The sequence below is a fragment of the Merops nubicus genome, unplaced genomic scaffold, assembly GCF_000691845.1.
Source record: "Merops nubicus isolate BGI_N331 unplaced genomic scaffold, ASM69184v1 scaffold7069, whole genome shotgun sequence".
In the NCBI taxonomy this organism is placed as follows: domain Eukaryota; kingdom Metazoa; phylum Chordata; class Aves; order Coraciiformes; family Meropidae; genus Merops; species Merops nubicus.
Window position 1 is genome coordinate 1 of NW_008630080.1, and position 65,906 is coordinate 65,906.

Genomic DNA, 65,906 nt, shown 5'->3' on the forward strand with positions numbered 1-65,906 from the left:
GCTGTTGACAGGTAGTCTTATTCTTTAGAATAAGAACCCCTTCTTACACGGAACCAGGACAACTCCCAATCCTGTCTCTAGGTGTAGCATCAGCGTAATTATATCCAGAATACTTTGCCTTCATAGAAAGGTAATGTAAATAAAGTGTTCCCCTTTTTACACCCACTGATGTCCTAAATCTGCACGACCTAGAGCATTCTGGAATACTTGTAGTTCCCTAAGGTTCAGATTTCTGAATCTTAACTATGACCTTTAATCAAGGAATTAATCTCTACAGCCAAAGAACAGAAGATGTATTGATGCTCTCACTCTTATCTGCAGGAGCTCTATAGTCTCTTCATTCCCTTTTAGATAGACATAGGGGATATAGCACTACAACTCTGCTTTGAAGAGCCAGTTAGATAGCATTCTTCTCTTTGTGTGTTTGTGAATTACCTTCCTGCTTGGAGTTTTTATCAGTTCCTGGTTATTGGCAGGGGGGTCTAGTGGTGCTCGAATCTTTTCCTCCCTTTGCTGCGGTCTTTGACTCTATACCTGTCAATAAAGAAATAAGAAGGTGGCCAGATAGGATCCTGCAGCTTCTGCCCTTTGAGCAAGGTTTGGGGAGAATGCAGCATTGAGGGAAACGTTGTAGCCTCTCCAGCTGCTGCTGTGTTGGGGAACTTGAGCAGCTGCAGAAGAGTCTACTTGTGGACCCTTCTGTGAGCCTTCCTCCAAGCCCCATCTCCTTTTCTCTCCTCTCTGGTATCTTTTCAGATATCAGGGCAGCAGCTACCCTGCCGTTAGCAGGACGAGGGGAGCAGGCTGCCTGTGCCCTGTCTGTACTCTGCTTGGGGGAGTGTGACACTGGCAGCAGCTGAAGGTAGAACAGAAGAGGCTGCTGGCTGTCTCCATCTCCAGGTGGGACAGAGGGGAGAGAACAGCAGCCTAGCTGGCTTTGGAAAACGCTCTCCCTGTGGACAGGTGAGTCCAGGCAGGGCCCTGTGCAAACACAGTTAATCACCTCACAGTGCCTCATTTGTACATATCTGCGCTGTGCAGTGTTTGAGCTTACTATAAAAGACACAGTGCTCCATGTGCTCTGCAGAGTGCTCTCGGTACCTACCTTTGCTTTCAGCTCCTTGCAACATAACTATAAGTCTTCCTTCAGCCCAGCTATTTATTACCCTGGGCACTACCAGCACCTCTCCAAGATCTCCCTAAGACCAGTGCTTTGCCCAACACTACACTTGCAACCCCTCCTTCCCTCCTGTATCCTAAATTTGACTGTAATTTACAAAGTATTGAAAACTTACAGCAATGAGTCTTGCAAAGGCAGAGGTATAAAGAAGAGATTTCAGCTGTTCCACAGCACTTAGGAAAGTTACTACCTTACAAACCATTAACTTCATGTAATGTTTTACGAATCACAGCTAAGACACATCTGCTTTACGGGAGGCAAACATCTCACCCCGGCAGCTCCAAGGACCAGCTGTAAGGGGGTGCAGAGCTGCACCCATCACGCCAGAAGATGGGGCTATCTGAATGGCAGATGGGAATCACAGGTGGATGGCTGCAGTAGGAAACTGCTGCTGCACAGGCAGTGCTCCAGCAAAGGTCTTCTCCTGTAGCTGGAGGGGAACAAGGTTCCTGCCTAACATCTGGGTGCAGACAGGTTCCAGTAGTATGTCACCTGCTTCCAGGGGTGCAGACTTGCGTTCCACTCAAGATGAAATGACCTAGAGGGGAAGTTACTCTGCTCAAAACCAGCCTCCTGGATCATCTTTCAAATGATTCTTACTACTCTCTAGTAGCGCCTCATATTACACAAGTTACTGCACTCTTACGGAATAATTTGAAGCAAAGGGAAGGATCTGGTGTAATCCAATCAGACCCATTTTTTCTCTGTGTACTGGAGTATAGGCTTCCATTAAAGATAAATATGCTTTTTCTTCTGTTTCAGCAGTCAGTTTTGCAGAGGAAGATCTGTTTTTTCATATCCTTGAATGGCAAATCTGGAACAGAGACAATCAGATCTCAGAGGTACTGCTCAGCCCCCAGCGGAGCAGTAATGGCCACAGTAAGCCTGGGGACAGGGTCCTTTTACCTCCATGCTCAGTTTGCCCCCAAGGATGCTGGTCATCAGTTAATCAGCCAAGACAACCTTTTGCAGACTAGGAAGGATATTATCATTAACAGGCAAAACATGAGCCAGATCCCTCCCTCTGGTCTTAGATCATAAGCAAGAGATCCAAGGTGGCCCACCACTGGAGGAATTAATAGACCAATGTATTCACTCACAACATAACATAGCAAAGAAGGGAGCGAGTCAGTTGCAGAACCATGCCACGGGGGAAGGAAGGACCTAGGCAATCTGTCCAATTCCAAACATACAGTAATGGCCAGGAGAAAGGCTCATAATTCCCCATCCTTTCTCAATCTTATCTTGCCATTACTGGGAACTCTACTTGCTGTGAAGAGTCAGGGAGCCCTTTCAATAGCCAGAATCCCCACACAACACATGCACTGTGTAGACAAGCCCATTGCAAGCAGGGTCAGTTCTTACAGAGATGGCTTTTTCCCCCACCTCAAAGTTAATGTGGAAGGTGGGGGCACCTGGTGGTGATCTCCTCATTCAGGGGTGGGGGTTTAAACCCCAGAACTTCAAACAAACACGAACATTAATTAAATATTTGTGTTTTAAGATGCAGAATCATACTCTTCTCTCTGTCCAGCAGATTAGAAATTTCTGCTCTCCAAAGACATTAAACATGGGTATTTCTAAACACATTGCCCATCAAATCCTTAGGATAGGACATGTGTTGAAGACTTCAGACTGTGAGATGTGTCAAAGCTACCAGTATGCTCATGGTAAAGGGAAAGGAAGAAGGAGAATGGCTTGCTTGTTTTCCTACAAAAGTAAAAAAAAAGGGTACTAAAATACTGTTCCTGCCTTAAAAAAGAAAGCACTCACTACTGAACTGACCAGAAGGAAAAAAAGAAAATAATTATTTGTCAAATGTCTGTATTCAAGAGAGTGGAAAAGTGTTCTGATGGCATTGATTCTTGGATATTGACTGGATTCATTCTGTGATTTGTTCCTTGCTCGAGGTTTTACACAGAGGTAGTTCAGGGTGGTCGCAGAAAATAGAGGTGTACATAGGCTTGGCTGTTGTGGTTTGGGCACCTAAGTGCCAACCTGAAACTGCTGACATTCAGTAAAAGTGTTCTAAGTTTTCCAAATAGGAAAGTTTCCAGCAGTGTCAGGCTGGTAATTAGCAACGGATTTTCATTTGGCAGCTTGCCATGTGGTCAGAGTGACAGACACCAGAACTCTTCAACACATTTAATGGGATTTTTCCTTCCATTTACACTATCATAAATTACAAAGCATATTTCACTTCACAAAATAAAACCATTTCCAGATCATTTTTATGACAGTATTAAGTAGTACATAACCTACAACAAATAGTCCTGTACAAGGCAGGAGGATCTATGGAAGTATTGGGAACTCAGACTATTTAGCATTTGCTCTGCAATCTGGGTTAATCTATCTAGCCCTTAGTTATTTCTCTAGAAGACAACAAATTTACAGTTATACTCTCCAACTCCTTTCATTATTGTAGTTACACATATTTTTCAATTTGAATAGAAACATGTGCTCCCTGAAATAATTCAGGAAATTGCATCACTGAGTTACTAAGCATATGACACAATCAAGATGAGGGATTATTAGATTTTTTTGTTTTGTTTTGAAAATTGAGTTTGGTAGTAAAGTATGTTGATTTTCTATGCTTGCAGAAACACCTCATGCTGAGAAACAGTTCTAACATTAGGAATAAGTTGCAGTTAGACTATGAATTCTGTAGGTCAATGGTTGTGAGGGGAGAAAAATATTAAAATTTGGTAATAATTAAAATTACCAACTCCCACATTTCCTACACATTCGTTCTTTCTTTCTTTTTTTTTTTTTAAACAAACCATCAGGAAACACATTCAAGATAAATAGCCACATTTTTAGCAGATTTACTGTACGTTTATAAATACAGAAACATGACAAAACATAACTCATTTTTACAGAAAAACCAAATCCTTCATAATTAACCCAAAAAAGTGCTAACTTTTCAACAAGGCCAGAAAATATCCAGTGTCCCAGCATCACTTAATTTACATATTACTGTAATCCCAGAAAAATCTGGCATGTGAAACTAATACTATCACCAGGACTTTTGAAAAAATCTCAATACCATATTTTACATGAGTGTAAAAAAACCCAACAAAACAAAAAATCAAACAAAAAAGAAGAGAAAATACTATATATTTTGGGAAATAGCAAATGGCTAAAAGTGTACAATCTTAGGATGCTAGTGCCTAAATGCAAAGAAACCTATGGAAAGCTGGAATACACACAAGAAAAGAATTCTTCTTTGAAACAGTTGTGATGTAAGAGGTATGTCAGGATAATACTGCATTAGTGGTAATTGTTTTCAATATATCATAGCAAAAATGCAGGAAAGAATTACGTGGAAAATAATCAATGCACCGCATTGATTTATAGTTTGCTAAAATAAAATGCCATTCTTTCAGCTAGGTAAAGTAAAAATATCTTTATAATATAGGTTCTGTTTCACAATTGACATATATAATTATGTCTCATGGAGAGGGGAAAGTATAGGCGTATACAAGTAACACTGATTAAGTACCTTTTTGCTTCTCTAGCCATATTAAAATACGTTTTGTGTTTCTCAATAAGTTAACAATAAAATTGTTTGAAACTTCTCAAAACAAATATACATCTGAGGCAAGGCAAAACATACAAGGTAAGAGGATTTTTTCTGACCTTTTTTTTCCCTTCTACAAAGAGTCGTATGTCTATGAGACATAGGCTTTCCCTAAACATTTTGGCATCCATCTGCAACTTTGCAGAAATTGAAGTGCAGTCAAGGAATGTCTCCTTTATGTTTAAAAAAATTTAAAGAAGTGTTGTTTTTCCTTGAAACTAATTATTTTAAAACAAATGGCTTTGAAGACATGCCTCTCGTTGTCTAAAAGAGAACATCTTCATTTTCTATTAAAATCTGCACAATTAACTTCTGGTACCGCATGTCATTCAGCGTAGCAAGGGTACTGTCCTCTGGAGGTCTCATTAAAGTAGGCCCAAACACTATTCCCAGGTTTTCAGCATTCATAAAATTCTCCTTTTCATGCAAGGTAACCCTAAAATAGAAAAAAGAAAAAAAATTTAAAAAGGGCAAAAAAAAAAAAAGAAAGTAGTTGTTTACTTCCCAGAACAAAAGAATATCTGCACTGCAATCTGTAGTTCCGTTTCACATCAAACATTGGTAGTAAAAATTAAAATTTTTCAGTAAGTTTTCACTTTCGTTCAATACAGTAACTGTTTCCACAGCAAGTACAATGCAACTATGGTGGGCCTGTGATTTCCAGTGTTTTTAAACACCCCTCATGCGACTACTCAGTGTTTTATCCATGTGGCTCTCTGTTAGGGCCTAAGAATCAGTGGCAAGTGCTTTTCTGAAAAGCATAATCATGAATTAAATGATGATGTAAGGAGCAGTCCCCTGCGCTACAGTAACTCCAGTTCCCTGGCGCGCTGTGCTCGGTGTGCATCACACTGGAGGTGTGGGATTGCTTCCCAAATACAAACCCAGATTTTCTTTTGATTACCAATGACCCCCCATGCTCCCAGACATGCTTCCAGCCTGCAGGAACCCAGCCCTTCACACGTTTTTGCCTTGCTGTCTGCCTCAGGCCAAGCAACAGCTGAGTGAGTCTGATTACTTGTTATACTTTTGGAGTAGGCTGAATCCTGGAGCAGCCTGGAGAGACAGCTTGCTAAAGTCTCGCTGCTACAAGTGCCATCTGTCCTTGACAGACAACAGAGGCACCTCTAGAAAGGAGCCCAAGCTGTTGTTCCCTGACATGGGTCATATAATGTAAATAAACGAATAGGTAGACTATGTGTGGCTAGAGCAAATAAAGACCACTGAGGACTGGCCAAACTGCAGAGAAGTCTGGAAAGTCAGTCAGGCCTGTTGGAAAATGCAAGGTGTGCTCAAGGTTTTCCTCCACATCATAGAGCTGGACCACATCAGTGTTGTCCCAGTGTAAGGGTCTGCGTTCCGTATTACCGAGACATTGGTCTTGGTAATAATTTTTGAGCATGGCAAAGGGTCATCTTTGATTTACCCCTGAGAGGTGAACACCACATGTATGTCTTGGCCTCATTTATAACCCTCTCTCATCCCTCTGGGTGGGGAGGAGGTCACGGATATCCTGACCCGGTAACCTCTGATACCGCACCACAGCACCCAGCAAGACTTTGGCACTTGTTTGGTCCTGAGAGTGCTCTTGCACTGCAGTGTAGATACAGCCATGGTCCTGTGATTGGTCACAGTCCCTCATGGACCAGGTGCTTGCTGCCTTACAGTACAGCACGGGTGAGGCTTCATATCTCCTCCACGCACAACTCCTCTGTGAGGGTGGAGTACATCTGGCTTTGGAGCCAGCTCTCCTGGCAACAGTTAAGACTGCCCCTGGCCATGGGAATTCCCAGCTTGCAATGGATTCACTCATGCCTTCAGGGGAGCACAGAGATGCTGAAATCAGAAGTAATCTGGTTTTTGCAAGATCCTTACGTGACTAGGTTTTGCTTCTACTATTGGTTCTCTGCAAAGAGTGGCTGTCACAGGAAAACAGTGTTCCTCTTTGCTTTCAGGACAGAAGTCCATTAGTGCCCCATACTCATGTCCTCATCTTCTACAGGTATATTATGCTTTGTAAAGAGAAAAGACTAACCAAGCCTGCCTAGCACAAGCCGCCTCTGCGCAAGTGCATTCTGCCTTCCATCTGTGGATGTATGCAGCACAGATGTTGAACAGACGTGCAGTGCCACATACATCTTACTAGCACTCCTGTGCGGAGTGTGGAGCTTGCTGCATGGCCTGGGGTGAACGCAGAGAAGATTCTCAGCTTCACTGCAGTCAACATGGATTGAGTTGTATATATTTCACCACAGGGGGGACTGCTCATGCTGTTGTATTTCCACCAAGTTTGAGCAAAAAGTTATCAGAAAGATAACTGAAAAAAGCAGTTAATTGACTGACAAACTCATTTTTGTTTGCTGACATTGTCTTTTGCTGGATTTTCCTGCGCTTTTAACAACTCTGCAGCTTTTTTCTTGTTGAGAAACAGTGCTGGTGTCAAGGCTGTGATCCTGCAGTCTTCACATAGACTCCTTTACACCAGAACGTTTTCTCCATGCAGGAAGAGCCCTATGGGGCTGGAGTTGGGACTCTACGTTTAATCCACAAAACAGCACAGCCTGAAACTATCCTTCCCTCTTTCACATTTGCATCTTTCCAACAGGTTCTCCATAGGAACTGACATGCACTTGATTTCCATGCAGATGCTGAAAGCTACGATTTGGGAAGGGAGAGGAATTTAATTGTGTGACTTGCAGGTACATGAGAGAGAAAGCTTAATCAGCTGTTTGGACTATTTTTTTCTCATCAGTAGTTCAGCTCAACAGCTGAACCACAGCCTGTACTGCAGTTCATGAAAAAGAAGGAAAGCAAGTCAATACTTGTCTCTTAAAAATTTGCTGCCAGGGCATGGAAGTACTGATTCTGTATGCAAGTCACTTGTCTACAGCCTCCATGGGCCTTCTTAAAACCCAGAAAAAGGTGGGTATTTGCACATATCATTTCTGCAGAGTCTGAAGAAGCTCCTGCACACCCAGGTAATGTCTCACTGAAAAGAAAAATCACTCATTTGTAATGACCTCAGCCAATTCAAAATGAGGAAAAGTCTCTGCATAATGAGAGCCTGACTGAGCATGTCACGCTCTTCGCAGAAGCTCTCTGATGCAATTTTGCATGAGTTGAGGTCTTTTTCTTTTTTAGATTCTGCATTAATAGTGCTGAATACTGCAGACCCAACCCAGAAAATACTCAGAATTTTCAATTGTGTTTCAAGTGGTGGGACAATTAAGAAGACATCAAAGAATTGTTGTATAAAAGGTGAGTGATTTTGTTCCTCCCTTAGCCTCTTTTCTGTTGTTTCCAAGTAGGACCATAATCTTTAACCAGAGACGAAGGACATCTTGGGCAATACATCCTTAAATGAAGGCCTGCTTTGAGATGCCAGTGACAGTCTTTACTCAGCCTCAGTTTTTAAAAACTTCAAAGACTTCCTGAGGCATGTAAATACCCAGGGTAGCAAAGTGGAGTTAGCATAGCTTTGGAAAACAATTTTGCTTGAAATTAGTGAAAGTGAGGCCCTCTCTTTGGATCACTCATAATTTTCCTAGGTACCTAGCCGAAAACGTGGAAAACTAAGCAGTATACACCCAAGTCACTTTCAAAAATGAAATGTAGGCGCTTCTGAAAATTTTGTATGCCTTATGAAGCCTTACATATGTACTCCTAAAGAAGCTTTGGAAAGCAAATGAGGCAGAGTATGTTTAACACCAAAAGAGATAACTGGTAAGGGCCTGTATTGCTTTTGCTAGTTATATAAAAATAGGCCTCGCATGATTCTTGGCTTAACTTGGATGTGAGGAAATAACTCGTGAGAGACATCTCTTTCCTTTTAGGGTTATTGTTCAAGAGAACAAGCTGGGAGGTAAGGGAAGGCAGAAGCAAAGCATGATCAAGTGACTTACTGCAGCACATCTAGTACATCTCTGAAGTACCTACCACTCCGGAATTTTTCAGATATTATCTGCCTCAGAGAAGCATGACAGAACTCAATTAACGCTTCAAAGGTTTGCAATGACCTGCCAGCAAAACAATCTATGCTCTCTATGTGCATAGCTAATATACATTTAGAGAAACATAGCTTGTCTGCTTATTTGTAACATTATCGTTTTCGTGGCAGTGCCCTAATGGAAACTGTATTGGTACTTTCGTTAATATCTCTCTTCCAAAGCAGAAAATTGTTAAGCTCTTCAAGAATTATCCTGCATGCCAATTAACTCACTTTTTGAGATGAATCATTAGGTATCTGAGTGTCTCATAGTGAGCAGCAGGGAGTAACATCAACACTTCATGTATTGCTTCTAGTCGCTCATCAGGATTGGAGATTTCTGTAAAAACAGCAAATAGGATTAATGTCAATAGAGCTTTCCATTTGTAAACAGCAATAATTCGGGAAGCTAACTTGTTATTATAGAGTCATTTACAAGCCATTGACTGTGCTTGGAGGGGTAAACATTAAACTCCCAAACACAGAGCTTATCAGCAACTGCTGTATCCTCAAAAACAAGTGGCTTTACAAAGAAATCAGCAACAAAGACCACTAAATAGTTGCCTCTATGGTCTGTAGCTCTATCTACAGGCCTGTACAGGTACACTATCCAGGCTTTGTTAAGTGCTTCATAATACTCTGCACAGAACTGACTGACTCTTAAAATCTTACATAAGATTACATCCATTAGCCTTCAAAACCAGATGCGAGTGTGGATAGATGCTTCTAGAGATTATGCCTGAATATGTAAGTTGAGCTAGAGACTGAAATGGCACCGAATTACCTAAACAAACATTTCTGAACAGACTTAAGTATGTAGGTATCAGTGATCAGAGAGCATCAGTGATCACTTAAAACTGTTTGTCAATCTCTCTGAAGATGTGAGCAGGATTTACATCTATTTTGCATGAGAAGTATAGATTCCTAAACTGTGAACTGAGTCAGGGTTATATTTGCCGTGTGACTTTTCATATAAGTGGCACCAGGAGCCCTAACTTTGAGAAGATTAAGAATGTCTCTGTCCTGCTTTTAAGAGATTGATGTATCAACATGATAGGAACTGCTTCCTCTGGGCATGTTCTTTATAGAACAAGTGACAAGCAAGAATAATTTCTCTGCCAAGGAGGAAGGGGAGAGTGCAGGAGAGAGGTATCTGTGGTTGGAAGGGGAATGCAAGGTGGGGTAAGACGGAGTGGAAGGGAAGGCAGCACAGTCACACAGGTAGACCACTCTTCCTGCTGCTAGTTGATATACTGGGTGCCATTACAAAATTACCAAGGATACTTTTTAAAGAAGAAAGTATGTCACTTCTTAGATACCTCAAGTCTCTGACATTTTTGCTAATAATCTGATTTTGATGCAATCCTTATGGTGAGTTTTCACTGGGGATTATCATTACGTGGAAGGCTGTGCCCTGGAGAGCAGAATTTCAGGCAAATCTCATCTCTCACTGCCAACATTGTGGCAACAAATGCTGCTGTCCTCCTCTCCCCTGTGGCCTGTCAGCTCTTGATGGGGGTAACTGTATGTGCCTCCCATCAGAACACAGGTTAGATGCTGTAGGACTTAATGAGCATTGGATGGACCTGAACTGTGGAGTGGATGTGCTTTGTGGGGTGTCTCATAGCTCTGATCCCTCACTGGCTGAAGGAGGGGATGTGCTTGTCTGCAGTGCAGATTTGTTGCCAGAGGAGGCCAGGATATGGAGATGGGGAAAATGGGATGCACTCTCAAGACTTACACTGTTCATTCAACCTTCATCCCTCACCTGTCACCCAGTTTTGCATGGGTCTGGCAGCCAGCGCTGTGGCTATGACACCAGTGCTGGGATCCTCCCAGATGCAGTCCTTGCAATGGCACTGGACACTGTGCCTCTTGGCACAGAGTTTGGGCATTTACAAGAAAAGAGCAAGTGATTCTAATTCAAAACCCCATCTCATGGCATGTCGTAGCTTCACTGACTGATGCTGAAACCACACTTTCTGAAACTAGTCAGTTATTCTGATCTCCTATGTTTACTTCTGTTTTTTTTTTTTTTTTTTTTTTAACCTGCATGCATCTGATTAACAGCCAAGCAAAAGTTTCATGTAAAAGAAGGATACAGCAGAGAACGAATAAACAGAACAACACTCTTGCTTCAAATTTATTCTGTCTTTTCTTTTCCTTTAATGTGGACAGCTTTAAAGATGGGAAACATAATTAAAGAGTGGTATAAATTACTATGCAATACTTACTTGCTGCCTCTATGAACTTGGAATAGGTATCATAGGTGATCACAGGAATTGGTAAGTCTCTGAAGTATAACTTCAGTGCTCCAGCAATGATGTTTATATCTGGATAAATATTGGCAGAAATATCAGCCTTGTCACCATCTAGAAGAGGAGGAAGAAATAGTTTTGAAACCAGGCTAATTTTGACTGAAGTAAAGCTAGGTTTCTCATTCAGATTCATTGTGTTCAATCTGACAGGAAAAAAACAACCTGAAAGCATTTGGAAGGCTTAAATGAGAATATATTGCTAGCAGCTTTACAGTGTATGAACAAAAAATGGTAGTTTCTTTATCTTTTAGTAAACAATTTATTTGCTTACATCTTTTGGAGACGCTGGTGATTACCTCAACAATATACGCAGTCTGCCATCTCACATATAATGTTTTAAAGTTGGATGAAAAATCATGTTAATAATATATTTATCAAATTTGGCCCATTTATTTGCTGCAAATAAGCTATTAATAACTTGTTCTGATGTTGCACTTTGTATCCACAGATCAATGCACAGGAGTATGAACTATTCCTTTAATTTTCATTTGGGGAAACAGAAGCACAGAGAAATAACATGAATTTCAAATGTCCCCCAGGAGACTAGTAGGAAAACATCCAAATCTTGTCAGTCCTGCACCAATCTACCTATACTGATCAGCTAGTAAGAAAGCTGCCTTATTTTCTGGATGTCCTCTACTGTCTTAATATTTGACTTATTTATTTATAGCAAAGATTTGAATATAAATAGCCATGCTACAGCATTTAGATATACAATTTATTCCGAAATGTAGATCACAATTTGTTAAATGAATATGGATACTTGTAATGGATGAACAGCTAAACAGATGAATCATGCAACTGAAGTGACATACATTTTATTTGCCACATAATATAACCCAGTCAGAACACCACTACAGAGCACTTCTAATAACATGAGCTTGGCATTTACAAGTGTTGCTGGTAAGTCCCTGACCAACGTGTGGCTCACAAGGAGTTAAATTACAAGCACTAGCAGTGAGGGTGGATCACTATTATTTTTCAAGTTCAAACGTCTACATCTGTTCTGTACTATCTAGTACCCTTTTCCCCACATTTTTCTCCAGACCTAGAAATCCTGCTGTCCTACCCTCCTGGGGCCTGTCCTTGTCAGTCTCCTGGTAGAAAGAGAGGGGGTAGGACACTGGTCAAGCAGGGGCTAAGGCTGTCTGGATTTAAACTCGTCAGGCTACTCTGAGATCAGTTATAGTCAGTAGTGCTTGTTCCTCATCTTTCAAGTGATGATAATAGCACTCCCCTTGCAGCAGGTGGTGAAGAAGGAACCTTGATAAGCTTGAGAAGTGGGCCGGTGTGGTGCTCACGAGGTTCAGCATGGCCAGGTGCAATGTCCTGCACCTGGGTCAAGGCAACTCCTAGTACCAAAACAGGTCAGGGGATGATGAGAGGATGACTGAGAGCAGCCCTGCAGAGAAGGACTTGGGAGTCGGGAGTCGTTCTGGACTTTCATCTGGTGGATGAAAAGCTGGACATGAGCCAGCAATGTGTGCTCACAGCCCAGAAAGCCAACAAGTCCCAGGCAGTATCAAAAGCAGTGTGGCCAGCAGGTCAAGGGAAGTGATTCTTTCCCTCTACTCTGTTCTCGTGAGACCCCACCTGGCGTACTGTGTCCAGCTCTGGAGTCCTCGGGACAAGAAAGACACGGACCTGCTCAAGTGGGTCCAGAGAAGGGCTAAAAAAATGATCAGGGGGCTGGAACACCTCTGCTATGAAGAAAGGGTGAAAGAGCTGGGGTTGTTTAGCCTGGACAAGACTCCAGGGAGACCGTATTGTGGTTTTTCAGTACTTAAAGGGGGCTTATAAGAAAGATGGGGACAATCTTTTTAGCAGGGCCTGTGGCAACAGGACAAAGGGTAAGGGTTTTAAACTAAAAGAGAGGAGATACGGGCTAGATATAAGGAAGACATTTTTCTACAATAAGGGTAGTTAAACACTGGCACAGGTCACACAGAGAGGTGGTAGATGCCTCCCTGGGAACATTCCAGGTCAGGTCGAATGGGGCTCTGAGTAACCTGCTCTAGTTGAAGATGTCCCTGCAGGGGGGGTTGTACTAGATGACCTTTAAAGGTCCTTTCCAACCCACAGCAGTCTATAATTCTATAAGATTAGGAACATATGGGAAGTGAGGTGATGTGAGGTTATGCTTGCTTTAACAGTGGAGAGGAGTTGGCTTCTATCTGCCAGAAGGTGCAAACACAAGCTTGGGGTGTTACCACCGAGGTGCTGTAAAGCCACTGGTGGCCTTGCTTGTCTCGCAATAACTAGTGCTTGTAGACATGCCTTGATGCAGACAGATGAGTGGCTGTGCTTGATACATGGCGTCTAAGGTGGTGATAAAGGCTTTCACAGCAGAGTAAAAGATTTTATATTGATTGTAGACATTTTATACAAACCTATGGCATTAATCTAGAAGGGATACCTCCTGTCAAATGCATGCACGTAAGTCTCATTAAGACTAATAGCACTACATGTTCTCATCAAGAGGAGATTATATGCTTAAGTGTTTAAAACAAGCAGCCTTTCTTGATGCAGCTGAGCAGTCTGAATACATCCATCAGCATTTAATTTAATACAGCATCAATAAGCCCTAGGAGGATGTTTACACTGCCCCAATCTTTTGTTTAATCCACACATTCCAGGCATGGTAGCATTAGTCTTGTAAAGCTTTGTGGAGAGAGCTCTATTTAATTGATAGACACTGAGCACTCAAAATGCTCCACTGAAAACAGATACCTCCAAGGTGCCAGCAGCTGCATCAGAACAGATATAACAAAGTAGAAGGTTGCATCTATTATCCAGGTCACCAGTACACTAAATGGAAGTGTTATTTACTTAACACTTCTACAAAGCAGCCCCATAAGCTTCCTTAAAGGTGCATTTCAGCTAGAGGTACTCCCGTCTTCAATGTATTTCAAATATACCTATCATTTACATACTCACTTACTGTAGGAAAAATGCATTCATTCCTGAGTCAAGGTTTTCTCTTCACTTCAGAGACAAATGTACATCCACTAGAAATGCACTGAAGATTATTTTAAAGTGAGTGTAACAATCCCCTCACTACAAGAAGGACCCTAAGGTGCCGGAGCACGTCCAAAGAAGGGCAACGAAGCTGTTGAGAGGTCTAGAGAACAAGTCTTTTGACTTGTTGGTGAGGAAACTGGAGTTGTTTGGCCTGGAGAAAAGGAGGCTAAGAAAAGACCTTCTCAGTCTCTACAACTACCTGAAAGGAGGTTGTAGCAAGGCAGGGGTCAGTCTGTTCTCCCAAGTAACAAGTGATAGAAGAGGAAATGGCCTCAAGTTGCACCAGGGGATGTTTAAATTGGGTATTAGGAAAAATTTCTTCTCTGAAATGGTTCTTAAGCACTGGAACAGGCTGCCCAGGGAAGTGGGGGAGTCACCATCCCTGGAGGGACTTAAAAGATGTAGACGTGGTGCTGAGGGACACGGTTTAGTGGTGATGCGACAGTGTTAGGTTAATGGTTGGACTTGATGATCTTGAAGGTCTCTTCCAACCAAAATGACTCTATGAATATATCTGTTATACCTACACATCTCTGCAGTGGATATAGAGGGCAAGGTGGATTTTTCTTTTCCTTTGGTAGATTTTAAATTGTCTTTTTTTTTTTTTCCCCCAGCAATTGAAGACCCTTGGCAGGCTGCATTTATTTCTTATCCTCACCAAATTCCTAGATTTGTATTTTTATTTAAGCACACTTAAAATTCAAAGCACTAAGAAAGAAAAGTGAATTCATTGCTGGTGAAGTCATGACACATATCTCACTGAGGCTCTTCTGCAGTAGCACACCACATGAACCATACCTATTTTATATGGCACCTTCTGCATTATCACAGTAATTTTTTTAACTCTTCAATAGAGGAACTTTCCTCAGATGGTAATTAGTACTTTCAGCACCCTTGCTATGGCCATATGCTAATTCAATATATATATTTTTTTAATTTGGATTACAAACATGTAGTTCATGTCAGCTTTAAAAAATTAATCCTACCCAAACTCCATAATTTCAGTTTCCTTGTTACTTTGACTCTCAACATATTTTGTTGCATTATGTTGAAGTTTGAATATCTGAGAAGAAAGAAAATATTTGTTCTGTTCCTTAAAGGTTTCAGCTGACTTTGGATGCCACAGAAGTATATCAATAGTTTGTTAGAGAATGAAATGGAAAAAGTATTGCATTTTTAAAGCCTCAGCTATGCCTGCTGAATACTGAATTACATTTCTACTCAAATTCTTTTTCCTTAACTGTTTGTTTTTAGTGCACAACCTTTGCCATGCTAACATGCTTCTTTGTGTTTTTTCTCAGATTTGGCCTGTGTCAGGTTTTCAGCTACACTGGCGAAAGACTGAGTATGAGTTAGGATGCCTCTAAGTACTCATGTAATATTTAACAGCATAATATTTTTAGCAAGTGTATTGTACCAGCCAGTCATACAAATGAGTAGGGGGACAGAATGCACTGGTGACAATGGCAGCTCTGTGTATAAAGTGCACAATGAGAGTTTTCTGGATGCCACAACACCACAGCTCAACAAAGCTGACAGAGAGCAACTGTCATTCTACAGCACCAACATTCACCAGATTAAATAAATCCACATTATTCCCCTCCTTCTCATTATGAAAATCACTAAAATGGAACATTGTCAATGCCTCAGAGCCTACTGCTAATTTACACTAGGGGTATTTACATTGCTTTGGCTTTGGAAGGAGTCTCAGTTTAAATCAGATGAGGACCAACTCCTCTCTGTGTTAAAACCAGCTATCACAGGGCCCAAACAATATTATGTGGGATGCCATTTTCTTCCTGAAATGTTCACTTTCAAACTTTGCTTTTCTATTCTCTCTATAATTCTTTGGAAGAAACAAGTGAGCATCCCTCTAGCAAGGCAGAGCTGGTCAGAGGAAGGGCTGGCTTCTCTTCATTGCACCCCTTCAGCTGCACATGAAATCAGCAGGAGAGGTACCCTACAGCCAAGTCAGCCCCTGCACCTCATCCCTGTATCACCCTGTCTTCTGGCTCCTGTGGCTCGATGAAGAGCTTGGGAAACCAGAAATCTTGATGGCATTATTTGAAGGATGCATCTTGTGCATTAAAGCAGGAGAAGTCCTTGCTTACTTTCAAAGCCACTTACTAAAAACTATATTTCTAGAGATGCAAAAGCATATTGGCATTCTAGCCAGTGCCTTGGGACTGACTGGGACATGACAGGCAGGGGGGACCTCTGTAATGCTAGAGTGCAGTGCTCTGCTACTGCAGGCATCACACCATATAATCCTTCTTGTCAACCCCTCAACTTCCATTTTAAAACTAGGTAAGGTTTTTATCTCTGCTCTTATTAGGAGGTTGTTTCAGAGCCTTGCTTTCAGATGTTTAAAAAACGGTCTTAAAATTATCAAACTAAATTTATTCCTGGCCAGTGTACTCCCCTAGTATTGTGCCGAGACTAGCCATTAGATTAAAGAGTTCTCTTCTCTGGCTCATACCCCTGCTCTCAGCTTCTCCAATGACAGCTAACTATTGCAAGCTCTTTTAAAACACATTTACCTTCTGCTGTGCATTGTGCTCCAGAGATGTCTGAGATAGTAACATGGCCACAGATACAGCTCTTTCTGCTGCAACACCTATCTATTAACCAGAACTGATGAGGAATTTTCCATTTTATATTTCAGAGTAATTTACCTTTTTTTTCCCCTTACTTTTGAAAAAATACGTTAATTTCCTGTAGTGAATGTGGAAACAACATACAAACTTCACTTTCTGAGCAGAAAATAAAATTTGAACAAAAACTTTCCAGGCATTGCTGGAGATGAGACCTGTCACCTAGTTCTCAGCTCTCTTCTCTCCCAGCTCTGTCACCTGGGACAGAGATCTGGGATATTCTACACCCTTGGGACACTCCACTCCCTGCTGCTCTGGGTTCTGGGGCTAAGCAGGGGCAAGTGGTCAGCAGAAAAGTGATGTTCCTACCTGTGTGGCTGGGATGCAAAAGAGAGGGTGGGGTGCCTGTCTCTGTAAACCTGGATCTGACAGGGAAGCAAGCCCTGAGCTGTCAGGTTAGAAGCATCTTGCCAATTCAACCTTCTTCCAGCTGACAACCACCTTCTAGCTGCACAGCCCACAAGTCAGAACAAAAAGTCTATTTTTGGTTTTCTTTAAATCTCTTCCTGCAACCCTCCCCCCTCCAACTCCTTCTGCTTTTCAATCTCAGCTCAAGGAGAAGACATTTTCAAAACAGGAATTTTGAAAGTTATCAGCTTCTGGTCTCAGCAATACTCCAGTTGTAGAATTCTCGTAACAAGGTTCAGTTCACTGTTTTGCTGCTTTTAGCGTTCTTCATGGCAACACTCTGCTTTCTTAGCCCTTTTTCCCTTATGAGATTGCTGAAAGAAAATGAAGACACGGCTTTTTATCAATTTATACCCAATGGTTTTCCCCACAGCCTTTGTAGGCAAACTTGGTTCTTGCTTTCTCTGCTTCCATGTTTATCCATTCTTTTTTCCTTTGGAAATCCGATATTGCTAGTGACCTTACTATTCCTGTTTCTACGTTCTGCTTTCTTTGCCAGTAAATCACACTTTCTTCCTTGCTGTGGGTCTAATTCAAGTGTGCATTGCCACCAAATTATGCCATGAGTATGGGCAATAATGAAAGATGTGCTGTCTGTAAAACTGAACTGGCTCCAGTGGTGTGAAGCATTGGCAAAGGAACTACAGCTGCAGCAGAATTCATCATGCTCAGACACAAATTTCCACCTGCTTTCTTCAAACTCTCCCTCTTCAACCTGTGCTTCTTCTGAATTCTGAATGTGTTTCATTCAGATAGGTGCACTTAGAGGAGAATTAACACACAGGTTAAACACATTTAACACAAAAGGTTTGCCAGGCTAGATATACCTGCAGGGAGCAGAGTGGGACCCATGGGGACTGTGACCCTCTCAGTAGCACTGCTTCATGTTGCACGTCTGCAACTGGTATCTTCTTATAATAGCAATCTTAGCACTATGCATCTCTTGCCCAAGTCGTGGCTGACTTATGTGTGTATACGCATATGTTCACAACTGAGGCATCCAACCCATTTTAAAATATGTATTATTTTTTACAGGATAGATTGGTATTGCATGAAAATAGTCACCTTGGAAATTCCTAGTTGGACTTTCTTTGTCAGTGATGTCTGCATGACAAAATGCCTCCAAAAAAAAAGAAGCATTCAGGCATGGTAAGTGTAAGATGTGCCACACACAGACCTTGCTGGCCCTGTCCAGCCTACCCTGGAGCCTCTACACCTCCTGCTCGTGGGCCCCTGTGGCCCTCAGTCCCTGCCTGAGTGACACCGTATCTGTCTACGGGTGTGCCATGGCCATGCTTGTGTCTGGCCATGCACCCTTCTGGTTGGTATCCTGACCTGCAGGCTGACTTTCTGGTTTGACCTGGACCTGCCTCAACCCCACAGGCTTGTGATCACCCGTCTGTGTCTGACCCTATTGCCTAACACGGCAGAGGTAATACCTGACAAAAATACGTAAGACAGAAAACACTGTTCATGGGAAAGTAGAAGAATATTTATGTAACTTCTTAAATGTACTTTAAAATGTGTTTTCTATTGATGAAGACCCTAATCTGCATTCACTCATATATGAAGACTTAAAATTAGTCCTGTGTGCAAAGACTGTGTACACAACCAGAAGCAATGTAATCAGTTAAATCAATTCAGAAGGGCTACTAGGATGGTAATCAGACAGTGTTTTAATCATTAGTTTTTCCATAGCCTGTACAACCAATCTCTCCAATGCTTCTCTCATCTCTTGTGCAGCTGCAATCACATGCACAGTGGTGCAGTGCTTCTACAAGGCTACATGCGGAATGACTTCCCAGTTGGAGGTCCTGGTTCTTAAACTCATAAATAGATTCTCATATTATGAAGCACTGAGTTTACTAAAGATAGGACTAAGAACTTTCCCGTGGCACTATCTAGGGTCATACTTGAATCAGGAGACTAGGCTGTTCTGCTAAGTTGAGGAATCATCCACTCCCTGGAGCACTTAGCCTTCTGCCTACCTCTACTTACTGTTTAAGTATTTCTTCCAACTATTAAATATGATTTCTTTTTATGAAAAGCACTACAGATTAAGAACTCAGAAAAGACAGGCTGCTTTCTGTACTTCTGCTTATATGCCAGTTTCATTACTATCATACCTGTATAAATCCAAAAAGGACTGAAGAGTCCTAGACCTGAAAGCTTAGATTAAAATTGTATAAAACTAAAAAAAGGTATACCTCGATCGAAGGCCATTTTCACATCTTCAATGTGCTCAGTGAAGCCTGAGACTCTATAAAGGCCCTCGGACTTTAAACCTGAAACAAAAGCTTCTTGGTTAACTTTGCTTCAGTAACCAACAAATATTCAGGCTTAAAAACAATAAAGCAAGAACAACAGATCTCGTAAGTGCAGCAACATATAAATTGTAGTGTGAAACTGTGGAGTGTTTAAGGAAGGATCAAGCTAATTTTAAATAGTTTTTTAAAGGATTAAAGAATTTTAGAACTTATACTTTCTGATTTTGTTAGGTACACGGTTGATTATGTTAGAGGAAAAAACTGCAATTTGCTAATGGTGGGGCATGTGATGTTATCGTGATTTATTAATTTTCTGTGGGAGATTTTCCTGGATTTGGCTATAATTAATAAAGCTTTAGAGGTCTCCTTTCCTTTTACCAGTTGCTTAATAATAAACAGCAATGCAAATGAGAGACAGCCCTTCCCTAGGAACACATTTGTGCCCAATTTTGCTGTCAGCTTTTACTTATACACAGCTGATAGATGCTATGGATACTGTTCTTCTCCATGTGAGTACATCCCTTCTACAGTTCTTTCATGACAAGAGACATCATTTACACAACTCTCCCTCCCATTGCTCCACACCAGCATGAAATGCAGGGCAGCCCAGCAGAGCAGGCAGAGCTAGCCAAGCAGAGTCACACACACATTATTTATTTTAACTCCAGAATTCCCAGTTGTGACTCTGCACAGTGCACTACTTACAAGAACCAATACACTTTGTTTTCTTAAGAACAAAATCAGCGTCTTACATAGTTCTATGGCAATTAGAAGAAGAAATTTTAAAACACTGAAAAAACAGAGTGGGCAGCACATTTTATCTTAATCAATAAATGTACAAGTGAGTGATTAGACCTCAAATGCAATGTAGCTTCCTGATACATCATCAGCATAAAGCTCTTCTGTCTTAGTCCAAACTATTTTTTTCTATTTGTCCCTGAAATGATGATATCCTGGTAGAGCTTTATGAAGCACTGCAGGGGATTTACTTGTAAATCTTTGATTCATTTCAGTAGATGATGTGTGGCTTTGAAATCCATGTGGCTTGTATCAGTGTGTTGCCATGCAGATTACTGGGATGCCATGGATTCAACATTATGAGATTCCTGGGCTGAAGCTATGACTAACAGAAATTTGGCTTATTGGGCAGCACGACATTTGCTATCCAAAGCAAAAATACATGATCATTACTATGTTGTATTGGAGAGGATATAGAATTTCTTCAATCTGGCACGTGTCTGCATACCAAAACCCCGTCACAAGCTGGAGTTTTGGCTGTGCCATGCCACCTGAGGCACAGTATCCATCAGTCAGTAGCTGAGCATCCTGTGAAACTCTGAGCAGTTTGTGACCCACTACAAAACACCACGGTCTGTGACCTCTCTTGTCTGAGTCACTTCCAGTCACTCGTGTCATCTTGCCCATAATGTCTGGAAAGGTTATTAATAAAGGATTTGATTTCAGCTGATTACTCTGAAATCGGAAGTGTCCCTAGGTATGTTGAAAGAAAATAATGAAAAAAGACACATAAACATGAACTTAAAGTTCACTTTAAAGTTCACCCCTTTCAGAAGTGTAATGTAATATATGTTTTGACATGTTTTGAGAAAGCATGTCAGGAAATTGCATTATGAAATGCCATGATTTAATTTTGCTAGCTAAGGCAAAACAATGTATCACCTACACCAAAAAACACCTTCTCTCATCATGTGTTCAGTGTGCATGAACATACAACCCTAGCTTGGAACGAAATTCAGGTCATCTTCATTTAGTTGTCTGCTGCTTCCCTAAGCACACAAACCTCTTGCTTCAATCTCTCGGATGCAGGAATCCACAACCATCGGCCTCTGGGTGTTGTGGGCTTTCACTAATGTGGTGAGATCGCAGCAGTAGACTCGCTTTATCCTCTTGAGGTCTGGTTGGCAGTCGTTGGGCACGTATTTGGAGCACTGCTTATGTACATTCAACCCGCAGTCTGTAAACAGAGTTAGATGGGTTAATTAATCAATGCTAACGCCAATAGGTCTTGGCTAACAATTTATTTCCTTGGGCCGCATCAGGCAAGGGGCATAACTTCCACATCAGTCAGCAAAGCTAGACTAAGTAAGACAGCAGTGAGAAAGATGGGCATGGAGATCTATAAAAAACTTATGGTGGGCAAAATGAACTCCAGCTTAAGAAAAAAAAAAAGGCTTAAAAAAAAAGAGTTCTTATAAAGCTACAAAAGCTCTGGATGTTCTTCACACCTCTCTGAGCTGGTGGTGACTGCTGGTGTGATTTGGGTCAGTTCGCTGCTGGACACATAGCTCTAGGTGTTGCATTTGAACACATGGGACTTAACTTCAAACGACCTAAGATTCAGCTGTGCACTTAAAACTGGGACAGTGCTTTAAGGCAGTGTGCCTCCCTTCCCCTTCCACATTCCTGCACTGTCACATTTTGGCTCCTTCTGCTACATCAACAGCCTCCTCATCCCTGTCTCATCACTTCACTGGTGACTAAAATGTCCACTGTGTTTAGTCTGTAGGTTTGTTTAGGCATATAAAATGCTGTGAAAGGCATGACGTAAAAAAAGTCATTAATTTTACAGATGGTTCTTGGTGTCTTACTCGCGTCATATCCTACTCTTTGTTGCACGGGTGGGTTTCTATTAACTTAAATATCACTGCTTAATCTCCACAAATTGAATTTTTCTAATAATTCAACTATTCAGCCAAATGAATTTATAAGCCTCAGTAAAGCAAACACCACCATCATGAATTACATTTTGTCACATAACTCTGATTCCTGTCTTAATGCCTCCCCAGTCATGCCCATCACTGACGGTGCCCTTTGGGATAACTTAACATGTCGATTATCGCCAGGAAGTTACTTACTGGTTTTTACGTTGATTTACTGCCTGAGCTTTTAAAAACGTAAACATGATTCTATTACCTGCTGCACATTTTATCATTCTTCTCTATAAAATATTAATCAAGGAAAATTGTATAATCACTCCAAACACACCTACACATTTAGTGGAATTGGGTGGGAGGTTTGTGTGTTTCTCCATACAGTTATTACTGCATAAGACATTGCTGCTCTGTGAAACCTAAGCAAATGTGAGCAGCTGCAGTTAGGATCTCCCCTGTATTGTTTTCAGTGCTGTTCTTTAAGCCTGTGAAGTTAAATCCAAATGCATCTATCTACTTAGAGTTAAATGTTGGTAATGTAATGAGGGAGAGCATTATGTTTTATACTAAATAAATAAGCCTTTTCATAAGTTTAATATTTCAAGTATGTGAACAAATACGGCACTATGTATTAGTGAGGTCAGATTTTGCACACTTGATTTTAAGATCGAATAGCTTGGAAAGCAAACTACTATTCATTTTCCTCCTTTTTAATGTCCTTATATTCTTTGTGTTTCTATTATTCATCTCCAGGCAGACAAGATGTAGCAGTAGCTGAGACTGCACTTTTTAAAACTGTGCCTTTGTGAACGGATTTTGAACCTTCCAACTGCAAAATTTTATTTAACAATCACTTCCTCTACCCATGAAAGGCAGGTGTTGGGGCTGGATGTGTTCTGTGCCAATCTGGAATTAGGAATGCCTGAAGGTCAGGGCAGGGAGAAGTAAGACAGAAGCATATTCAGATGAGACATGGAAGTGATTGAAGGTCTGTAGAAATAAGTTTTGAAACCCCATTTGCAGGGCACTGTTTCACTTACTGAATCCAAAAGCTCATGATGTATTGATCATTTTTCACAAAAGAACAAACAAATTTAAAACAATTAAAGAACTATTAAAATGCTAACAAAGTTATAGAGGCACCAGAAAACTAATCCTTCTAGGCAAATGAAGGTAATTTTTTTTTGCTTCCCCTTGAGGTGGGATACTTCAGAACTGCAGCAATGCATGGTATTTTTATAAGAAACAGGTGACAATCTTTTTTGCAGACAAGGGAATGTCTCAGCAACTTGCGCCAAAAGGGTGTGTTATGAAGCCTAGTTGCTCTCTGTCTCTGCTGCTGCCAGGGCTTGTTCCTTCAAAGCATCCAGGGATAACTTAACTGTAAAGATTAATTCTTAATGTTAACCAAGGCACACACATGACCAAAGTACTGCCAAAAGGATGTCACCCTCAGTGAGCAAGGGCTGGTGGCTCCATTTCTAAACCAGCTCATGGCAAAAATGACAAGACGAGAACTTGCATGGGAGGATTTCTTGTCCTGTTCGCTAAAGTAATTCCTACCCTGCCTCCTGCAGGCTGGGGGTAAAAGAGGTGTGTGAGCATTTCAAGAAAGTGACAGAAAATGTTGAAGGGGTACCTGAACACCTCACTCCCTGAGCGATGAGACCCCACATGAAGTTGGCGCAGTATTCACACCAGTGTGGACCTCGAAATGTGTGGACCTGCAATACAAATAGGGGGAAAAAAAAGAAATGGGGTCATTTGGAGGCAGATGGTCTGACAGATGGAACAACTGAAATGGGTAAACAGAAGACTCAGTAGGAGTAAATCTTCATCACACAGTGCCCACATCTTTCCAAAGACTAGATGAAAAAAAACATGGGGACAGAAATTTGCTTTGATCTTGAAGTTTATCTTTCAGTAGGCTTAACACAACAGAGCACGGGGCTGTGTATGACACCAAAACCAAATCATTTGTGTGAGCTGACATTCTCACTATAGCGGAGGGGAGGAAACCAGGCTCACGAGTCAGAAGTGAAAAAAGTGAAACAAGTAATTCAAGAAGCTGTAGTTAATAAGCTTTTATTTCACTAGTTCAAACAAAACAGGAATGTTCCCAAGATTCAAATGCTCTTCAACAGATCACTTGAAAGTAGGGGAAGTGCAGTGACAGAAGCCCCTTTGAATGCACCACATTTTGGTTCCCCATAACCATGAGTTACCATGATCTGCTATAAGACCCATGTTCTAAGAGCACCACTCAGGTTTGAATGCACTATGACTGTGGTGTAACATGTTCATTCCTAGGCAACAACACTGAACAAAACTCGACGTGATTGCTGTAAATTCATACCAAGGATGAAAGATTTGTGCAGTCACTCCAGGCAGTGTTTGGGTAATGATCTCATTTTGCACACTGGAATCCATTAGTGATAAAAACAGACAACACCCTTCCCCACTCCAGAATATAAACTGAACTCACATAGGAGAGAGATGTCAGTAGGCTCTTTTTCAGTAGATCAAACTTCATTTTGCTACAGTTCACACATCAGTAAATAAGGAGGAACAAAATGATCTGTGTGCTGACAGAGCCCATGGCTCGCCAGTCAGATTTTGCAGATCACTGCTGCTTCCTCCACTGCTTTTCCAAAGGTTGTGGCAGAATACCTTTTTATTTAAGATGTCTGTTCATGTAAAGTAAGCATTACATTTCCATTGAAAAGAAGAGTAAGTAGTGAGGTCTATGCCCTTGTGAACGAACATGGTCTGAGCTAGTTTTGGCCAGAGTCTTAATTGAGATTAACAAAACATAAATCATGCACAGTCCAGCTGCTAATGCTTCTTCTTCCTTCTCCCTGCTCTTGTTTACCTGTTGGGTGGATGGCTGAAAGGCCACTTCCATCCCCTGAGATGGGGAAAGCTGCTTTTTACTTTTTGTAGAGTAAAAAAATGGTCATTGCCCTTTTCAAATAAACATGATGAAGTTTTGAGCCAAGCATTTAGCTTGGTAATGTTTTTGCCTCACGTGTCTGCAGGATCACACCCGTACCCTTGAGTTCAATCCCTGGGAAGAGGAAGTATTGGGATTTTAATAAAGACTTCTCTTTCCCATTTAGTGCTAAAAAATTGAGCCTGACAACAAATGACTCCTGACCAAATACTCACAGTCAATAATTTCACGAGTAAACTTAAAGCAGTAGTAATTCTTCCTCCCTTTTTATAGTGAAAGGTCAAAACTGGAATGTCTGACTGGTCATAATTATTTTTTTGAGATGGCATTTTAACCTTCAGAAAAAATGTATATATCTGGAAAACAATGCTTTGCAATAAAGTTTGACATAGATAGATATATAGATAGACAGACAGACAGATAGAGAGAGGGAGAGAGAGAGAGAAATGTCTTTCCTATTTAATCTTATTTTGTTTTGCAGGGTGGGTAGCATGGATTTCAGACATGGTTTTCCGTGGAGTTAAATGGCTGTACCTAACACGAGCTGGTGACCTGAATTTCAGGCATATGCTCTATGTAACCTTCAGTGGATACAAAACTAGGAATACAAATAATGATGCCTACATCTTTGCCATTTTCAGACTGATCACATAATTAGTAGGTCTGCACCTGCATTTAATTGTGAGTGAAAATCATCTGCTGTGGGAAGATAACTGTCTTCTGCTTTGCAGTGGTTTACAAAAGCTAATGTTCTGAGAAGTGACTGTAAGAGCCCATTCAGGATGTTTAAAACAGCACCATTTCACATATAAAGTCCATCAGTTGCTAGGATATTTGGGGCCTACTTGCTCACTTTACGTAAATCTTATTTCAGCTAGTTTTGCTGTGGCATATTTAGAAAGTGGTAGCTGATTATTCCTTGATCTCTGCTGCCATTAATGGGAAACAGCCATCAATGCTGACTGAGGGCTCCATCTGTGAAGTGCTGACTGGGCACCCTTCCCTTGTTCCCTTCAGCTTAGTGGCCCTCAAAGTTTTAGCTGTCTTCATTCATTCACTTCATTTTTCCATGGATCTGCATTTTAGCTCAAATGACAAGTTCCCAACTGAAATGCCCTGAGAAAAGCAAATCTTGGTGGTTTCTGGTCAAGCTGAAACAGGGAAAAACTTGCTATCTCTGAAAATGGGAGATCTTCTAAAGTTTCTAGATGAAGGTGGAAAAAGAATCTCTTAAGATGCAGTTTTGATCTAAGTCTCTTATGGCTTGCCAATAATTATGAAGAAATAATGAACACAATAACCCAGCCAGAACCTTGCACACAACTCTTTTGAACAGTAAACAGGAATTTTGTCTGCAATATTGGCTTCATCCATTTTTTAAACAATGAGAGGTAACAGCAGGTCTTAGGTTTTTGAGATGGTCTTTTAATTTTTCCCCCATCCTTTGTAACCACATCCTTACAAATAGCCTGGGCTTAGATTTTTGGAAACATGATCAAAATCTATTCATTATTGGTCTGTACCCCATCCCTCAGTCTCAGGAGACCTCTCCTATCCTGTACATACAGCATAGGCCTGGGCTGCTTGGGCTACAGTTGACACATAATTCAAACTCTGAAGGAGAATTTACAGGGAAGCATTTCTTCATGTAAGCCCAAGCCATGATCAGACTGCACTTCTCTTGTACAGATACGTTGTACTTTTCTGGTTCACTCTTTAATCTGCTTTCCACAATGTCTTAACTCCTAACTTTTTCAACTGTTTCCTTTCCAGCTCTTTCCATGAAATGCTGTTTCTTCCATTCATCCTCTCTTCTCTGCTGGACAATCTCACCCAATACTAGACTGGATGTTTCTTCTTTATTGCCCTCCCGTGCTCTCACCTTCATCCTTCATCCTTCTGGTGCCCTTGCTTCCAAATGACAGAATTCCCTTCCCTGGGAGCTATCTCATGCAGTCTTAGTCTGCTGTCTGAGCCGTGTTCACAGAGGAAGAAACCAAGACCAAAATTAAGGAGTGTCAATACAGTGGCAAAACAAAATAATCCCTTGAGCAGTACTGCAGAAACTAAAACCTAAAAATTGCCTTGAATCAAAAGGCATGGTTTTCATTGGTGTTATATGGTGCTGTTTACAAGACAACTTTGCTGTTTTTCTGATTGTTTTGAAGACTTTTCTATTTGCACCCAAAGAAAGTAAGAGATTTTTCAGTCTTTCACCTGAATACAGGCACATTTATTTCTGCTCTCCTGTGGACTCCTGTCAAACCTGAGCTGTTGGAAGGGAAGAAAAGCTGCCTCTGCTCTTAGCTTTGTTTAAATACATACACATAATTTTCATGATGTCTGCAAAAAAAAAAAGCCTCCCACAAACCCTTTGTCTCCCACAATCAGTGCTGGTCTGCAGTGATTAACAACAAGGGGAAATTTATCCCAGAGCCTCCTTCCTCCCAGCATATCTTCTGATCTTCTGACAACTTGTCAGTCATCAGCTGCCTCTACTACACAAATTCACCTGCAAACAGGGTTTGCCCATGCTATAGGGGCAAACAGGCACAATATTGTGGTAAATGGCCATTATTCAGCTGAATTCACTCACTTAAAGCAGAACAGAGGCCCTCTCATGAATTCCCATACCAGAACAAAATGCATGGAGAATCCCCAAGCTCCACGCTGCCGCCCTCGGGCACAAGGTGACCTCGCCAGCAGCTGGGACCCCACTGAAGTTGGCAGGTAAAGCACATCCAGAAGAGTCTGCTGGATCCTTACTGCAACAAGGTGCAAGAGGACTATGCGATCCAGTTAGGCTGACGCCCACATAGTTACAGAAAAACTTCTGTCTTTGTCTAAACAGGGCTTCAGAGATTTATTCCCTTTCTTGAATTATGGTATGTCTACACTGGCTTATGCAAAGCTGTCCCGCCAGACAGACGCCAGCTCCAAACCTAAACCCATGTGACTGCATTGTGTGCTCAGGGTGAACTTAGCTTAACAAATCAGTCTAGATTTTAAATATTTTTTTTTTTTTTTTGTCCATTTGCCTGGAGTGCCTTGAAATTTTGAAGGAGAAAGCACTGATGCTCAGAATGGCATAATCCAGCACCCTCACTCTCCAAACTCCACTGTTTCTTTTTCTTTTTTATGTTAGTTTGGAAAGCATGGCGGGAGATCCAGCCTTGTTCTGAATTTGTGCCTAGGTTTAGTTCTTCCCTTTGTTCCTTGTCTCTTCTAGTAGGTAAGATCTTGGGTGTAAAATCTACAAAAATCTCATGATCTTCCTTAAAAATGTGCCCTTCATTTTGAGATCCTTCATGGCTAAAGAACAAGAGCTAAAGAGTGTCTGTTCATGAGGAACTGCTGATGACAGGGTTATGATGGACACTGTGACACATAACTTTTACCTCTATGAATTGAGATGAATGATACAATACATGTCAATATTCATTTAAAAAAGGGGTAGACAACTTTCTGAATGTCTGCAACATAGCATTCTCCTTTAGATAAAGCCCATATCATCAGAGTCTGAGTGTTGTCAAAAGCCATTAAGAATTTTGCCCCAAGACCCATAAAGCCATTTGTTTCTTTTAAATACTTTCTTAACCCTTTTATGTAATGAATGTGGAATATATTAAAGATACTAGACTTTAATTTAGCCATTTTAAAAGTTTAAATATTCTATTCTAAGCATTCTATCCACATTTTTTGTTCGACTAAACATGTTTTAATATACTTCTTTGGAAAACTAACTATATTTGCATAGTGAACATATTTGTTCATTAAGTAAATGTAACAGTTCTAACTGGCCTTTCTGGACAATTTACTTTTAAAAATGTTTCTTCCCTAAATATTTTATTGCCTTTACTAGGATAAAACAATAATTTTCTGCTGTCAAGCTTTTGAATACATAGCTATTTTAATCATGTGATTTTCCAGTTAAACTATGACTCTTTTGAAACAGAAAGGAACAGAGACTGTACAACAGTTAGATTGTGCAAACGCAAAGTTAACTGGGCATATGTCCAATTATAAATCAATGCCAAAACAAGGGGAATTTTGAAGAGGAAAGAATGCATGGGTCAAAGTGAAAAAAAAAGTCTCAGTCATGAGAAAATATTTTCTAGTGAAACTAAAATAGTTTTGATATTAAAATGATAATGAGTGCAAAACCCATAAAGAACGAAATCTGGTTCAATCAAGCACAAAAGCAGAGAGTATTTCTCCTATTTCCTTTAGTGCTGATCAGTGAGATAAATATTGACTTCTCTGTAGACTGGGTCAAGGAGGAGGAATGAGAAGAGGGATGCTATTATTTGCCCTGCTCACTAATATTAAATTATTGATTTACCAACTACAGCAGGAGCACTGCAGAGGAAAGAGCAATGTCTGCATGGCAGAATATGTAGAAAAATAAGAAGTGAAGCTTTTTTGCTAAACCAGGAAATCAGTGAAATAATTTTAATCAGTGCTACTCCTTTTTTTGACAGGCCTGAGATGAATATCAGAGAATTCTCTTTCTGCTAATGAGTTGAACTATTCTGACAGTGACCCAGATCAGCATCCTCAAGGAGCATTAAGTAAACTGGGTTTTCAAAGCTGAGATGCATTCCTTTCTTGTCTTGTTACTGCCTCTTATTCTCTCTGTATCCATCTCGATAAGCATCAAACCGCAATGTGACAGCATTAGATACGGTAACTGGCTGGCATACTCTGAAACCAGCACACTCCTTTTGGCAAAACATTTTAGTACAATCTGCCTGGAAGGTCTGTTTCCAGAGCTGAGTCACTTCCCAGCTGCAGCATGCCAGACACAGCACTTGGGGGGAAAAACCCCTAAGAATCTGATTTTGTGTGTGTAAGACAGCAAAAAGATGATCCATTTAAACACCCCTGCATTTGTCCAGCTATTTGGTTTAGTTTGACAAGAAAACACAAGCTCCAATCCTGTAGCTCAGAGGGACTCTGAGAGCATTTCCTTAGCATATGGGGGTGGAACAAAAGCTAGGAGACAATACAAACGCTGTGCTCTGCTCTATTCTTAGGGAGCACCCGAGCTCCTTCAACTTCTGAAAACAGAAATGGTTCAAATTGTTTGCCTGTAAAACGCTACTGGCTTCTGATAACAGCTATAGTTTGAAAAGAGGTCTTTTTCTCATTTAAATATGGATACACTCAAGATAAAGACAATCAATATGAAGTACTTTGTTTCTGAACAAAAAAAAGAAAACTCAGTCTGGGCAAAAAGAGTTAAAATGCCAGTCAAGTAGTGTAATCAGTAGCAAAACCATTATTTGGATTAAGTGCCTGTGTAAAAGCATATTAATAATGCGGTCAAGGGAACTTAAAGTAGAAAAAAAAATGCTTTTTTAAACATTTTTCAACACTTTCCTCAGAGCTAGTATAGATGGGATCATGAAAACCCTGTCACAGCAAAATATAAAATGTGAGGCACCTAAACAGAACTTTTTAGACAAAAATGATATAAGTTGTGCTTACCTTAAAATTGTGTGCTTTTTCGTAGTTGAAGTGGTTGTCATTTTGAGTTAAGGCTGCTCTTCTGACCAAGGAGGTTATCTGTGAATAGGCAAAGAGTTTCAGAGGTTGCCACAGAAGTGCCCCCTTGACTCCCACCTTCACCCCCAGAGCCACGGCCAGGAGCTCTTGGCGCTTCCTTCCTCGCTTCGACTTGTGAACAACGGCACAGTTTTTCTCATTTTCCAGCCACAGATCCTCTGAGAACATAGCACTGGGATCCCAGATCTTTTCCCTGTCTTCCTTGGCGCCCGGGAGCCTGACTGTAGTCAGTACAGTACAGTTCGTCCAACTGCTTCTGATGTTAGACAGCAGATTTGAAGCAGCTGCAGCCCATTCTGCTGAGACCTCTGGCATGTGACTTGAATGGGCCGTCTTGTGGGACGGAAGGAGCTTCTGCATCTGAATAAGTAACGGCCTGTGCCGTGTGATTTCTTAAGGCAGATGTGTGCCTTGAACAATAGCCCGAATTCATACACTGAGCAACCTTCCCCCCCACCCGCCCCGTGCGGTGGTCTCCAGCTAGGTGCTGCCAAAATACCGGCCAGGGTGGGGACAGCGTTACAGCTTCCCACGCAAAGGCATTTCCAGGGACAGATCGCTTCAGCTCTGCGGTGTGTTAAAAAGGAATAAACAAACAAAAAGCCCCCGGAAAGCCCACACCACCGGATCCAATGCTGCATCCAATTACACTCAGATTCGGGGACTTATCAGCCAGCAGTCTGCATGCCAGCAGATTAAGCCCTTAAAACCATGATGATTGTTTAATCTTATAGAGCTAAAAATCTCTCTCTCACTGTTGGTGTGGTGTTTTGTGTTTTGTTTTTTTGTTTTTTTTTTTCCCCTTCCCCATATCCTGTACAAAGGGGAAAAAGTGCAGCAGTACTCCAAACATTAATAACACTTTCATGTCAGGTTTTGAACTAGAATATTTTGTCAGTGTGCACTTGGGAGCATGAAGCTAGCTGGCTGTCAGGGAAAGGTGAAAGCCCAGCTGGGACGACGCAGGTAGGACCCCCCGAGCCCTGAGCAGCACACGAGTGAAGGCAGCAGGGGAGATGCACATGGATGTAGGAAGCTGATGCGCACAGCCCTGTTTGCGCAACAAGGTCTACGAGGTAGCAAAAGGAATCATCCTTTGCTCTGGGCACCTGCCTCTATAGATTTGGGAGGGGGAACTGACTTCTAGTAAAGCCCAGGGGCAGGAGGGATACAGACCCTGACCAGTCTGTACTACATCTTGCAGTGTTACTTTGGGCACCTGATTCACTTCTTTACAGGCAGGTATCTCCCCATCCCAGGACACAGAAGGTGTGTGACACTGAGCATCGCCTGGGAAGCCTGTGCAGTGCCTCATCCCTACCAGCTTCCCTCTCCTGCTCACTTAGTGAGTATGCCTATTCTACAGCCGTAAGAGGAGGACCGGAGTTGTTTGGCAGAGCACTGTGAGATTTCATTCTCTAAGGTGTGTCTAACACTCAAGATGCTGCGACAGAGCAAACTGGGGGGTTACCTAGGTTAATTAGAGACATTAAAGACCACACCAGCCTTTTATAGTCTGCCCCACTTCAACTTATCCAGAAAATGTGTGAAATTGCAGTATTTAATTCACTTATGTTAACTTCTGAACTTGAACTTGCCTCTAATTTTTCAGTTTTCTTTTACCTTAGGCTGAAAAGACAGAAGGTTCATCTAACTTATTTATTAAAAACTCCACCATATAGACTGCCTGCTTGTAGTAAAAGCAATGCTTTCCTGATTTGAAAGCCTGTTGGGACAGATGGTCAAGCCATCAGTAACATCAGGCTGTGTAATTTCAGATAGTGCCCTACTTAGGGTTTTCAGGAAGTTGTGCAACCTGCAAAATCAGCTTCTCAGCTATAAAACAATGCACTTACTTCTAGGTATAGCATGCTTAATTCTTTTCTTTTCCAGGTAACTCATGGCATCTCTTTATGTGCTCCCATATTCCAATGTTTCTGCTCCCTGGTAGGGAGGATTTCCACACAACCCCATTGCTCCCAGCGCAGTTGCTGCTCATCTGACCCTTCCCCAGGGCTCGGTACTGTTACCTGGCCACCGGCGACAACCGTCCGTGATGCATGTATGAACACTGCTCTGCTTGGAGGAAATCCCTGCTGCTCTTCCATATGTCCTCCCGCTAGTGAGTCCCTATTTCTGCCAGCTCAGGACCTTTATCTGCTTTCCAGCAGATAAAGACAGACTACAGCTCCTCAGCTCTCTCTCAGTGAATTTCAACAGACGAGGAGTACTGGTTTAGGGACATCTCCGACCCTGTCGGCAGCAATGGCTTCCGTTTTGGCCTTCATAAAGGAAATTGGAACAGCTTGAAGTTCTTATCACACTCCCGTTTCTTTCCTCAGTATCATTTTAAATGTATTTACATTTACCTGGAACAACCCCCACAAACTAGCTCTGAGTTGTTAGACAGCTCTGACGCTACAGCATCTAAATCCCCATATATGCATAAGCTACTTTCACTCTGACTTCCAGCATAACAGATCCAAAGTCAGAGAGGTTGATTTCCTAATAATGTGCTAATATTGGTATTTGTCACTAGACTGATAAAAAATCCCATTATATAACCAATATTTTTTACATAACATGGCCGATTTGATAAGCTACAGGCTTATGAGGATACATCTTGGAATTCCTATTTATTAAACTATTTTTGGAATATCAGAGTGTCATCCTGGGATCAGATATACAGTACTATATTTAATGGAAACTCTGAGTGTTTGCACAGAAGCATTAAACTTAACAGACTTGGAGGAGGACACACCATCCAAACCAGTTCATGTGACTAAGGCAGATCACTATTTACTGTTTATCATATAAAAAATTTTATTTATCCCCTAGGTTACTTTTTCTGCCTTGCTTGGGCCCTGTTTAGACAGTTGTTTAATGGGATCCCTTGCAAACACAGGATGTGTACAGAAGGTCAACAGCGAGTGCATCCTCTTAAGAAGCTTAATCATACAAAGCCCTACCAGGTTTGGTGTCTAAAATGGTGCTGTAGAACTGAGACGAGCTGGATGGCATATATAACCTCTTCCCTCTATAAATGTAATACAAACAGCAGCAGTGACAAATTCTTAGCAGCAACCAGCTGCAATGTACTGATACCGTAGGACAACCCCAGTGCTCTGTTTTATCAGTTTTATTTCTCTAAATACAAAATTTACTGTACACAGTGTCAATTCATTGATAGACCATCTCTTGATCAAGCTAGCACATTAGCCTGCAGCTAAGGAGGAGAATGCTGGTGGCTAAAAATATTATTCCTGGTTGTCACCAGCATGAAGGCTGAAAAGCAAATATGGGTTGTCTGTGTTTTCAAACCAAAGGATTTCTGCCTAACATATGATTTTAGTTTACTAGTCTCTCTGTAAAGCACATGTACTGTATAGCAAATTGAGCATTTACAGGAAAATGAATGTCATTTAACCAGAATAATAAAATTAAAGGGGGGGTAGGGAGGAGAGGGCGACTCAGCTGTTGCACCGTTTCCAGCATGCCTTCCCAGAGTGAGCTCAACCACACCATTGTCAACCCCCTCAAACACTGGCGTCTTGTTTGCTAACAAAGGCCTCAGGGTCAGGAAAGAACAAACTGTAGTATGAAAAGCTTTCAGTTTCATACATGTGGCATGATTTCTGTTGCAGTCGTGTGGGCAGCGTGAAGGATTCATTGGAAGCAAGCGGCAGGAGAAGTTCATATGCTGCCCAGCTCCTCCATGCCAGCTCTCCAGTGTGGCGGGAAGGGACGCTGAGGGCACAATGGCTCCTCTCCTCCAGCCACAGCCATGCCCGTCCATGGCACGGGCCCTTGGCGAGTCTTGGGCTCACTGCTCTATCTGCCAAAGGGCACAGCTATGTCAGCGAGAGGAGCCACACGCACGTATCTTCTTGGAGGGCAGCACAAGCAAAAAAGAGATTGCTCCATGATGAGAAGTTGTGACACATCCATGACTGATCTCTAACTAAATACACTTAACACTGCACACAGATACAGTCATAGGTCAAAGAGAGGCCTGTTTCCTTGCAGGCATGGCATACTCGGTAATCTGCCAGACAGATTATGTTTGCTCAGTTGCAAACACGCCATGGAGATGACACATGGTGCAAGAATCTGGCAGCTATTGAATTTTTCCTGGTTTTCTCCCACGGAGCTCTTCCCACAATATGCTCAGGAGACAAAACCAGAGAAGCCGGCAAGGTCGCAGTGGCCTAAGTGCGCTCTTAGCAACAGAGGGGGAACGATGGCGAAGGTCTGTCAGCCCAAGGCCTTCGCCATAGCACAATGGCACCAGCCCACGCCTCCCACGGCCATGGCACCAGGAGCTGCCACTAAAAGGCTTCTGTGCTGCTGAAACAGTGGGAGGAAACAAGCTCCAAGGAAAAAATGTACTGAACGTGAAACAGAGCATGATGCCTGCAGAGTGGCGCTTGCCAACCCCATCTTGCAAAATCCACTTTTCTAAGAAAGCCTCCCTCTTACGGGAAGGCTCTTGACGTCAGTTAGGTGAACAGATACTGCAGAGGTGAGCAGAGCTGGGAAGCTCCATAACACAAAGCTTGGGGTTACACAAGGAGTCAGGCTGCTGCTCTCTGGTTTGCTTTTGAAAGGAACACAATATACTTGGCTCCCAGGCAATAAAAAATAGACAAAAATTATTAGCATTAATTGGCTGCCACCCTCCTTTGTTCAGCGGAGCTCCAACTGCAATTGCTGGGATTTGCCACTAAATGTAGGTCCATCTGGAGTCCTCAAGGGTGCCATCTTGCCCCCTGAAAACACAACAATCTCTCATTTCCAGCAAAAAAATTTTTTTCAGGTAAGATGGAGCTCAGTAAGCTGAACATTGCTATTAAAAAAAAAGCACCACAATTTTTTTTTTAAAGGATTAAGATATATCTATAGTTCTGCTTTTTACTCCTCAGAATTCTTTTTTTTTTAACAGCAACCAGTCCCTCTGCAAATCATGAGTCTGAGGAGCTGACAACAATATGCTGGAAGTGTTTATGGCAGCAGAATGTCTACAGTGGGCTCCTGTTCTAGAGAGTCTAGACACACTTCCATTGGAACCTATCTCACCTAGAGGGACTCCTGCAGTAAATTCTTTGGAGTTAAAATGATTAAAATTTTAACCTTTACACCTCTCCTAAATTGATGTGATTGACTGTTCATCAGCATTGCAGTGATGAGTTGTCATTGATATGCATTTCTTTCTGATAGGGCATTTGATTCCCTCCCTTGCAGACAAAAGATATATTTTACCTATAGCAAATGGAAATATAATCTTCCTTAAACTTCAGATCCTCTTTCTAGATCCTTCTGAAACAGATTTCTCTGTACACATCATGATTATTTTTCTCATATCAGTGTAGTGAACCAAACAATACAACAGTCAAAGGAGAAATGCTGCAGAATCAGGAAGGCACTAGTGAGAATATTATTAAAACTAATAGTTGCTGTAAGCCTCTTACAGAGAATTAATATAATAAACTATTGTCTATTTTGGGACAACAACTGGACATTACATCAAGTGGCATGCAATTGCATAGTCATCTCCAATTAAAAATATAATGGGTGGACTAAAACCTTTTATGTATCATTTAATGTGTTAAGCTGTATATTTCACCTCTGCTATTGTATTTAATGTGTCTGAAATAGTATTTTGTCTTCTCATTTTTGTAAACTGTGGTAAATACACGTTCCATTAAAAATACAAGGAAGAAATAGTTCAGAAATAAGGAAAGGATATAGGTATAGGATGAACTAACTCAGCAGTTCCCCTGAATAACCCTGTAGAGATTAACATCGTAACAGCAGGTCTAGCCTATTTATTGCCTCCACTTCCTTTCCTCCCACTCTCTCCTTTATCCTTCCCAATCCATCTCCATACTTGTCAAGGTTATTAATGACATTTTCCTGGCCAAGTTCATGAGCCTCTCCTCTGTGCTTAATATTCATGACCCACATGACCCACACAGTAGCAGAGGGATAGAAGAGCGGAGGTGTGAGGGCTAAGCAGGGCAGATGAGAGCAGAACCCAACTCTGCTGCCACGGAGGAAGAGGAGTACCAGGTTCCTCCATGGTGGTGCTGGCAGGAGCCACTTCATCTGCAGACACGGCTTTCTCAGGGAAACTGCGCTGGATTTATTTCTGAATTACTTCTTCTCTGTGTGGATACATGTGTGATTGACTGAGTTTGACTGACCACAACGCACATGAATGAGTACTGTTATCACATCTATAAATTATGGCATGTCTATGATAACTTCTGATCTGTAGTCAGAGAAAAATTCAAACATAATACTTATCCCAATAGCTGTGAAAATTCTTCAGTGATACTATTACTCTATCAATGTTATTGGTTTTGTATACGACACAACTAGCAGACTATTTTTCTAACAGACATTTAAGGATAGAATGGATGGATGGGTGGGTGCATGGACGGATGGCATGTGAGTAACCTAAAACAGTAATCTGCTCTCTTTTTGTAACCAAAGGAGAAAACTAGAAACCTCCAGACTATGACTCACCCTCTTCTATGAGAGACCAAATTTAAAACAGGTCTTTGCAGCTCATTTATGGATCATATAAGGAAGTTGGATGACTCAGGTAGAAACAGATGGCTTACTTTAAGATATTCAAAATCAGGTAAGATTAATATCTCTCTGAACTGTCTTCCACTTCTATTTTTCTATTACCTATTCAATTTTAGAATAAATTAAATAAGGAATAATTTATCAGCCTCAGCCACATCTATAAGTAATTCTAGAACAATAACTGTACTTTGTTTTGGTTGTCAATTTTTCTCATACTTCAGACCCAGCTAAGACTCAGGCTCTGGAAACACAGAATACCTAGTTTGCTATATCATTTGTTACTCAGCTGGATGTACCTTTATAGGTTTTTATCTGGGCTCATTGCATGAACTTTTTCAAGAAGTGTAACTACAGACAAATCAGTCTGTAATTAATACAAACTTCTGATGCTGAGTATATAGGTAGCTAGTATTCTGACATTTCACTCAGAAGAAACAGTCTAGCAATGTAATTAACTTAATATGATATACAATGGCCTCTCTGAATTAAGAAGGAAGTGACTCATGCTCTCTGTAAGATACAGGACTATTAGTCAAGAGACAGAGATTTAAAAAAATATCCTAAACTTCATATTTTTTATTCAGACCACCAGTGTATGATGGCTCAGCACCATGTAAGCTCTACATGTATATGATCCATTCATCTTGTTATATTTTTGCTGTGAAGCTCCTGCTTTCTGAAGAAACAACACTTTGTTTAGGAAAGCCAGCTTCATTGATTAAAACTGTCATTGCCTTGCAAGGAGACTGCAGAGCTTGAACCAGAGCCAAACCTGCTGAGCTGCCACAATGAAGTGGAGAAGTTAATGTGCTTACTTCCTGGTCTGGGGAGAGAGAGGAAGGCAGGAATGTCCCCTCTGAGAAAGGTGATGCCTGTGAGGGCGGTGCAGTGCCCTTGAAGAGATGGGAGAGGGGCTAGAGGCACTGTAAGCCAGCAGTCCTGCCCTCAGGGCCCTTTTGGCTTGCTCATGTGGGGTTCTGTTTAACCATAACTGCTTCTGCATTGAAAGAGCTGGTTGGGTGCCATGCTCAATCACAGGATTAAACTGAGGACCATGTTTTATGAGACAGCATTAAGTTTTTTTTAATGTCAGAAGATGAAATGAATGAGCTTGATAATAAATCCCAGTATTGTACAACTACTATGTTGTATAGCTGGTGGGTGTAAGGCCTGAATGCCTGAGTGTGTGCCTCGTTACACATCTAAACACATGCATTGCGCTGTGCACAAACATCTACATCCTCACTTTTGGGATAATTCCTATTTCTGTGTCTCAAACACTACTATGCCAGGTGTTACTCAAAGCAATACAGTAACTGACTATTTGCTATGTACACAGCAATAAAATAAAAATGAATACAGCAATAAAAAAAAAGTACACAGCAATAAAAATAAAAACAGTACAAAAAAATAAATTGCAGGAGGTTTTTTTGTTTCTCGCTTTGAGTTCTGATACTATATGCTGGTGGAAGTAAACTTCTTGCAGAGTAAGACCAACCCAGCCTTGCAGCATAAGCTCTAGTCTAATCCTTACAGACCAGAGTCAGAGCTTCTATTTGTATAGAAAAGAAAAAAAATCCCCTGCTCCAGGGACTACGACAAAACATGGAGGAAAACAGACTTCAGGAAAGCTTCCCAGAAACCAGAGAGTCAGACAGCAATGGCATTTATGTTCAGAGGCACTAACTGCTCAGCAGAGCCAGCTGATCTCCGGAGGGGCTGTAAAGCAACGTCAGAGAGCTGCCAGAATGTAAAGTATGCTGTGGCAGTCTTGGGAACCAACAGCAGTCCCTTAAATTTTGTCCCAGCTCAAGACAGTTTAAAACATGAGACTTTAATGTGGGTTAAAGAAAAGATTTATGTCAGTGAAAGAGCAAATAATTTGTAAACCAGTGATTCAGGAATCGGTGAGCAGCTTGTCTAAAAAAATGGCAATCTATAAAATTGTTCCTGGACAGTAACAGTTCTGGAGTGGATCCCCAATGGTGTGATGTTCTCTGCGTTTAGTGCTCACAGGGAGATGGGGATGATAACCAGTCTGCAGGAAGGGCAATGCCAATATCAGCATCAAGCAGCAAACAGGATTTTCTCTAGTTTTTGCAGTTTCTGGGTAGTGTGAAAAGCTTCTTTTCTTAAAAGAAGCTTAAACTTATAAACAGCATGACTGAGTTACACTGCTGCTCAGCAGTCATGACATCATCAGGTAAACTACCAAATATAAGGACTTAGAAATGCAGTAAGGTGTTTTTCCATCATCAGTAATAGTTCTGTCCCCTTTCACTGCAGTAGCTTGTGACTTCTTCCTGCAAAAAAAAGGCATCAACTGGCTAGACAACACAAGGTGAAAGGAGTTATTCATGCCATTTAGGGCACAAAGGAGGCAATTAGCAAATGAGAACACAACACATTTTCAGGCTGAAAAAATACTTTTTAACAAGTCTGAGCCATTGCACTTCACAAAAAAAAAAAAAAAATAGAAATGCTAGTTTTATAAAGATGCAATGCTTTATGACTGTGAACTTCTATTTCAGTATCCTTTATGAATGACACGGCAAAAAAAGAAGGCAATAGGGAACCATTTTCCACATGCATAAGTGGAGCTGTGACATGGAAGGTTTTGGTGCTGGGCCAGCCATGGCTGCCTTACCACCCATCTCAGCTCAGCTGTATAACCACAAAAGCTTCCATATCCCAGGATGTGTTTCCCCAAGGTGGGAACCTATCATGTTTTACAGTTTATCCATTTGTGAAATACATGCTTCTGTCCCATCAAGACTCAAGGAATATCACCCTGCTCATGAGAGACAGGGTCAAATGCTGGACTGTCATCCCAAAAGAAGCAGTAAGGCTGTATGACCCCTGGTACATCTCTGACTAATGGCTCCAAAATGTGTGTTTGCTTAGGAACAGAGCAGGAATCCACACAGACAAAACTCATGTGGGGTTAAAGAAAAGATAGGAGGCTGTGCACTCAGCTGTAATCATTGATTTCATTATATGCATGAACTTGACTTCATGTATTATGTACCCCTTGGTATATAAGAAAGATTCCTACACCTGAAACCTGTGCCAGCTTCTGTTCTCCTTACAGATCCAGCACAGAAAGAGAATATTCGGGACAGGACCAGCACCACTTGTTGAAAAAGTTGAAAGCTACCTGCAAGAATGGGCAATATCATCCTGTGGAGGGTGCACCCTCCTCTAGCTCCTTCCATCTCACCCTGGAGAAAGAGCAACTCAGTACATAACCAACAGCTTCTTCTCCTGAATGCAGCTTCTGAGCAGCACTCAGGCCTCACTCAGCTTCCTTCTCCCCCCAGGGCAGCGAGGAACTCCTCTGTGCTGCAAGACTCCACATGAAAAACCTGGTTCACTGTGCTTTTATAAGGGTGTGTTATAGGATACACAAACCACTCGAGATCACACACTTTGACATTGTCTAAAGTACCAGAAATCATCCAAGTGTTTTATTTTCCCTTTGAAAGAATTTTTTTGTGTCATGTTTGCTCTGGCCTCTGCTTGAAGCTGGTTTTGTTACTCCATTACTTGGTGGGTAAGTAACAGTGTGGCTATCCCCGAAAGCACGTACGCATTCCTGTGGCCATTAGAGAAACCTCAGACAAAGCCTGACCCCACTTCTCTGCCAGTGAATGAACAGATAAAGGCCATACAATCCTAGTTTTATTGTTCCATACAGGTGTCATTTGACCCTGATATCCTTATAACTCCCTGTGACCTGCAGCCTGCTGCCCCTTGGTATGAAGCAGCGGCTTTTGTTCCTGATGGCACACCATGCACAGCTGCTTCCGTCATTGTTTGGAGGAGGACAGATGGCTGCTCTCAGCACAAAAAGGAGATTAAAAAAGAAATGAGGGAATGACATCACTACCCAGCTTGGAGTTTAATTCATAGGACCCATGGGGCTACCACCAGCATGAACTCAAACTGTAGTTGACTGTGCTCATGAAAAGGGAGAAGTTTGTATTTTGCAGAATGAAATACATTTCTTTTGAAATATGTAGTTGCCATCACTCTGATATTGGTATTCTTTTCAGCTGTTTAGCTGATCTGAATAGATACTGTTCTATCAGCAGCAGCATTTTTTAAGTACTCAAAAAGCAAGACTTATACTGTACACTACTTCTATCTATGCCCATAGTTCAACTGCAGTAACTTGATTTACAGCTTATTTATTTTGTTTTGCTTGTGATGAGGAGTTCATAAGAAATGGTTGGGAAAATGTGAAACAGAATAAATGAGTTTCACCATTAAGACCAATCCTGCTAAGACATTATATAGTAAAGGATTTCATTCATACCTCATAGCCCCACTTGAGTCAATGGAACTAAACAGTATAAAACTTTAGTTCTGTAAATAGTTACCTTTGTAATCACTTTTCTGCCTTTAACTGTTCCAGACCTATGAAATCACTCTGAATTCTTCCCTTGCTGATCACTGGACACCAAAGGTGGCAGCTATTCTTGGTACTTCAGAACAGACCCTCTGGGAAATTACAAATACCTTCAGTGGACTGTGTATACAGTGATCTTGTTCATGGAAGTATTTTCGTCAGTTTACATAGCTAGTATTTATCTGAATGTATGTATTATCTTAAGTATATGTGGGACAGGGGAATTTGGCCTCTGTGTATGTGTGGTACTTGGTGCCATCACATTTTTCTGCAGAGCACAGATTTTTGCTTTGCAACAGATGATTTAGTTCCTAGCAAAACTGTATAAAAATCATTACATGGAAATTCTAAAATGGAAATAATATTGAGATCTTTCCAAAGTCTTAACCTCCAAGAAAAAAGTCAGCAGTAAATGTAAGGTGAAGTGTATATAATAAGTGGCAAGGATATAAATCACATCATCAGCAACCTGAGCAGGAATTCTGAATTCTGCTTGTTGTGACACTGCCGACCACACAGTCCAGGGTAAGATAATTGACCTTTCTGTGTCTCCATTTTTCCAGCTGTAAAACTGACATAATACAAGACTATCTATGATCCTAGGGCTTCTGTAAGTGGTAATTAGTACTCATCAACCTCTGTTAGGGTATAGGGGAGAGGAGCACAGCAGAATTACAATTTAATAAGGAATAGCAATAGTTTGGTAAAATTCAGCAAACTTTTTTTTTTTTTTTAAATATAAAACTCAAACAGGCCCATGCTTGATCCACTGTGTTAAGTGGGTTGTTGCATTTAAGCAATACTGCTTTTAAGAACATCTCATTGAAGACACTCATCAACATGGCTACATAGCTACTACCATGCTCTTTATGTGACCATCAATAGACATTGCCAGAAGCAATGGAATTATTTTTCTAAACTGTTTTATTTTACCCTCCCTGTGAAACAATTGATGTGCAGAAATACCTCCATATGAGGATGAAACCATTCCACAAAGAATAAATATCTCCTTCGGATTTGTTTTGTTTTGTTTTGTTTTGTTTTTTCCCCAAAGGAAAAAGAGGAAGGTATTCAGCAACTTCTGTCTCCTCAGCGACAACTGGGAGTATACAGCACATGGATATTATTGAGATGAAGAAAGTCCACAGCATCTTCTGTCACTGAAGCAATTTCTTTTTTTTCCTTGAGTGAGTGGGAACAGCAGAGATGCCCTTCCCCACTCAGCTTGAGCTGTCAACCAACAATGCCCCACCACAGCTCCTGTCCTGGCCCTGAGAATGGTTTCACTCCTAAATGCAAATCAGCACCCATGAAACGACACTGTCTGTGGTTTTGCCCAAAGAACCAAGCTGAGCATTTTTCTTCTTGCATCTAACCACACAGAGTAGCGTTCAGATTATCCCCTCGGTCACAGCTGTACAAACCAACCTATCTGGGAGACTTCTCGAGCAAATTTGTGGCTTTCAGCAGATTTGCACAGCTGTGGCCAGCAGATGGGAGCACGGAAAACCATGATTCTGATGAGACAAAAGACATAACAGCTCCCATCAAACGAGCTCTGACTTTAACTGTATCAGCAATGCTGATGGCAGCACCAGCATCTACTGGAAGGGGCCTGAACTGACAACATGCTGCACATCTTCCACTGCCATTAATTCAGGCCCAAAGGCATTCAGCACACCATTGAATTAGACTAGAGGTTATGATAATAAAGAGGGAGGACTCCTTTGCTTCAGAAAGTACCATCCTTTCTTACTTTGCTAATCTGAAGAGTAGAACAGTGTATTAGTCAGCACGTTAGAACTTGGGGCATGGGGATTTTTCAGGGAAACAGTTTTTGTTGCAGAATACATGATTCATTAGACTGGGAACTTTGCACAGGGAAGTTCTCACCAAGACCCAAATGCCACTTTTTTTTTCAAACTGTGGAAACATTTAAGTTTGAAACATTTTAAAAAGCAATTTTCTGTTTCCAGTTTGAAAAACTTTGTTAAAAATGGTTAATAAAACATGAAAAACACAGTTGGAACAGTTTCAGTCAATCTAACTTCAATCTTCTTCAGCCTTTTATCTTACCTCCTCAGTGCTCAGTCATGAAAACTTGAGTTTTTTACTTTTATCGCAATTCAGAACAAAGTAAAAACAGAAGTGCGGAAATTTCCCGTGACTATTACAATCTTCCACTACGGTGCTTTGATAAAATGTTAAGTTTCAAAGGCAATCCTCTGCCAACGACTGCCAAGTAAAGTTGTATTCCCCTGTATGAGCTTAACGCAGAGACGCAGGGGCTTTACATTAATTTTCTTTCTTTTAATCAGTTGTTCCTCAGGGCTCTTTTAATCTGCAGTGACAGCCTCAGTCCCACCGAGAATGGCTTTTCTGCTACTAAAACAAAAGGCACATCTCTAAATACTTTATAAATTCAAGCAGAAAAGAATCTTACTCTCCTAGTTGAAGGAAGGAATAACAAAAGACTCGTGCCTTAGTAGGCCAGTGTGAATCATGGTCATCTTCTGCTTTCATTTTTGCTCTCTCTGGATTTCAGCTGAAAGACAGACTTAATCTAGCTGGCACAGCAAGAAGAAGCCACGTCACAGCCATGCCCTTGCAAAGTCCAATCAACTCTTGTTTGAGCACTTGATTCAGCACCCCTGAAGGAATGTCATAGAAAGACTCTCAGCTGTTTGTAAAGTATCACACTTCATCCCGGTGGAGGTGACAGCCATATGCAATGCAGACGGCATTAACGAAGGACTTACTCGGCCAGGAGCAGACAATGCAGCATTTTAAACCTCACGCTTACACAATCGAGTCAAAGCCTCGACAGTGCGTAAGACAAAGACGAAGATCAGACCACTGCATTTCACACCACGCTAATTGCTTCCATTTATATTAACTTATAAATTAGACAAAACTTTTTTTTTTCATGCAACGTTAAAATAACAGCTTGTTGGCTCTCCAGTTTGAAAAATAGGCTGAGCACTCTATTGCCCATTCAGATAAAATAAGTTAATTTATCACTTAAATGCATTTTCACTTCATTCTAAAACCACCTAATTTGCTTTAAGAAGTTTAACAAGTTGGTTTATTATTGCTGTAATACAGAGACATTTCATTAAATGACTTGCCATCTTCTATCAGCATCATCACAATTACGTGCTACCCTTGTTTTATTTTAATTTATAGCAATTTTCTACACCTTGCCAACATGGGTTCTTAGAAATTTAGCAGAAGTACAAGATTGGCATAGAATCAAGCCAGTTGCTTCAGTTTCCCCCATGTTCCACATTTCATTCGCACCCCATTTTTTCTTAGCCTTCATTGCTTCATGGTACTTGCAGGGCACTAGGCACAGAAACTTTCCTTATGTGTAGGGCGAAGCCTTCCTGGCTGGGAGCTTTTTGCTTTCTTACTTCAGCAGTGCCAGAATGTGAAGAGAAAGATTACCTGTACAAAAGTTCACAAATCATCTGGAGCTTCATAGGTCAAACCTCAACATGCTAAATTTGCAAACTAACAGGCAAAACACGCCTTACAACATACTTGCCCTGTAGTGCACAAGTCGCTGAAGAGGTTGCTGCTCCAACACCAGCTTCTAATTTTTTTTTTTAGGAACAAGCAGCTGGTAGCAGCAATGAGACAGATCATGGTGGCAATGAACATTTCTGAAGAAAACCACTGCAACCCCCAGGTAGGTGCAGTTAAAAGATAGCACTCTTCCTAGATACTATGGCCTATAAATGTTAAAGAGCAGCAGAGGGTGTAGCAATACCACCAGCTACAGGCTCTAGTGACATGCACCAGGCAAACTCTGAGACTTGAACAAGCAGCTGTAACCTCCGATAGACTTTCAGGTTACTTCATCACACCACCTAGATTCAGCTCCACTTTATCTGGAGCTTGATTGTGCCGCTGACTTCCACATCACTGCCTCTATCCACATGATGAAAATCAACTCAGTGTTGGAGAGATAAAGCTCTGCATCCCTGTGCCACCACAGCTGCATGGACTCTGCAGGGCAGAGACAAGGGGGCACGTCTGTCCCAGGGAGCCCCTGGGACAAAGAACCAACACCCGGAAATCAAAAAGTGGTTGCTCTCAGCTAACAAGAAAGCCACTAAAAAGCAATTACAGTTGTTCCCCCAGCTGTTTACACGTACATTCACATCAATGATGGTCTCAGCAGTGTGAAAAACGTACATGTTTACTGATAAGGGGAAGAGTTAGGAATCATCCAGGTACCAGCTCTTTCCAGCCAGCCAGTAAGGGTGAGGTACCAGGTGTTGGCACATCATGTGCAAAGGAAAGGGAGGCATCATTTCTTAAAAACCGTAGCAAGCGCTTAGCACAAATGAGATCAGAGGGGCATTGGAGATCAGTCAGGGATAAGGAGATTATCTTCTTGGTTTAACATGGACCAATGTCATGGAAAGCTTATGATACAGGTGAAAAAGAATGGTGGAAACCGTGGTGGATTTTTTCCTATCAGAAAAACATCAGCTGGACTATCAGAAAGCTTTCCTGAGCAGCCAGAGCCATCTATCTAAAGCACTCCTCCTCCAAAAGTAGAACATCAAAACCAACTTAAAACTTCAGTACTTTTATTTCTTATTTTTGAATGATAAAAAAGTTCCACCTGAAAGGAAGAATTCTGCACATCTTCAGCTGAGATTCTTCTGTAGTTCAGCACCAGCTCTAAAACGGCTTTTCTGCCATCACATAATGACAAACTTTCACCCTGTATATTTTTCACCTTCTGTTTCCTGCCCTTGTGTAATTGTCTGTCTCACATTAGAAGTGGGCCATCCATCCTACTCACGATGACACTAGTTCCAATGTGATTTTATGTATGCTATCCATACTACCAACATTCCCATAATTTCCTGCTCATATTCAGCTGAGGTGACTCTGCTCCCATAACCACATGAAGTATCAAATAAGAAAAATACTTACTGAGCTAATTCTGTTGGTAAAGTTTCATTTTATTTCTCCAGAATCACTAATACACAAAAACTCATTGCCTAGAGAAACTTTTTTTTTTTTTTAAACATGAAATATCCTCTATGGTTAACTATATGGTAATTCATGCAGTGAATCGAATGATCAGACTCTCTAGATTTACAGAATTACCTCGCCGTATGCTTTAGCAATTCTGCAGTTTACAGTGATTTGTATTTTACAGAAGCTCTTTAGGATTCAAGGGATTTTTAAATGGCAGGATCACAAAGTAAGAATAATTTTCCTTTGTTTGGTAAATTCGTACAGTCTCACTATTTATTCTTTACAAGAAATGTCATCATATTTATCATTAGCAAATCTTCTAAAGTCTGCAAACTATCAACTAGCTGCACGGCTGAGTTATAAAATGCATTACTATTTTAAATTGTTACTACGTGCCAAACAACTCATAATAGAGAACATTGACTTTGACAATTTCCCTCTGGTTTACACTTCAATTGACCAAACAGACTCATTATTTTTCATTAGTGTTTATTATTTGCATTGCAATAGTGCATAGGAGCCTGAGCCTTCAACTAGGTCAAGGTAACAGCGATGCCATATAAACATGGAAACTATTCCCTGCTCTGGAGAGCTTACAGTCTAGAAAGCTGCCCCACCTTTGCAATAAGGACCTTCCTCCCCACCCCCCCCCTCAAGAAAAAACATGAAATGGAACATAATCACAACAGACAATTTTTAAGCCTGTGAAGAAGAACTTGCAAATATTGGAGCAATGACCCAAAACTAAATTACCATCATGTTTTAGAAGTGTATATATATAATACCTCAAGTAGTAGAGCTCTTGTCTCTCCTTAAGTGCTGAATTGCTGATTAACATGCAAAAGAAGAAGAGGAGGGAAGCATAAAGCCCATTTTAATTCACAAGTTTTTCTCCTTGTTGTCCCTGTTTTGCCCAGAATAACCAGATCCCTTATTTCTTCAGAGAGTAAATTGGCATAAGTTCAAGAAAGAAATGCATACAACCAAGGCCAGTCAATTTATTCAACATTCATAAAAATCTAGAGGTCTTCTTGAATATTATCATGGGCTGTAGATTATTTTACGTCCCGATACTCCATTTTGAAATTCCTCACAAAACCCAACCTATCTGAGAACCAACCCTTGCTATTGCAAAAGTCTGCAGCCCACAACACATACACAACTAAAATATTTTTAGAACATCTACTGAAAAATCACAAGTATTTTAGTTCAAAATGAGACTCTCTAAGATGTTCCATTAAAATACATCTTTAAAATAACTTCCTAAGTCTATAAATAGACTGTGAACTAAAACATTTAGGATCCAGAAATACCAAAGCTAAGAACTATCTGAAGAATTCCAGCACTGCCCTTCTGAGCACAACACAAATCTATCTACTTACAGAGAATATATTTAGTTTAATTTTATATATACACACACACATATATATATACGTATGTATTCATAGAGTCTGCCATACCATGGACATAACAGGAAAGAGGAAAATATTAAGATTAAAGTATTGTGGATTAAGGTGGTGATTTATCAGAGAGTGTGAGTGGACTAGACTTGGCTGAAATGCAAGTGATTTGTTCTGTGCAAAATTTGTCTTTTTTTCCAAAATTTTAGGCTGCAGGGGAAATGGTGGGCATTTGGTGGAAGGAGTTTTTCTGGTGAAAATGACATTGTTTCAGCTCTGCTGTGTCTTGGGAAGATCTGCCAGCCAGACAGGAGACTGTGTTTCGGGTTTTCAGCTTAATGGCAGACTGCCTTAAGGCCCAGGGATCATTAGCTTCCAACATAATTAGCCAATCTATCAGGCAGATTACATCAAGGCTGAGGACACCCAAAGAAATCCAAGGAATTGGTGAGGTGTGAGTGCTGAGGCTGGAGGTGTGATGTGTGAATACATATGGTCACTAGGACTCAGTATTTTTTTTCTTTTTAATGAAACATTTCAGGCTCAAATATACTTTTTTTTTTTTTTTTAAGAAGAAAGAAAGAAAAAAACCTAGGCGTTGCTGGAAAACTTCCAAATATCTCTAACCTGAACTCCTGCCGAAGGATATAGATTGTGGTTACTGGAAAAATCAGGACTAATTTAATGAGCAGTCGGTCTACTTTTACAGCTATGAAGATAAAAATTAATATTGAGCAGCTGCCTACTTCACTATGCAGCAGCCACAGGCTTTAATCCATTTGATAGACCATAAATCTGTGTAGAAACCAAAGAACAGTGGAAATATTTTATATTTATGAATCTATTATACTCATGTAATGTAACATTCCACTATCTGTCTTTAGTACATCTGCATATGTATATATCTTTTGATATGCTACGCACATACAATATATACATATACAATATGCATATCAATATAGAACCATCTCTATATCTAAATTTAATTAGCTGGCCATATTTGAAGAATGCATTATAGACAAAAGAAAGACATGGCACATCAACTGGAGACACACCTAGTAAACACCACCCTCACATACCCAAAGCCTGCCTCTAAACCAGGCATTACTGTGCTAAATTTTGTACAGGTAAAATATAATTATCAGGATGTTTCCTCAGAAATATGCAAATATTTAGACTTTTTGGAATTACAATTTTGGACATTAACAGTCCCACACAACCGTATTATGTAGTAGTGGATAACTGGGGAAAAAGTAGAGCAGTTAGAAAGACTGAACACCTTTTCTTCATATGGATCTGAGTTCATAGCCAAATTAAAAGAAAGCCTTTATTCTAAGCAAAATGTGTCACCACTTCTTCCTGCATGCCTTTCAAATGTTATTGTTAAAAAAAGACTGTGCTAGAAGTGTATCAGTAAAGCAGCTTGCTGTCTGGAGCAGTTGTGTACATTTACTGTCAGCAAGTGTGTTCAGTAAATAAGAACATGAACTGTCTACTGAAAGAAGATAAATCATCCTTCCCTAAAATGATATCAGCAATTAGAATTCATTAGAGCTAGTATCCCCTCTCAGCCATCAGGGAAAATTAGTGCTTTACATCATTTGAAATGCCAGTGAGGATGTGGATTTTTTCTCTCATGCAGACTTTGCAGGAGACTTCCTTCTTTACCAGATCAGGGTGAAGGAACTTCCACACCATTTGCTTCGGATCAAACCTGGAGCACCCAACGGAGGCTCTGCATGACACAGATTGTAGCCACCAGCCGCCCTGGCAGGGGTGGGATGCTCAAAGCACCCAGCATCTGTGCTGGGCTCCCCGCAACTCACTTATCCCCAGTGGTTGTCCATCAGCATTGGGAACTTCTCCCATTTCCTTCTAACATATAAATTTGGCAGCCTACAGAAGCATCTGCTTGGCTGAGTTTCTGACACGGTTGGATTTTGGAGGGTGAACAAGAAGAAAAAGAACCAGGAAAGACTGCTTTTTGTTAATTTGTTTCTTTCTTAAAATATCATTCCAGCTGCAGGTCATGCTTAGATTCTGCTGTGGATCACCTACCACGTTTCTAGTTTTTGTAAAACAAGAGCTGTCATGGCCAGGCATATAAGATAAATCATTACAAGTAACAGATAAATAAACACAGCCCAGAGAGATTCATTTTGTGCTACTTCAGGCAAACCCCTATTGATTGCAAGTTTCTAGGAAGAAGTATTTGCTTCCTTACTTGTCTATATTTGTCTATTTTTCTTATTTGCCTAGTACACATCAGTGCTTTTATAGAAAAAAAGATAAGAGAAAATATTATTAGTAATCCTCAGGATATCTGTGAGATGAGCAGATACTCGCTTCTGGCTGATGGAAAGCAAGTGACAACTGAGGAAGTGAGCATGGTCTAGGGAGAAAGCTTCTGAAGCATCTTTGGAACAGGCTGTCTGATTCATTTTCCTTTCTTTTTATTACAATATAGTAGCTAAAAATTTTGCTTATTACCTCAAAGCTGGAAGACACTGCTTTACTCAAAATGGTAAGCAATGCTCTATTCAGCCACATTATGCTCTTAAAAAAATCAAACACTCTCTTTGTCATTTGTTCTGTTTCTTCCCATGACTTTATGGAACAAACCAGTGGCTATTTTTCCATCATGCTGACTCGCACTCAGAGAACAGCTGATTACTCATTGTCAAGCATGTAAATCTTTGAAGTGCAAAGCAAAGGAAGGAACGTCCCTGTTTACTTCTAAAGTGAAATCCCAGCATCCAGCAGAATTTTAAAAATTATTTTTCTAGGGCAATACCTCTTTCATCCTCCCAACACTAAATATTAAAAGAACAGAGATCTGTCTTAATTCAAACTGAGCTCTGACCCTTGAAGTCTTATGAAGTTGTCTGTGTTTACATGAGTGCAGACTATTTTTCTTCAAGCCAGTTCACATCATTCACTATCCTCTCAAACTCTCTTCTGAATCCTGAATGTTAATAACCCTCTCTCACCCCCTGGCTCACCAGGGAATTGGGAAGCTGTGCAGTCTGGATGCTGCACAACAATTTTCATCAAAAGGCTGGTATTATTCCCATTTCACTGACAAGAGGCTGCCTCGTTATATTAATCTTTTCTCCTTTTTGGCACCTAATTGGAGTCACAGCTTGCATTTTTTTAAATAACATTTAATAGGCTATATTATTTTCTATATTCAGATAACAGATCCCATTAGTTTCACCTGCATTTACTCAATACTTCTGCAGAATCCAATTTGTGCACTCAGTAGCAGAAGTAGCCTCATTAGCCTCTGAACGTGTTTGAGCCACTTGCCAGCATGAAATGAGGGCTCTGGGCAGGGATGCAATCCAGCCCATTGTGCAACTTTCAACCAGTTTCATCACTGCAGCAGCCTTTTTTTTTTTTTTTCCCCTTTTTGTCACATGCCTTTCATTTCCATAAATAGCAAGGCAAAGCCACTTGTCCACAGCCACCTACTCACCCACAGACATGACTTAACAGTCGTCAAGACGCGGAAACTGTAGTCAGCTATAGCTGTGGCATTTAGGGAAAGGCAAAATTTGGCAATTCTTCTTGAATCCAACCTGGGGACAATGGCATGTCTAACTATATAACCAAGCTGCTTTAGCTGAGCAAAGTTCCTCCAGTGCACTGAGTGAGGCAGGAACCTCACAGGAAAGAAATGAGACCCTGTAACCAAAACCAGTACCGCCATGTAAATGTACAGCTGGGGTTGTACTGGTGATCCCCCATTTAGTGTTCCCCAACTTCTAAATGCCTTCAAAGCTCTTTTAATGTTAACTCTTCTCCCTAATTTCTTTGGACAGCAATCCTTGAATCCCAGGGAATCCCTTTCTCAAGATAAAAACATGAACTGGGGAACACCAATGACCCCTACACGGTTAATCGCTCAGACTGGACCAAAGCTTAAAACCAAGGACAGATACATCTGTAGTATGAGCCAGCACAGTGATTGCCAGCAAGAGGCAGGTGATGACTTTGTGGATAGGTCAGTCATGTGAAGAGCATGAGACATCAGTGAATTTTCACTTTTTTTTCCTAACAGCAGGGCAATGATGAGACTTTGGACCCAGAATTTTTAAGCCCTATAAGGCTGAGGTCCAGGGGTACAAACACCACCCTCCTGCTGGGCACCAGTCTGAGCCTGGCCTCTTCTATCTTGGTCTCCTTAAGGCTGTCTCCATTAAAGTGAGTCATTGCTGGAATTTACCCCCCTCCACAAGGAGGAGCTGGCATTTTTCAACAGAAAAAATGCTGTGTAAAAAAATGCCCAATGAACCCACTTAGCTGGAATCTTCTATGTGCTGTCAGAACCTCGCACCTCCTTTCAACTTCATCTGAGTAGTTTCTCCAGTCAGATAAGAAAAGCCACCCTGACACATGATGTGGAAATGTCCCAGCTAAATGGCTGAGGCTGAGCAGACGCATTTTTTGGGTACCTTTTTCAAATGGAGAAAATCAAACATTTATCCCTCTGCACAATCTGTGTTCTCAGGGAGAATGGTCTCATTAAAGAACTGAAGGAAACCGAATCTCTCTTGGAATCAGAGCAGTAAGAAAAACGTAGAACATGTTTTAGAAGTTGCCTCATTGGAAATTGAAACCAAACCAAACTAGAGGAGTCCACTTGATACATATTCTTATGAGATAATTTTTTTTGTACTGCTGAGTGCACATACCTCCAAGCACAATCAGGGGAACTGGATATTGCAAGCCAGTTTAAAATAAATTCTCATGAATGCTGCAGTGTCTACTCAGGTACAAAGACAAGATATACTCTGGATGCCCTTCCTGCCATTGAAGTGAGGACACAGTATATGCTCCTCAGCCAGGGGCATAACTGCATCGCAGAAGGGTGATGCCCCTTGTCTACCACCCAGAGCCCTCACTTTGAGGGATAGAGGTAAAAATGAGCAGTTTCTCAGGGTTCTCTGCTAGAGGAGGAAAAGGTAAGAGATTTTCTCCATTTTATTTTCTGCAGGTAAAGATAAGGGCACTTTGCCACTTCCAAAGTCCACGTGTTAAGACAGTAGCAATTGCTCTTCTTCCTTCAGTCCACCTGAAATGGGAGGAGAATGCTGGCTGCTACATATTACACAAGAGCATTAAGTATAGCTACAGTAGAACCTCTTTTTTCTCCATCTCATGTGAAAACACCAGCCACTTTCTAGAGAGGCACAAGTCACCTACCTCACAGTTTCAAATGAGCAGGTCTCACACACTGTTGGTGAGGTGGTCAACTCACCCACAACCACATCTTCTCCCAGCAGCCATCAAGTAGTGGAAACTGCAGTCAGCTACAGCTCTGGCATTCAGGGAAAGGAAGCCAGTCTTTGGGGTATAGTAAGTTGGCAAGATAACTGGCTAGCTTTCTGTAGAACACCCAGAAGCACTACAGGGAGGGAAGAAACATGTCTGGAAGATGTACCTATGGAGCCCCAAATGAGCCTGGCTACCTTTAGAAATGTGATTGCAATGTATCTCAACCTGCCCTGCCACTTGCGCTGTCTTTTGAACCAGCTGACCAATTCTAGATGAAGTTGATGGAGCAACAGAGATCTGAGTTTCCTGAAATTTGGAAGCTGGACCAAGGCAAGAGATGCTGCCTGCAGTCTGAGCTGCTGTGTTCTCTCCCCTGGCAGGCTGGGCAGCAACACCTCCTGCCTCCTTCACTTGTAGTGCAGAGGAAACGTTGAGGGAAGAAGAGGATAGGAGGAGGAACGGGAGAGAAGGAGGGATGTGTGAAAGATCTGGCTGAGCTTACTGAAGAGGGAGTAAGCTGTGCAAAAAGATAGAGCACGAACGACTAGGGAACCAGGTATCATCAATTCCAGTGCTAAGAGAAAAAAAACCATGTAACTGGCTCTAAGTGTTTTGTGTTAACCAGAAATATCTGGAATCACGAAGATTTATTCTTTTATGCATTTGTAGATTTTAGCACTTAAAATTTCAAGGCATTGCATATCTTTGCTATGGGACTCCCCTTAACCCCTTTGCTGGTCCTTCTTGCATCTTCCGTGCTGTGGCAGAATGTGACCGTTTTCCTTTGCTGTGCCGGCGCTCCAGAGGTAGAAACCAGTGTATCTGTGTTGGGGTTTCTGAAGCATAAAGTGGGAAAAAGCCAAAAGAAAGACTTTTTCTTGTCCTGGGAAGGCAAGAGGGGAAATAATGAGGAAAAATAAAGGTAGCCTCGGGTGGTTTTTAGGATGATAGCTTAAATAAAAGAAAAAAGATTATCAAAGGAAAACCACAGGGTGAGGGGGGAAAAATTGCAGATGGGAGATGAGTCTGCCTGTTTCTCAAGGGAAACTCTTACTAAGAAGATGACTTTTTTTAAAATTCTTAAAGTCTGTTAAGGTGAAATTCCTACTGGGGAATGATTTTGAGAGACCATAATTTTACTCAATAATTGAATTTGCAACTTTTACTGTGCTCTCTCACAGCTGACTGGGGCAAAAGCTGTCTTCAGTGTCATTTTCTCCAAGACGTCTCAGAGCAATACCTGAGAACTTTGCAGGCAGAATCCGAATGTAGGACCCTGCCTCTGAGACCTAAAATGTTGGGGCTCAACATGTTTGGTTGCTGCCAGTGAATAAGAAAGGCTGAGGAGGAACACGAAGCAGCCTGTGTTCCCAGTCATGACAATATTTTTGGCTTCCAGAGAACAGGTGCATTAATTTTTTTCATGGATCTGCTCTGAACTGCCCATTTCCCATCCAGATCCCTGCTGTCATCAGTCTTCCTCCCCTCTCTTCCATATTCCTCTTCCAAAAAAAGCTACACATAGAAGAGCATGGAGGTATCAAGACATGCCACTTCAGGAGGGTCAGCTTCAGAAATAACATACTCGGGTAAACAGCCTTTCATATACCTTCCCCAGGCATCCTTCTCTCCAGATTCTCAGGAGAGCCCCCATTTCCACTTTGACATCTGAAAGAAGGTAGCAAGGGCTGAGGAACCTTGTAGAGACTGTTTTGATGTTGCCCTGATTAATACTGATATGGCCAATACAGTGATGTTCATAGTTCTCTTCACTAATAAGGAAAAATCTGAGATTGCATTATGTAAAATATTAAAATGCTCCTCAATCAAGATTTTGCACAATCATCCTCAATCACCTTGGTGGGGAAGTTAAAACAGGGCAATGAGGACAGCATCAATGTTTTTCCCCTTGACTATTTGTGTACATGAGCACACATTAAAAAAAGAGTTGTTCTTCTAGAAAAAAAAGAGAAATGTTGTGGACACAGAATGCCTTAAAAATTATTGCAAGAAGGAAAAAAAAATATAATTAATATTTACCATGATAAAATTTACCATGATATTTTTGGCAGGCAGATCTTACACCAGTCTCAAGCTGGTGCAAGCTGTTGGAGAACCAGATCCAACAGTTTCTTAATCCAGAACTTCTTTTGCTTCATTTAATTTCCACATTCATATATTTGCCATATTCAGTATTCACATAATAGCTATGTTATACGTTTGTGGCCAAAAATAATTAGTTTTATTTCTTCATAACCATGTTCCTTTAAATGATGTTAAGCACAGCATTTACTACTATTCCCAGAAATTTTAAAATGGCTGTTCCTGAAAATGAATACTGTAGCTTAGTACTACATATTAGCTGGATCCAACTCTTTATTATATATCATATATATATTTAGCCGTAGGATATGGCTATTTTGTCCTGAATTTGGAATACTTCTTTTCACTTGTTGCTGTGCCTTCAACATCACTTAAGACTAAAAGCAGATAAGACAATTTCTGTAAATCCCTCCATAATTCACAACTTTGATCATTGATAGTTTGCTTAGAAATGTGTATATGTTGTTTAAATTAAAAGAGACACCAACATAACTAAGATCTCCCAAGGGACAGATCCTTATTTCATATTTTTTTATATTTACTTCTTCTCTCATTGCTTCTCTGGAAGTGATGTCACTTGTCAGAAGCAATTATCAGTTCTCTGCTCCTTAGTAGCAGCAATAGGAAGCTACATTTCTTATCATGTGCTCTTCTTTGCAACAGAATCTGGATAAACCTCAAGTCCCATTCTTGCCAAAACTATTTGTTGTTTCATCCTGAGAGATTTACGTTTCATAATAGGGACTGAGACCCACCTCCTGCCCTTCAGAGTGGTATCCAAATGCTGGGAAAGATTTGCAAATATCCAATAGGAAGAGGTATAAATAAGAGCTGGTGCTCTTCACAGCTATGATTTTTATCAAGCTTGGTCATCCCACAGACAAGCAAAGGATGGCACAGTAGGACAGAGTTCAGTGTTGCCTCTTCCCAAGGTCCAGGCATTTGAATTTCTTCTTCTAACTACCAGCTATGGCCTGTGGCTGGAGTTACCCCTCTGCTGAAGGGTGGTAAAGGCAGTAACTCAACATCTCTTACCCTGGGGTAAACTGGTCATGACTCTTTGTAGGAGTTAATATATGGGGCTTTCTAAATGCCCATTGGTTGCATATCTGTTGATCACCAGCTCAGGAGTGCAGACAGGCTAGTTACATATCACTGCCCCTCCTACCCCTCTTGCCTGGTGGAAGAGGCTGAAGTGCAGTCAGAGGTGGCTCAAGCACTGGAATACAATATTAAATTTTATTGCTGCTCCCTTTTAACAGAGCAGCAGAACCTCTCCTGGAGTGACAGCACAGCACCTGCATTTTTAGAAAGTCAGTGACAGAGTTAAATGGAACAAATATTTGATTACTGAGGTGGGACATATGCAGACCATAGAAGTCAGATTCAGCAACTCTTCCTCATTTTGTAGGGTCCATTTCAGATGCTGTGGAATCTAACCACATTAACGTTAAAATTTTTTTAGAAGGCGTATTTTAAAACCTTTCTCCTCAGTTCCTGGCTTGGACAGTCTCCTTTGCCAGAACAAGTTCCCTCGACTCCTTTATTACACCACTAAAAGTTCTCAAGCTTGATTTTGAGAGAACAAGTAAAGCCTTGTAACAGCAAAGAAAAAAATAAAATAATAATAAAAAAATTATAGACTGAATGGAAGGGCCCAAAGCGAAGGAAGGTAAAGCTGGAAGCACCATTACCAGAGATATACCCATGGGGGAGGGTTAGCAAAGTGACAGACGAGAAAGCTGCAAAGTGTTTAACTAGGAAAAGGACACCCTACTTACTAAGCATACACTGTGAAATCTTGCTCAGAGCTGCAAACCTACTGAACCAAGGGAGGAACTAAGAGCTAAATGTTACTACATTCAAACCTGGGCTTTGTCCCTACCTCACTGTCCAGTCAACTCACTTAATGGCTCATTATGTGCCTATGTTGCTATGTTTAGATGCAAATCATGTTTATGTACTCATCTGAGTGAAGATTCATTAAAGTTAGGCAAACTGGAAAATTCAGGCTTTGGAGACTAAATCCAATGAATTTTCTAGCACTGTCTTTTATGCATCTGTTTTAGTATTAGCTATATAGATGTACTAAAAATTCAGCATTTTTTAGATCCTATAGTCTCAACTCTCAAGACATCTACAGAAGTATGACTGAGGCAAAATCTTTTGTCTTTGATATTGTGCCACAAAAGAATGTTCAAGGAAAAAGGCTGATGACTGAGAACAGTAAGCAATTTTTTAAATGCTTTTTATGCCATTTTTGTTATAGTTTCTATCTTTCATTGCTCTGTAGTTTCTTCACAATAGCTGTCTTTTCTGCATTTGCCACTGAGATCAATAAAGAGATGATCATTAAAAGAACATCTGCTGGAGGCTGTACATTTCTGTTTTGGATTTATCTGAAGCTCTGGCTAAAACAGGTCACTGGCCTTGACTACGATGTCAGACTAGGCTTACTCTTGGCTTGTCTTGTTATGGACACACGCTCAAGGTACAAACCTGACCTTTAGTGATGGTTCCGCTAGCACAAGTGTGCCTCTCTAACATCGCCCTACCAGACCTTCTCCTTTACAAAGTGACTTCTGAGGGGAGTTATGTATACAAAATACATCATGCATCAATATTACTACTCCAAATAAACCATCATGAGAACATATTTACAAAATAACCCCAATTACCAGAGCCACTCCACTGACTCAACATTCTAGAACAAAGCAGATCTGCATTTCTGCCCTAAACTCATTGCTTGTGCACCTTTGCCTTCCTATCTGTCCAAGAAAGAAGAAAATATCTCTGTGTAAAGCCACTTGTGCAACAGTAGTGGATAAAAAGGACTCAGTGGAAGTCAGAAGGGACTTCACCAACTCCTGAGATACCAACATTAATTCAGCTGGGTACAGCATTTAACCCTACAATGGTGAACGGCAGAGAGTGAAGAATTTCCAGTTTTGGCTAGCAAACTTTTGGCTAGCAAATGGCAAACACAACACGTTTTCACTACATCAGCAATATGACTACTGGTGGACCACCTGCTCTGTGTAAAAACAGTGAGGCAGACAACCAGCTCAGCACCATGGGTTGATGTTCAACAGAATATGTGCTGCTAATGGGAGGAAAACTGAGAAGGACAAAGAGCAGTGACATGCTTTCTGGGAACAAAAAAGGCATCCTCTGATGCTCTGTGTGACAACCATTTCCATTAGGTTCAGTGGAAGAAAGCTATAAAGACCCACTGAACAACAGACATCCTGCTGAAAATAAAACAGACAGTTCAAGGCTTGCTATTGTGCATTTTGCCTGCACCTATGTGAGGGCTCAGAATCCTTTCTGATAAGCTTTTTTCTTTTTAAATATATCACAAACACATGAACAGAGGCATAGATCTGTCAGGCGGCAGACTAATGTCAGCACTTCAGCCTCCAGGCTGTCAGGTCTGATTCCAAATAACCTTTTGCCTTCTTTTCCAGCTACTAAATTACAGATCAAGTGAAAAAGGTAATTATACTCCAAAAGGCCATGGAAAGCATCTTAAAATACAGTGAACCATGAACGGAACAACAAAAATAACAAAAGATAAACTAGGATTACCTGTGGTGCACAGCTAATTCAAAATATTCCATGGGCCCACATGGGTTATTATAGAACTTTTCTATTTGCCAATTTCTGCTCTGTGGGGGCAAGGACGACCTCCTCTTCCTTTTTTAGTATAATTTTGATACTTGAAGTCTTGTGAAAAATACATCTCCCCTGTTTCAGTAAATACTGTTATATGACTACTGAATTCTATTTGGGTTTTTTTTCTGAAGATAACGCACAACTTGAACACTCGTGTTTTTAAAAGCAGTATGAATATGAGAATATCAAGACTTACTTTCCATGCACAAATTTACCTGCTAAATTTTTACAGAAAGAAAAAATACCAAAAGCCTATAGGAATATATTATTTTCTCATTTAGTTCTGAGTATGTTATGTTGGATTGAAGTGCTATCAAATACTGAATTAACATGTTTTTTCATCTGATTATTGGAATATTAAATATTCAAGGACTTTTTCTGTACTCTTGCACACACCTATAAAAATATAACTATTCAAAATATTAAACTATTCTTAGCAACATCTGGCAAGATAAAAATAGGTGGTGGTGTTAGAGTGCAAATCTCTACAACAGTTAACCCAACCTACAGAGAATCAGAAAGGCTGCTGACAGCTGAAACTTTCAATCTCGTCTTTCTTATTAATGTTACGATCCTTACCTTTATTCTAGAACTTGAACTCACATTTTAAAAGGAAAATACACAGGCAATAAAATGGGAAAGCATTAACATTTCAGTCACTGTCCCTTTATTTGCAATCTTCTACCTTAAATATAATTTGCTGAAGAATCAATTGCACCATCCCCATCTGTCTGCACCAAAGAGGGTTCTTCTGAGTTAAAGAAAATACAAATACTTATTACTCCATATATAAGTCAGGCACTAGTCAATACAGTACTCGATTCCCAAGTGTGATCTTGAATTTTGCTGCAAGATGTTCTGCTTGCGTAGCAGAAACTCCAGATACTAAACTGAACTAAATGGACTTGTCTCATTCCCATTACAAAATTCTGCTTAAAAGACACTGAGCAGATAGATGTCTGAGCTCCATCTGTGTTCTAATGTGCAGTGCTTTAATCTCCCCATTACTGGCATCCACTAAGATGTATGTACCAAGATCCACAGATAACCTGGTCAGAGTAATAGCCCCTGTGCTCTGTGAATTGCACTTGAGCTATGTATTGAAGAAGCCACCTGAAACAGCTGTACAAGTTGCCTACTCTGTACCTGCTCAGTAGGCTGGCTTGCTACAGCCCCAGGGCACTACACTTGGTGGTGTACATCACAACATGATTGTCCACATTCCTACTTCTGGGCAGCTCTGATAGGACACCTGCATGCCTTGACCCACAGCTGTATGTAAACTTGCCCTCATTCCATGTATCTTGCTCTTGTTATACAGGGTACAATGTGATCTGCAAAGGAAAAAAATGCCACACATACCCTAACCACTCTTTCATTTCAAATTGCAACATAAAATTTGATGAGGAATAAGACAAGGGAAATTACAGAAGGTTTTGTATTTTCTTGTGAAACACAGTGTCCGTAGCTGGACGATAAAGAGCTTGTACACTGCTCACAAGTGAAGAATGAAACTTCAGCCACTGAATTGAGAGCTTATTAAAAAAACCCCCAAACTTATGGAAAAGTTCCCTATGTGGACTTCATATGGAAGTTACGTGAATCCTACATTGCATGCAGCGTTTCATAAGAAGCAAGTTATATCAAATGATGACTTGACTTTATTCAACTGGCACTCTGCCAGCCCACAAAGAAGCCACAATCCAGCCTTTCCCCTTAATTCCTAGCACTTTGAGGTCTACAAGAAACCAAATTATGTGAACAATGTCCTTGCAAATACACTCTCTTTAGTCCAGTCTCTGTCAGTATGCGTCATCTTCAGCCATTCTGGAAGTGCCTTAAGCTTTGTCTGCAAATTCGCTCAGCCTGACATTTGGCAATGTATTATAGACTAGATGGATTCAGGAAACTGCATTGATTGGATTAATCAAATTAAAGGGAGGGTGAGAGGGAAATAAAAGGAATTATTTTTTTTCTTTACTTCCTAAAATATATAAATAAATAGCATTGATTTATTTGAAAGAGCTGCCCAGGTGTCTGTTTACGTACTTATACTGCAAAACACAGCTTCGTGAATGCAGCCCAGCAGTGCTTAGGGAGCCAGCCACTGTGTGCAGGGCAGCAGACCTCAGTTCACTGCCTGAATTACATGCTGGTCTACTAGTACTTTCCTGAAAGATGGAAAAGTAGTAGACATAAAAAAACCTTACAGAATATGGGCATCAAAAGATACTACTGAAAATGAAAATAGGTATATATTCATATCTGTGGTACAAACCTGACTGGATTCTCCTAATGCCAGGGTACAGATGCTTTTGACACATTTTTTATGTCCTAAGGCAAACTGTAAGATGCTCAGCTTTTGCTCCACCATGTCCCTTGGCATCTGATAACGCAAAAGCTACAGCCTGCTTCTTGTAGGTGAGGATAGGATGGAAAAGGGAAGATGAATAGGGCTTTCTTTTCCCCTTGAAGTCAGGCATGTCTGGAGCATTGGCAGTGTCAGGCAAGGACAGGATTTGTCCCCACAATCCTCATAGCAAGGTCTACCTTCCACACTCCTTGGCACTGGAATAACGAGCACACCCCAGTTCAGACCTATATATTTAGCTCCCTTTTTATATGGTCCACTTTGTAAGAGTTTGCACTGAACAGTGACAATCAGTTCTGCCAACTCAGAGGGCCACACATGAATTACAGCAGAGCAGACTGACAGATGATAAGATTCATCTCAGAAATTTGGCTGGTGGTGGATGTGGATCAGCAAAATACAACTCCCTTCCACAGGTAGAGCTGCAACAACCTGCATAACCAGCACTATGGATATCTCCTGCACTAGGGAAGTTTATCTTCACGGTATTGGCACTTAATCCAAAGTATCTGTCTGCCTCCTTACAATATCCACAGGAAGAATAAAGAATAAAGAATTTTTAGAGCAGACATACTAAACATGGCATTATTCCAGTAAAGGCTAAGTGCTCTGCCCTGGTGATGGCTGTGGTGCTGTTCTCTCAAGGATGAAGAATGTGAAAAGGCATTTCTGTAAGCTAGCTGCATTTATTCTTTCACTGATGGAGAAGCAGCAGCAGATGGATGACTGCAGCCTGACTGTCTTAACAGGTGTCACGCAGACACACAATAAAGTAAATCTTCTGATTTAGAGTATTTTTCCCAAACCACTGGATGCTATCACCTTACAATAGCAGCTCTGAAATCAAAAGCTGTGCTTTGTATTCACATGAGGAGAAACATTAGGTATCCTTCATTTGGCTTTTAACACATATTATAAATTCCTGCATTCAGCCTTTCAGACAAGTAAAATAAGTAAATCATATTATAGTTTTGCATACTAACCCCTCTGACTAGTTACACAATTCCTCTGAGATTGGACCTTCTGTAGGACCATTGCCACGTACACCTATTCCTTACTGCACTGCATTTAGCAGTCTGTGTATTAATGTAGATGTGACTTCGAAGCAAAAGCACAACTTTAAGGCTGAAGTAAGCAATGGTGTCTTTGTGCCAAGTTGTTATAGAACTTGGAATGCTTTTTGTTATGAAGGGCATCGGGTGGTCATGCTCCCATGAAACTACACTCATCGTACAAGGACAAATGGATGTCAGCTTTGTAAGATGCACTAATACAGTCCCTGGAAACTCTTAAGTAAATATGCCACCTAGTGTTTAATTGGGACAATTTCACTCATAAATCGTGATCAATTCCTCTTAAGCTGTTCCCTGCTAGTTCCATGTCTATAGTATAGAGTCTGGTGATGCCTTCTCTACCTTTGCACCCTCCCTGCCCGCAGAAATTCACCCGACAGCTTTCTCATTGAAGAATTATCTTCCTCTTCAGGGACTGGTTCACTCATGATGGACTGTGCCAATTGGCCAAGCCACACTTCCAGACCATCCTTCTCCTTTGAGAAGCCCACACCTCAGACTGCCACTAGCAATCCAGAAGGCACTGATAATGGGCCCTGGGGGGGTCACCCCCACTGTAAAGATCTCAATGGACTTCAGAAAAGCTGCCTTGTACCACCAGGCAAAGGGCACCTGGTCCAGAGTATGGGCACAGAGTGAAGGAAGCAGGGCTTTCACATCTCCCTCTCTGCAGGTGCTGTGTACAATCATTCTGAGAAGCAGAAGCACTGGCTTACAGCTTGCCAAAAGGGGACGAGTTAACACAGCAATGGCTGTTGTTTAGATGGATGGATGAACCAACAGAAAATCAGGTAAAGAGTCTTTTGAAGTGTAACAACTCTTTCTCTTGACAAGCAGTGGAGACATAATCCTTCCTGAGGCTATAGCAGTGTTCTCTTTCCTTGCCTCTAGTCCCTGTTTAATAGTGGAACACCTGGCTTAAATGCAATCAACCCTCTCACTCTTGACAGAAGAGATGCTCCAGGTATGTAAAGTGGCTTGGCTCCTTTTCATGTGTTTAAAATATGCCAAATTATCTTACATTTTCTAATTGAGATTCTCTTGATGTTTCTGTCATGGACACTCATGTTTCCAGAGATTAAATTCCTATAGTGAGTCACATCACAGCACAAACCATCGTGAGTTTTTGGTAACATCTTGTTTGCACTTCTTCCAATTAATAAAAATTTTAAATGAAACTCCTATCCATGCAGTACTTCATCACCTAGTACCAGCTTACCAGCCACCACCTATCTTTATTCTTTGCTTGAAATTTCCCTACCTGTTTGTGGTCCACGTGACCGTGTTCACGTGCCAACCAATTTGAATTAATGTCAAGAGTATGATTTCACGAGCCATTGTACTACTTTGCTAAAAATCCAATTATTCTGCATCTGCTGCATTCTTTTCATTCAGTACTTTTGCAAATCTGTCAAAAAGGCAATCAAGTCTAACTGGCAGTATTCTTTCCATATAACCCACGCTGACGACCGTGCGCATTCCCACTGTTCCTTCAGGGCCGAGAATACATTACAAGAACGAGCCCATTGTTACGATTTGTACTTTTCACACCACAGCATCCTCTATTCCAAATATTAGCAGTTATAAAAAGCACTGAATCCTTGACCTTTGTAGTCAAGCCTTAGCTGAGAATGCTGTCAACAGCATGTGCCTCACTCTGGCCATTACTAGTTGTCACCCTGCCCAGGCTGGTGCCTTCTCTCCTGCCTGACAGCTCCAGCAAGCTCTGTGGCTGACTGATTGCTGCTGACCCAGCCCAGAGGTGACCGGGGAGATCCTTGCACCTGGATTCCCAGTATCCCAGCTGCAGGGTGAGGGTTAGGACTGTTGAGTTGGCTCTTGGTGGTGAGAGCCCAGATCAAACAGAAGACATTTGCTTGGGCTCTGCACCTGACTTCACTCGAGTGCCCACATGGCTCAAGGGTGAGACCTTCTGCGCCATGAGTATGAAAAAAGTGGATATGACACAAACATTTTATGCTCAGAAAGGATAATAATATCTTGAGCATGATGCAACAAGCACCAGTCAATGTGTGGGGACGCAGAAAGCTGGCCAAGACGTTCCTTGGCAGAAGGTTTGCAGACCAGCACAGGATATAGAAGATGGAGAACTTAGTGTATTTTAGCTATTAAACATTTCATGGAAGCCTGGGACATTAGGATTGTAGCTGCAGTTAATTTCTCACTATTGAAGTGATGATTCAGAATTGAATCATAGAATGGTTTGGGCTGGAAGGTATGTTGAAGATTGTTCAGTTCCAACCTCCCTGCCATGGGCAGAGACACCTTCCACTAAACCACGTTGCTCAAAGCCTCATCCAACCTGGCCCTGAAAACTTCCAGGGAGGGGACATCCACAACCAAGGCAGCCTGGTCCAGTGTCTTACCATCCTTACCATAAAGAGTTTCTTCCTAATATCTAACCTAACCCTACCTTCTTTCAGTTTAAAACCATTATATCTGATCGTATCACTGCACTCCCTGATAAAGTCTCTCCATACCTATCCTGTAGGCCTGCTTTAAGCAGTGGAAGACTGCTATAAGGTCTCACTAAAGCCTCCTCTTCTTTATGCTGGAATATACTCTCCTCCCATGGAAAGGAATCAAATAACTGATCCTTAGCTACATTGGTAAGATGTCTTCATCTAGACAGGATGGACCAGAGCCCAAACAATATTTTTTTTCAGGCACAGAAATACACGGAGATATAGGACTAGAAGGTACTTTAGAGGTTTTTCTCCTGCCTGCCTCCAGGTATCAAGAGGTACTTGTGCCATTCCTCCCAGATGTTTTCTGAAGTGTTTCAGTGCCTTATGATGAAGGAGATTTTACCATGTCCTCATGCATTCCATTGCAGTGTTTCACTATTTCTTCATTTTTTCTCCCTTAACTGCTAACCTGCAATGTTCATCACTGTGTTTCAGGCCTATCACCTTTTCTCATGGCCTGCATGAGCACAGAATATAGGCTATTTTTTTCCTTAAAATTAGTCAAGCAAACATATGATCTAGACAAGCACATCACAGAAACCAAGGATAAGTATTAGTCACTATTTAAACACTTTCCTTCTGGGAAATTAACTAAGCTGAGGGACTAATTCCAAGTCCCTCACTAACAGAAATTACTCTCTCTTATTCTTAAGAAGCTGAACACTTGTCTCCCAAAATCAAAATGTGGAACTTTAGATGCAATTGTAAAAGTTTAGTGCTTATTCCTACACAGTGTCTCAAGATTTATGCAAGATAATGAAGTACAGATTTTTACTTAAAAAATGGCTTTTTATTTTCCAGTGACTAGACAAATGTTTACACCGGTCTCCATTCCAATCCCTATGGAAGTTTGTTTATACTAATTTAATACCACCAAACTATAGAATCATAGAATCATTTAGG

The 65,906-nt window shown here is 41.0% G+C and overlaps 1 protein-coding gene across 7 annotated transcripts; it reads right to left on the reverse strand.

The window, feature by feature from the left end:
* Positions 1–4,367: 4,367 nt before the first annotated feature.
* CHN2 (chimerin 2) lies at positions 4,368–30,966 on the reverse strand. 7 transcript variants are annotated; one of them, XM_008947143.1, is made up of 7 exons: positions 30,529–30,966; positions 23,725–23,809; positions 21,215–21,388; positions 19,354–19,431; positions 10,980–11,117; positions 8,980–9,085; positions 4,368–5,196 (listed from the first exon to the last, which is right to left on the reverse strand). In XM_008947143.1, exons 1-7 carry the CDS (start codon positions 30,964–30,966, stop codon positions 5,025–5,027), a joined length of 1,191 nt encoding a protein of 396 aa, XP_008945391.1. In that variant the 3' UTR covers positions 4,368–5,024. The 7 variants fall into 7 exon arrangements, with proteins under 7 accessions (XP_008945391.1, XP_008945394.1, XP_008945392.1 ...); XM_008947146.1 differs by having other exon boundaries at positions 30,664–30,774; XM_008947144.1 differs by lacking the exon at positions 10,980–11,117 and having other exon boundaries at positions 30,529–30,962.
* Between the last annotated feature and the right edge of the window lie 34,940 nt (positions 30,967–65,906).

Coding starts and splice junctions, on each gene's coding strand:
- CHN2 (XM_008947143.1), bottom strand. CDS start 30,966: ATGCAGAAGCTCCTTCCGTCCCACAAGACGGCCCATTCAAGTCACATG. Junction 23,810..30,528: donor AAAAAGCACACAATTTTAAG/GTAAGCACAACT, acceptor TTTGTATTGCAG/GTCCACACATTTCGAGGTCC. Junction 11,118..19,353: donor GAAAATGGCCTTCGATCGAG/GTATACCTTTTT, acceptor CTCCTCTTCTAG/ATGGTGACAAGGCTGATATT.